The 72,089-nt window shown below is 38.2% G+C and overlaps 3 protein-coding genes, 2 long non-coding RNA genes and 1 other non-coding gene across 8 annotated transcripts in view; 5 read left to right on the top strand and 1 right to left on the bottom strand.

Annotated features, from left to right (window-relative positions):
- LOC110894921 (histone H4) overlaps positions 1–1,214 on the top strand; it is a 6,903-nt gene extending 5,689 nt beyond the window's left edge. The window contains exon 2 of the mRNA XM_022142175.2: positions 1,035–1,214. Coding sequence (XP_021997867.1) covers positions 1,035–1,070 — 36 coding nt within the window. The 3' untranslated portion in view covers positions 1,071–1,214. The remainder of the gene's footprint in view (positions 1–1,034) is intronic.
- A 15,540-nt stretch (positions 1,215–16,754) lies between these two features.
- Positions 16,755–17,291, top strand: LOC110894922 (histone H4). The gene has a single exon (XM_022142177.2). The coding sequence runs from the start codon at positions 16,862–16,864 to the stop codon at positions 17,171–17,173; it is 312 nt and encodes a 103-aa protein (XP_021997869.1). The 5' UTR covers positions 16,755–16,861; the 3' UTR covers positions 17,174–17,291.
- Positions 17,292–20,411: 3,120 nt separating this feature from the next.
- On the top strand, positions 20,412–22,433 carry LOC118484705. The gene is made up of 2 exons (XR_004874106.1): positions 20,412–20,557; positions 20,750–22,433. It is a non-coding gene; the product is annotated as an uncharacterized LOC118484705 (long non-coding RNA).
- TRNAR-CCG lies at positions 20,816–20,888 on the top strand. The gene has a single exon. It is a non-coding gene; the product is annotated as a tRNA-Arg (tRNA).
- Positions 22,434–36,292: 13,859 nt separating the features above from the next.
- Positions 36,293–41,664, bottom strand: LOC110894923 (ubiquitin-conjugating enzyme E2 7). Its single transcript, XM_022142178.2, has 6 exons — positions 41,449–41,664; positions 41,278–41,380; positions 39,922–40,019; positions 39,732–39,832; positions 36,821–36,898; positions 36,293–36,550 (listed from the first exon to the last, which is right to left on the bottom strand). Exons 1-6 carry the CDS (start codon positions 41,495–41,497, stop codon positions 36,473–36,475), a joined length of 507 nt encoding a protein of 168 aa, XP_021997870.1. The 5' UTR covers positions 41,498–41,664; the 3' UTR covers positions 36,293–36,472.
- Positions 41,665–52,263: 10,599 nt separating this feature from the next.
- Positions 52,264–54,386, top strand: LOC110894924. 3 transcript variants are annotated; one of them, XR_002566797.2, is made up of 3 exons: positions 52,264–52,913; positions 52,990–53,344; positions 54,309–54,386. It is a non-coding gene; the product is annotated as an uncharacterized LOC110894924 (long non-coding RNA). The 3 variants fall into 3 exon arrangements; XR_002566795.2 differs by having other exon boundaries at positions 54,298–54,386; XR_002566796.2 differs by lacking the exon at positions 54,309–54,386 and having other exon boundaries at positions 52,990–53,489.
- Positions 54,387–72,089: the final 17,703 nt, after the last annotated feature.

The raw sequence follows: 72,089 nt of genomic DNA, 5'->3' as shown, positions 1-72,089 counted from the left end.
CGAGTAGCAACCTCGTGGTCTCGAGTAGCAACCTCATGGTTGCGAGTAGCAACCTCATGTTCTCGAAACTTCCTGTTACAGCTGTTAATTGTGATGACATAACTGAAAATTCGAAATCTAAGGGATTATGGGATATTATTTCCTGTTTTAAAGTGATCTAATTTTATCAACATATTTCGAAAATAATAACTGTTTATCTAATAACAGTTTCGAATAAAAATTAAAAGATAGAATTAGATCAAACATGGAAAAAACACCCATTAATCCTAAATCATTCCAAATCATAACAGAATTTTCGAATTTTCACATGAACATGATGAACCCTAATCATAAAAAATAAAATTCTGGAACCCGAAACCTGAATTTTAATAGTTTTACTAAACAGATTTCGGCTAAAATTATAATCCAGTTAATTCGGTGAACAAAACAATTAATCTTTTCATCGAAATCATGATTTCGAGTCGATTCTTATGACTCGAAACCGGCTGTTAAGGTCATACGGTTTTTAAAGAAAAATTCCGTTTTCCAAGTTTCAATCCCAGAATTATGGATACGAAAACAGAACTGACTAATCAACATATGCTCTGATACCACATGTTGGATCAGTTCTGTTTGTGCATGAAGGAAAACAATATAAATCATACCTGTGACAGCAGATAGTGTAGTGGAGAATCCAGTGAGAGAGTTCGACATGCCTGTCATCTTGATCTGGTTCCTCCTTAGGGTGCTGACTGATGATGGGGACTTAGAAACCGAAAAGGGGTATCGGTTATGGAGAGGAGGTTTCGTGATGATGTTATGGCTTATGGGGTCTGTGAATTTTGAAACTGAGTAACCCTTAAACCTCCACATAACTCTCCTTATATAAGCACCCAGGAGGAAACCTAATTAGTTACTAAGGGTAATATGGTCCATCAACAATTACCAACTAATTAAATAATAGGTTCTAATATATTTTGATCTCTATAATGTAAATGATTAAGATGGCTATAGATTAAATATTAATACTTAATATATTTAATCTTACATTGAAGAGGCAAGGAAGAACTTTGTATGGATTTGGTGGTTAGATAGATTATTGTAATAAATTCTGTTATCTAGAACGATTTGGAATTGAATTGTTTGAAATTTTGTGAAAAAGTTGAACTGATTTAGAGAAATGGAAGTGAATCCCATTTGTTCTAGATGGACATTGCAAAACCTAAATTTGTTTATTACTGTTGAAAGAACTTGCTTCTTTTCGTAATCGTTTCAATCAGGTGTTGAAATGTGATGTTTGCTTGATGAATTCTTAATTTATATTGTTTTGTGATTTGTGGGTAATCTTAAAATGTTCAAATAACATATGTTTCTTTCGTGATTTACAAAAATTAAAGTAATAAATTGTTGCATAATTTGATGTGATTATATGAATCATTGACTGCAATTTATGTATAAGATAATGATTTGAAGAAGATAAAGGGTGGGTAAAGAAAGATGTACAAATTGGTTTGGGGGAAAAACCCGGTTTAAGAAAAACTAACCAGTTTTTTAACCGGTTTTATATGATGGGAACCTGAACTGGTACTAACCGGTTTGGGACCGAATATCCTGGGTTGGATCTTTTACGGTTTGGAGTTGGGAATGGTCCCGTCCTTTATTGGGCAGGTGTGTTTTCTATGGTGACTAAGCTGAAACTAGTGAGCATGTGTTAGTTGCTTGTCAATACACCCAAACAATATGGTAGATTGTAACTCAATGGCGTAGGCTTCCAGATTACTTTGCTTTTAGGCCGGAGGGTGTGGAGGCGCCACCGCTGCCACCTTAACATTTATGGCGCCTGAGGGGCGCCGCCACCTCACACCGCCGGAATTAAGTCGGGGCGCCATGGGAGTCTCGCCACTGTGTTAACGGAGTTTATAGAGAATTGTTAAAGGGAAGGGGTCAAGATAAGGGGGTGCTATAGGCATTGAGGATTTGAGGGGGCTTTATTCCACACCCTCCAAGTTAAGGGAATGTGTGATAAAGCCCTCTGGCTAACGTGGATCTAAAGTGGCGCTGACGTGGCGTGATAAAACCCCTAGGGGCTTTATCCCACACCCCATAGCCTTAGTATCAAAGATCTCCAAATGTTAAATGATTATGTCAAGGTTCAAACAGAGAGAAGAAGGCTTTTCATGCTATAGTACTCCTCACTACAATATGGTGTATTTGGAGAATGCGAAACAAGGTTGTTTTAATCAAGGTCATTCAGGAGGTGAAATCTATGGGTTTTCTATGGATAAAGACTATGGGAAGGCTGGAAAAGGTTTGATGTGTTTTAGTTGTTTGGTGCCCAGTGTATGTAATTTTGACGTCTAGCATCTAGTTTGAATAAAATTTTCAACCATCATTATTCATGGTTCAGATTTTAATGTAAAAAAGATTTACTGTCACTAATTACCAAAGCAAAAATTTTAATATAAAATAAAGTCTCAAAACTTGTATTTCTTTGTGAAACTAGATAAACTTTTTTTTTTGTCAACATATAAAAATGTCTAAGAACTTGGAAAAGTTAGGCTATAGGGTATGGGGCTTGGGTAGGGGTGTGAGTTGGCTGAAAACGTCCAAGCCACTACTCCGGGGGCTTGGGTTGAGGCGTCGGTTTGGGCGTGGCCCTTGGGGCTTGGGTTTGAAGCCGGGCGTGGGGCGGGCTAGCAAGGTGACATGGCGGGCTCTCAATGGCCAAACCAAACTAGCCATTTCACATGCCCCTATGTGTCAACTCATGCCCCCAACCTAAGCCCCACCATACCCCATGGGCGTGGGTTTGGGTTTGTTTTCCACGTGTCAACTCATGCCCCCAAACCCACGTCCACCATACCCCATGGTCTTATGACCAACTTGGGGCGTGTAACACCACTTGTGAATTAATGCCAGGTGTAATGGGTAAAGCTCCTTCGTATGGCTTTTACCCTGGTGTCAAACACCGGTCCAAGGGGCTTACTCACGGTGTTAGGCATCCTATTGTGAACCGCACACAACGACCGTGAAGGGGGAGTTTGGTCTCGAGTTGAGTGCTAACGGTCACAAAACCGTTAACTAAAAAATAAAAAGAGTAAATCGCGATGATTCTTGTGATTTGCCATTTTTTTACCTCTAGACCACACGGTATTGAGGGGCATGAAAAATGGGCTCAGAAAAGTGGTGTGGTGGAAAAAAGGGAGGGGTGGGAAGAGGCGTGGAAGAGGAGCGTTATCCGACACGTGACACGTATTTTTTATTATTATTTTTATTTATAAGTTATATAAACTCTATTAAATTTAAATAAAACCCAATTTATACTAATTAGAAGATTACATAATTTAAAATTTAAAGATTACATAACTTGATTATTTAAAACATTACATAACATAAAAAAAATATTACATAGCTTAGACTAAAACATTAACCTAAAAACACATTATTTGTCACGCCGCGTAGCGTCTGAAGTCGTGGCCGAACATGTTATGGTACTCGACACAAGCGATTTGGATTGGATGATGACACCTTCATTTAGCTTACCATCGTCATTGTCTACACTGTTTACTATCGCCTCAAATCTCATACACTCCCTAAGAATCATCAGAAAATGTGAGCAAAGTGCGTCCACACTACGGATGGCCTCACCCCTACGTAAACAAATTCATGGTAAACTCTATCCCAAAACTGAGCCGTTTGTAACGTAGCCCTGTGGTTGTTCAGCACCGCGACCCATGATTCGCATAACGGGATGTCCTCTTGTACGACCCAAGGAATCACCGACATTTTATGGTTTTATAAGAGGGTGTTTTAACATGTATAATGATATGATAGATTAATGATAAGAGATGGTGTATTTATATGTATGAGTAATTTTAAAAAAAAAACACCATTTTTTACTAGCCATTGCAGCCAACAGCCAAATTTTAACATCCAATTAACAAACGACACGTCGACCAGGAAATGCTATTAACACCGGTGGAAATGTTCAAGCCCATTTAACAATGTCGTGGAAAGCGCCGATGACGGTGTGGTGTGTGTGGCGTGGAAAGGCGTAAACGCCACATATCCGCGCCCACATCATGTGGTCTTAGTCCTAGACTTTCTAAAATTACATCTACGTTTCCTGTGGTTTGATTGTTTGTTATTTCAATAATCTCGCATTAAAATATCATTGCACCACCACCACTACCACCATATGTTCTGATGACCACCAACACCATCGCACCACCAGCTACCGCCCATACTCACCACCTGTAATGCTTCGCCGCATATTTGTACCTTGCTTATTTAGGAAGTGTGTTGTAAATTCTATTTTTGGAAACTTGTAATCATGTTGTATTCTATTTCGTTTCACTTTGTAATTCGAGACTATTGATCATAATGAGAATTCAAGTATTTTATTCACGATTATGTTAAACATTTTAGACTTGTTCGCATGTTTATACTCAAAATCAATGTTTTAAGCACCATTGTACATGTTTCACAGTATTACAATACACATTTATGTTTGTTACACGTAAAACCAGCCAAAACACGCGAATTATTCGAACTTGAAACTTCGAGAAGAAGGGACTTTCCATCTCGCGCGAAAGGGACTTTCCCTCTTGCTCGAACTTTCCCTCGTCCCAACTCACCTTTCAGCCTATAAATAGGCGCACTGCTTCACTCATCTTCTTGCTCATTCCCTCGTACTTCTCTATGAAGCTCTCAACTTCTCTCTCGCGATCAGAGACTTTCGGTACCGACTTTCTTCCATTTTTTCATTCATTTCCTTTACATTTCTTGCATCTTGAGTTCCATTTCTTTAACTTTTTACAAAACTTTTGGTTTGATTATATCTCATGGAATGATTTCACAAGTTTGATTGGGTAGTGCTTTTCTAACCACATGGACGCAAGTTTCCATTTTTTCTCAAATAGGGACTCAAGTTGATTTTTGCTCCATACCACATGGACGCAAATTGCACTTTACTCAATATGGAATTAATGAAAAAAGGGGCAAAATTAGGGCTCCATTTGTTTGTTAATAAATGATATACAATAAATTATACATGTTTTAGTCGCCCATTTTACTCATGCTTTACGTGTTTTTTTACTACAAGTGTGATGTTTAGGTCCCTAATCATGTACTTTTGGGTTTTCAAGTTTTAAACAGCGTGCCAAAGACAAAATTGGTGAAAACCAGGATTTTCGAGCATTTTGGATGAAACTACAAAAGCTGACTATTGAAGATACAGATGTCGCACAATCGTGTGTTCCAAGTGCACTACCATGCATGCCCAGTTACTCGGAAACATATACCGTGCGATCAAGAGTGCAAGCATTTTCTCGAACACGCATGGGCATGCACTTATAATGCACGACCATGCGTTTTTTTTTTATTTTTGGCGCCCAATTGCCCACATGTTTAGCCAATACCTTGCAGCTGACGTCATGACTACACTCGAATAGTGCATGGGTGTGCGTTATATAGCGCACGGCCATTCGCGTTTGTAATTGTATAAAACAGGGGAGACACGTTCTGATCAGTAACTGGATATTTTTGCAAACTTCCTGGCGATTTCTGGGCTCCAGAATCAACCTGCTTTGGGTCGAATTCAAGCCTCATAGTTGCAAAAATTCCTTCTAATCCTAACTTGCTTATGGTTTGAATCCATGTTCCTTCTATGATTTTGGTAGCATTTCAAGCATTAATTTGATGTACTATGTATTATTGTAACCTTTAGGCAAAAACAACAATTGACTTGTTTTATAAGCAAACATTAGCATGTTGATCTTGTTTGTATGAAACTTTGGTACATTTCATGCTTAAATCTTGATGTTCATATGGCAAACATGTTTCATTGATGTTGTATTCTTGATTATATTTGGTTATCTTGGATGATTAATGAATGTTTAGTTAAGATATGTTGAAAAGCTCCTTGATTACGCACTTATTATTAAGCTATTAACTTGTTAGTATGTTTACACCATAAAACTATAAATGAGTATTGGTTTATTAATAGACATATCAAATGTTAATTAAGAGTACTTTCCTGCACGTAAGGAGTCTAACTGGTTAGATGGTGTTGCTACAAGTCCTTAACACGGTTTATGATCTTTTTTTTGGGGGGGGGGGGGGGGAATCACTATCTTGGTAGATTTGTGTTCAAGGTTTGTAAAATTGAAAGTTTGTGATATGATCTACTTTACGCCTGTCTCAATGGTTGTACTGTGTTATTGGTATTACTTTCCTTGATTAAGTGACGTCAGAAAACTCTTAATGAATGATTAACTTAACTTTAGAAGATTTGCATGAAAATATATCAATATCACGTTAATGAATGATTTTAGATGGCTAAAGTGTGTTTATCGCGTTAGTTTTCCGAATGATTTTCTTTAGAAGATTTGCATGAAATGAAAATATATAAATAGCACGTTAATGAATGATGTTAGGTGGCTAAAGTGTGTTTATCACGTTAGTTTTCCGAATGATTGTCATGTTAGGATTTCCTTAAAGGGATACTAATGGTTTATATAATTTGAAGATTGATCAAGTGTCTTTGTGACATTTCCGACTTACTAAGCATGCTTAGGTTGTTTATAAAGCAAGATAATATATATGTTTCTATTTGGAGTCTTTGATGTTTAAATATAGTTTTAGACTAGTTTAGTAAAAAAACCTTTATTCACTTATCTTTTTACCGGTAAATCAGTGATAACGGTTTAGTACTCCTGTATCTGCCCGCGTCCATGGATCGACATCTGGTTCTTACCCATACTTTACTACGTGTTTGACATGGTACACTTGTCCTTTTTATGTGTTTATTAATGTTAAGGTATAAATCATTTTTATAAATATTAAACCCAAGTTCGTGTGTAAAATTCTTTGTAAAACTGTGTGTATATACGCACACGTCAATAAACGAACTAGGGGTAAATATGTTATTTCACCCGTTTTTTAATGTATAAGGTATCAATAGGATGACTGAAGGACACATGGTGTTTGGAAACGTAAACAAGAAGGTCTCGAAATGCGAAATTTTGAAAATAAGGACGCAAGTTGACTGTGCCCTTAAACCACAGGGACATAAATTGAACTTAGACTCTTTATTTTTAAGTAGGGTTTAACTATGTTAAACATTATGTGTTTAAGTTTGGTTTAATGTCTAAGTGAGTTATTATGTAATGTTTTATTTGGTTTATGTTATGTTTAATTAGGTTTATTATGTAAGGGTTGAGTTTATTTCAGAACTCTAAATAACTACAGAACTTTCAGAACTCCTAATAAATAATCATTTTATATATATTTTTTTATGTTTAGGATCTTTTTATCATTTATTATATGTATTTATTTGATTACATACATGTTAAAAGTAGTTTCACATATGTTTAATTGCCAAAATTATACATATGTGTCATAATTAATTACATATATGTAAAAAAACTAGTTTACATATGTTGTAATTATAAATTTACATATAAAAAATGATAAAATTACTCTTAACATGTATCTAATCGTAAAAATATACATAATAAATGATAAAATTATCCTAAACATAAAAATATATAAATAAAAAGATTGTTTATTAGGAGTTCTGCGAATTCTGTATATATTTATGGTTCTGAAATTATCCTGGCCCATTATGTAAAGTTTTTAATGGGTTTTATCATGTAATGTTTTATTTTAGGCGTAACTTTGTAGAATAGTAACCAAGTTTTAAAAATGTTCAAATTAGGTCACTCAAGTTTCAAAAGTGTTCCAATAAGGTCACTCAAGTTTCAAAAGTGTTCCAATCAGGTCACTGAAGTTTCAAAAGTGTTCCAATCAGGTCACTCAACATTATTTTTTCATTAAAATTAAAGGTTTTTTTCATCCATTTCATAAGTAACCATGGTGATTTGGATTTTTGTTTCTTTTTTCGTTTTTATTTGATGCTAACTTCGAGTGATGATGTGTATTGTAACTTGTTTTTCATTTTTTAATGCAATTAAAGTGTTTTTATTTTTAATAAATATAATTTTATATATTAAAATAATTCGACCTCAACATCTTATGCTTCATTTTTTTTTCTTGATATATAGAAAAAAGGACATGACTCGATTTGAATGTTAAGTTATCTAATTGAGACAAAAAGTATACGAGTGACCTAATTAGAACACTTTTAAAACTTGGTTACTATTCTGTGACATTTTTTCTTTATATTTTATTTGTATTTTTTATTATCTACTAATGTATTTTTACTAGCATTTTTTTAACTTAGGGCACCCGGGGCATCTTCGGGGAGTCCCTTCGGGGACCACTTTTGCCGAGAGGGGAAGTGCCGCCGTCAAGGCGGGGAGCCAAAATCGGGGACCATGATCGGGGAGAAGGCACCGAAGAGGGGAGGAGAGAGAAGGTGGGCCCCCCATTCAATCAACCAATGATTTTTTTTTTAATAAAAAAACAAGTCACCTAAGAGGGGAGTGACGCCATCAAATTGGGGTGTGAAGGAAGTTTAAGAGGGGAGTTGACGTAACATAACCTGATTGGGTGTGCGTAAGAGAGGGGACTCCCCTCTTAGACTAGTGGGTATGGTTCGGCTCATCCCCACGGGGATGAGCCTCCACGTAGGCGGCTCGTGGGGGATGAGCCAAATGAAGGATGGAGGGGGATGGAGGATGGGGCCCCACCTCATTATTTTATAATTTTCTATTGTTTAATTTAATAACCAATTTAATAAAAACTTTATAAAATTTAAAAAACACCACATAAATAAAAAATTTCATTTCATAACATAAAAAATTACATTTCCTAAAAAAAAAAAGAAACCGAAAATAAAAAATAAAAAAAATTACATTTCCTAAAAAAAAAGAAACCGAAAATAAAAAATAAAAAAAATTACATTTCCTTAAAAAAAAAAGAAACCGAAAATAAAAAAAAAATTACGTTTCCTAAAACCTACGACGTCCATTTTTTTGGGATTATTCGGGTTGGGGTTGTGTGGGTTGGGGTTGTTTGGGTTGAATGAATTCATGATTGGGATAGAATGGTATAAAAATTATAGAGTGTTTTTATAAAAAAGGAAGAGAATTGTAGAAGAATGGGAGTAGAATGAGAGAGAATGGTATAAAAATGGATTAGATTGTGGTATTTATTTAAAAGGAAAATGATTTTTTTTTTTTTATAAAATGCCGTTATTCAACGGCTAGTTTTTGAAAATATGGATCAGCAACCCCGGCTGTGGGTTGCCGGGTTGGACCAGCTGAGCCCCAGGGGGGCGGTGTGGGGGTCCGGCGCCGGGCCAAGCCGGGCATCAGCCGGCCCCCATACCTTCCAGTCTTAGGAGTGCCCCCGTCACTCTTAGTTTGTTAAATTAAGGATCATGCTAATCCCACACGCCAAAATAATTTTCACACCCCTAAGCGCTCCGCTTTGGCCAAAGCGCGGCGCTTAGGGCGACAAAAGGTGATACGAGGTTTCGAATGACTGACTGAGTGACAGACTGACAGACATAAAGTGTGACTAGGTTTCAGTGAGCCCGTGAACCCTAAGCGCCGCGCTATGGCCAAAGCGCGGCGCTTCGATCCCACATTCTGGCTTTAAATCACTGGCCAGACAACGGATTCATCACTCGAATTGTTTTCTGTCGATCTTCTTTGCTCTATTAGTTAAATTTTTTGAAAAAACGATGTCGTGGTTCAGTAACTATCTTTTCGGTGATTATTCTGACGAGTCGGTTGTTCCTGATTCTTACGAGGGGACCGCTATTTCTGACTCGTTTGAGAAACCGGTGTCGTCCAACTTGAGGGAGACAGAGGTTGTCTCTGGCATTCGTTATCGTGATAACACGGTGCAGCTGGATTTGAATACCCCTGTGGAGGACCCTTACGCACAACAAGGTTATTCGAATTTCGGTTACGGTGGCGACTATAGCTTTGTACAGCAGGAGTGTTATCCAAACGACAGTTACGGTTGTCATCAAAGTTATTCAAATTTCGGTTACGGTGGCGAGCAAAGCTTTGTACAGCAGGAGTGTTATCCAACCCAGAGTTACGGTTGTGAACAAAGCTTTGAACATCAAGTCTATTCGAATGTCGGTGACGATGGTGAGCCGGAGGATGTGTCTGTTGACGAGGAAGGTTGTTACCCGATTACATTTTCGTTTGATACAACGCAGACCTTTTCGTCACGTAAAGAGATGGTGCGTTGGGTACAAGACACGGCAAAAGACAATGGTTACCTCATTGTGACAAAGAGGTCGAATAAAAGAGGAGAGAATTACAAGATTTGGTTTCAATGTACTTTTGGTGGGGAGCATAAGAGTGTAGCTACACAGAGGAAAACGGGTAGCAAGAAAATAGGCTGCCCGTTCGAGATGATCGGGTTTTCGGAATCATCCGGAAGTGTTTGGAGGATCGAGGTGACGAAGGCGAAGCATAACCACACTCCTATTGAAAACTTCGAGGGTCACGCGTATGCGAGAAGGCTTTCTTCGGAGGACAAAAAACTGGTTAAGGAGTTGGCAGAGCAAGATATTCGCAACCAAAGTATTTGGCAAACGCTGACAAAAAACAATCCGGCTAGAAAGCTTATTCCGAAAGATATACACAACGCTGTTCAGAAGATCAACGCCGAAAAAAATGTAGGTAACTCTCCGATGCAAAAACTTGAAAACATTCTTATCGAAAAAAATTACACTTATTACATGCGCACGAATGAGATATCGAACGAAGTTGAAGACGTCTTCTTTGTTCACGAAAAATCATTCACTATGTGGTGTGCCTTCCCGCATGTGCTAATGATTGACGCCACATACAAAACGAACATGTACAACCTGCCATTTGTTCAGGTCGTAGGCATGACGTCGACAAACAAATCGTTTACGGCTGCTTGTGCTGTAATTTCCGCCGAGAAGTCAGAGAACTACCTATGGGTGTTGCAGAGGATCAAGTCTATGCTGGCAGGATGTATGGAACCGCGCGTGATTTTAACAGACAGGGATTTTGCGCTAATGAACGCGTGTGAACAAGTTTTTCCAAAAGCGCATAAGTATCTTTGTCGGTTCCATATTCAACAAAATATTAATAAGAACAGCAAGAGGAAATTCTCTGACAAGGAGTGGAAAGAATTCGTACGTACATTTTGGACATTGTGCGAATCTACGACCGAGGAAATTTACATGTATAACTTGGAAAACTTTGAAGCACAGCTGAAAGAGGCTGACCGTGAACGTGAGTATTTCTTACATAATTATGTTCAAATTTTATATAATAACAAAAACTGACTATTTACGTTTTTTAATTTTAGAGGTTTATGATTATATGAAGAAATCCTGGTTGGATCCGTACCGTGAAAAGTTTGTATCTTGCTGGATTAACCAAACTATCAACTTTCGCCAGACTACGACCAACAGGGTTGAGAGCATGCATGCAACATTAAAAAGTCACTTTCCAAGTCATCGCAACACACTGGATAAACTTGTACTGTATGTTGATCATGTTGTTGCTAAACAATACGCCGAGATTAGAAGTACCTTTGAAACAAGCCTCCGAAAAGTGATGACGCACCACAAGAAGCAGCCCATGCTTGCATATATTCTCAGAAAGGTTTCAATATATGCGATTGAGCTTTTGAGTATCGAACTAAAGCGTAAGGAAGACGGGTTGAGAGCCTACGGTGCAAGCTGTGGTTGCCAACTTTTTACCAGCTGTGGTTTGCCATGTGCCTGTCGTTTGGAAAAGTTGGAAAATAAAGGTAATTATTATTTTTGAACTTTCTCGTTATGATTTTGCCACCTAATTTGTTTTCATCCACAGGTCAGCAAATCCGGATCACACACATAGACGTGTTTTGGAAGAAGCTTGACTTCAAGCCTGCAAGGAATAAAATAGAGGATATTGATGTAGACGCGGAATTTGAAAAATTGAAAAAACAGATCGATCCAACACCCCCTCAAGTAAAAAGGAGCTTCTTTGAAAAGTTTCAGCAAATCCTCAATCCAGGGGACAGTAACAAAAAACCTCCTGCTGTTCTGAAGAAAACTCGTGGTCGACCAACATTGAAAAGGCAGGAAGAAAGAAAGGCTGAAGCTGCTAGACAAAGCTCTTACAATCCGTCAGAAGAAACTTGGGTCGATGCCTCAGACGATCTTCCCCGTCACAGCTCGTACGTATCAGCCGAAGATTCTTGCAGAGGAAAGAATACCAAACCGCTCAACCTACACCCTGATTTCCCGAATATCAAGCTCGGTCCTAAGACGGATATAGCGATCCGCAACTACGCATCTCAGATTCCCAACGTGATCCATCCATACATCGTTAAAATAAAGGACGTGAAACCAGATGGTCATTGTGGATTTAGATCGGTGGCTGTTGGGTTAGGATTGAAACAAAATTCATATTTGAAGATCCGGGAACAACTTTTAAAGGAGTTACGTATGCACGAATCGCTTTGGAGGCAGGTTTTCGATCCGGAAAATGTAGGACATTATGATGAGCTGGTTAAACGGATCGATTTCAAGGGGGTGGGACGAGCAGGTATCGAAAATTACATGACGATGCCTGAGACGGGGTTTCTTATTGCCCAACGATACGGTGTGATTGTTCACACCTTCGACATTCGTGGGAGCGATACAATTTTCCCTATGCTGGGCGGCCCAAACGAAGCTGATGAACCTCACCTGGTAGTTGCGATTGTGTTTGTCGACAAGGGTCATTTCATACATGTAGAGCTTGGAGGTTCTTATCCAATGCCTCCCCCAAACCTACTATGGACAGCGAACAGAACAGAGCGCGCAGCAGCCTGGCATACATTATACAGTGATCAGATCAACACGTACGAAATGCTTACGTATCGTGCCCCCGACCTTAATGCAACCCCATATGTTCACGATGTATCTTAAATGTGTTTAATAATAATCACGTTTGTGTTCGTGTATCCTAAATGTGTTTAATAATAACCACGTTTGTGTTTGTTCAATATACGCGTTACATCACGTTAAAAACCGAATGTCACCGACACGACCCAATCGGATTCAATACGCACTTGTACGACCCGAAATGACAACATACATCATAATACTGCAATTAATGAAAAATTAAGTCATGTTCATGTACGGTAGGCGGCTGTTACACATAACACTTCTCACAGGAGTACTTGTGATTTCAAACCTAAATGACACGAGATAACGGAATAAGACATCACACGTAACCGATTTGATCCGAAACTTGCCGTATAGTCCATATATATTAAAAAATGATGTATAAAAGAAAAAACGGAAAATTTAGACTATTTATGGACCTGTTTGTTAATTAAGTACAATTTAAAAAAATTTAAAAAAACACCAAAACGCCCCGCTATGGCCATAACGCGGCGTTTTGGGCCCAAAGCGCCGCGCTATGGCCATAGCGGGGCGCTTTGGTCCCTCGTTATACCCTGAAGCGGGGCACCTTCCCCCTCACTTCACCCAAACAACCAAACACACACAAACGGTGCTATTACACACACTCGAGCCATTTTCGTTGATTTTCCAAGCTTTTCAGCGGCTAAAAGGTTAGATCTAAAGCCCTTAGTCTTCGTGTATCATTTAATTCGATTATATTGCATGTTTGTGTTGATTTGAGGTTAGATCTGCTGCTGTGTTCGCTGCTGTTCTTCAAAATGAAGAACCAAAGCGACGCGCCGAGGCCATAGCGGGGCGCTTTGGTTCATGTTTATTTATTTATTTATTTTTTTTGCTTTATTTAATAATCTATTTAATTATTATTATTAGTTTATTAATATTAATTATTATTTGTTTATTTATTATTAGTTTATTAATATTTGTTTAATAATTATTATTTGTTTAATAATTATTAATATTATTATTAGTTTATTTATTATTATTTAATTATTATTAGTTTATTAATATTTGTTTAATAATTATTATTTGTTTAATAATTATTATTAGTTTATTAATATTTGTTTAATAATTATTATTTGTTTAATAATTATTATTAGTTTATTTATTATTATTTAATTATTATTTGTTTAATTATTATTATTTGTTTAATAATTATTATTTGTTTAATTATTATTAATATTATTATTAGTTTATTTATTATTATTTAATTATTATTAGTTTATTAATATTTGTTTAATAATTATTATTTGTTTAATAATTATTATTAGTTTATTAATATTTGTTTAATAATTATTATTTGTTTAATAATTATTATTAGTTTATTTATTATTATTTAATTATTATTTATTTAATTATTATTATTTGTTTAATAATTATTATTTGTTTAATTATTATTAATATTATTATTAGTTTATTAATATTAATAATTATTTGTTTATTTATTATTAGTTTATTAATATTTGTTTAATAATTATTATTAGTTTATTAATATTTGTTTAATAATTATTATTTGTTTAATAATTATTATTAGTTTATTTATTATTTATTTAATTATTATTTGTTTAATAATTATTATTTGTTTAATAATTATTATTTGTTTAATTATTAATATTTGTTTAATTGATCAACGTGCAGGGATGGATTTATCCGATGAGGAGATTGAGCATATTGATGAGGGAGTGGAGGGGGGCGAGGAGGAGCCGGAGTGTCCGTATCTTCAGTTTCCGGTGGGGTCACGGGCGAGAGGGAGATGCGCTAGGTTGCGCACTATACCGATTGGGGAGCACGTAGGTATAGACTGGGAGCTGCTAGCTACCGTGGGGGAGATCGAGCGGGCGCGAGAGATAGTTGGGCTAGATACTCCTTGGTCGCGCCTATTTCAGTTGGCGATGGAGGACTCGTACCCGGAGCTTACGTACGAGTTTTGCTCTACGTTTACATACGCGCCGCATCCGGCGGATTACGTGGAGGACCCTTTATTTCCGGTACACGAGGTTACATTCCGTCTGGCCAGTCAGCAGTTTGAGATGAGTGTGCGGGAGTTTGCTGTCCACACAGGTTTGTACACTGAGCCTGAGCTTGATACTGATTTGTATACGCAGGCTGTTACGATGATGGACAGGCAGACGCTTATTAGTTTCTGGAGGGCCATTTCCAGGGTTCCCTTTGGGAAATCCTGGCAAAAGGCCACCACCATTGTAGATCCCTTGTACCGATACCTGCACCAGGTGATTGCGTCGACTATCGTGCCGCGGGGTTCCAGCAAGGAGAAGGTCAACCTTAGTGACCTTTTCTTTCTTTACTGCCTACTACGCCGCCAGCCCTGCGATCTAGCAGCCAGCCTGGCAGAGTACTTTGCTACTGCATACCACCGGCAGCTCCGCGGGTTTCTTCACACTGGCTCGTTTATCACTGCCATTGCACGATCGCTAGGGATCGTGCCCGAGCTAGATCCGCTGCTGTCCGATCCGGTCCCGTCATCTAGGTTGGGCCGCGCGTCAGTATCCGCTATGCAGATCACCCGTACCTTTGATGTCGGTCTGCGGTTCAGGGGTGCTGACGGGCTGATTTTTCAGCCAGTGGAGTTGCCGGAGGTCATCCCGGTTGTTATCGAGGCGAGGCCTGGGATCTTAGCCCCTCCTGATGTTCAGCAGGCCGCTCGGCGGGCTCAGCGACGGGCTCTGGGCATCGATGAGCCTGAGGATCAGCCTGAGGGTCAGGCTCAGGCTCAGGCTCAGGCTCAGGCTCAGCCTCAGCCTCAGCCTCAGGCTCAGGATGATCCGGCGCAGGAGGACCGGGTCGAGGAGGTCCACGTACCACCAGTTGAGCCAGCTCCTGAGCCTCCACAGTACCCGCAGCACGTTTACGCTGACCTACCTCCGGTAGCGCGTGAGGTGGCTCGGGACTTCGACCGGCGCCTCAGACGTCAGGGCGCACTCATTGAGTGGATGGTCGAGATGCTCGTTGAGCTACGAGAGCTCGCTGCGTTGCCTCCACGTCCCCTCCCACCGTCCCCACCGCACGAGGATTAGTACATTTAGTTTGTTTGTTTAGTGTTTTGTTATGTATTATTATTGACTCAGTTGTACCTTTTTGTTGTGTATTGTATGTACAAACTGATATATATATATATATATATTGCAGTTAATCTTCTATTTACATCACGTTGGTTCTGGATTGTTTACGTTTAATGCTTTCTGTATATTTTATTTACCGTGTTCGCTTTATTTAACGCTCGTTCAACTTATTATATACACCTTCTGTAAAAATAATGACGTAACGACGTAATTATAAAACAACGTTAATTTAATAAAATAACGACATTTTAATTCAAAAAAGGCAACATTCAATCATTCAAAAACAAATTCCCATTCATAACGGCAAATATCACATAAAAATTTTTTACTTCAAAAATATCTACCATACTAATTCAACCAAAAATCCCTACAAAACTAACCAAAATCAACCCAAATAATCCCCACCCCAAGCCCCAAGCCGTTTGTCTTTTTGCAAACCCAAAGCGCCCCGCTATGGCCAAAGCGGGGCGCTTTGGCTTAGTCAACAGACAAGGACTGACTCTGTCAGTCCTTGTCTGTTGACTAAGCCAAAGCGCCCCGCTTTGGCCATAGCGAGGCGCTTTGGGTTTGCAAAAAGACAAAGGGCGTGTGCGAATAGACCTAGCCTAAATTAACTTGTTTTTATTAATTAACAACAGATACCATCTAATATAAATGCCACGTCATCGATCCACCACTTTCCCCAAGAGAAATTCCAGTTCGTCGATCCTAACTCCATCTGACGTCTCACAAAGGGTTAAACAACATAGACCGGATCTTTAATCTCCACCGTCGATCATTTCTTCATCCCATTGACCCTTCAAAATTCAAAATCCCCAATTCTACCATCGAATAATTCCCTTTATAAACCTAATTCATAAATCCAATTTCATTCAAACTATTTCTTTCAAAATATCATAAACCCAATTAGCTTTCGTCAAATCCAAATCTTACTGCAACGATGTCTGGCCGCGGAAAGGGAGGAAAGGGGCTGGGAAAGGGAGGAGCAAAGCGTCACCGGAAAGTTCTCCGGGATAACATTCAGGGTATCACCAAACCTGCAATCAGGAGGCTCGCTAGAAGAGGTGGAGTCAAGAGAATCAGCGGTCTCATATACGAAGAGACACGTGGCGTTCTGAAGATATTTTTGGAGAATGTGATTCGTGACGCCGTTACCTACACGGAGCACGCTCGCCGGAAGACAGTGACGGCGATGGATGTTGTTTATGCTTTGAAGAGGCAAGGAAGAACTTTGTACGGTTTTGGAGGTTAATAAAATGAATGTGGTCAAGTCTGTGATGTTTATCACACAGTTTAGTTTCTGGAATATGTAATTGGTGAAATGAATTTGATTTTAATGGAATCAAAGTGAAATGTTATGTTGATTTTAATTATAAAAACCTGGTTGAAAATATATATCAGTAATGGAGCGTGTAAAATTTGAACATTTGTGGTCTGGATTTGAAGGGGTTCACAAACCTGGTCTTAGGTTGGTGAACTCGGAATACTTAGTCTTTGAACTCCCATTTCTCTTTTTCCTGGCTATAGCCCCATCCAATCAACGATGAACTGGTTACCGTAGATTATAACAAGGAAAAACACTATGTCAAATATTGTATTTTGGTTTAGCACAAAATGTCTGGTTGTAACTCAATGTATATTTCCTTAAAGACTTTGCTATGTAGTATTGTTTATTTGCTTGTTCTTGTAAATTTGAAAGCTAAATGCATGTGCTTATAAGACTTAAAATGTGAGATAATTATTATTTTATGCTAGCGGGTAGAGGTGTACAAAAAAACTGGTTTAAGAACCGAAACCGGTTTTTTTTAACTGCCAGTTTTTATATCGGTTACTATTATTGACTTCAAAAACCGGTTATTAACCGAACCGGTTATTAAAAAAACCGTTTTTTTTTGGGAAAAACCGGTTAAAAACCGGTCCCAACTGGTTATACCGGTTATTGTTTTGGACCTCAAAACCCGGTTAGTAACTGGAACCGGTTATAAAAAAACCGGTTTTTATTTTGGGTGAAAAAACCGAAATCGGTTAATAACCGAAACCGGTTTTTGTAAAAAACCGATTTGTACACCTCTACTAGCGGGTTGGCTCGCGCGATGTGGCGGGTGTCACCGGGTCTCTTTCGGAGAGCGCAATCTAACTCGACATGCCTCAAATCACTGACAATACTTTTGTGTATTATTATTATTGTTGTTATTAATTGTGTAAATATTTAGTAATTATATACTTACATATTTAAATGAGTTAATTGCCCGGATGGTCCATGTGGTTTGTCATTTTTTCATCTTTAGTCCTTAACTTTTCAAAATAGCATGTTTGCTCCATGTGGTTTGATTGTTTGTTAGTCGGATAGTCCACTGCGTGGATGAAAGTTAGTTTGCTCAGTTATCATGAGATGCAGGAGAACAAATCGTCGGTGGGCTCTAGTCTACAAGTTTGATGTCGCCGGAAACCACCTATCTTCTCTCTATTAATTCTCAATGATATTTCTTTCATAATAATTCAAAACATACAAATGAGAACATATCATATACAACAATTGCTAAACTATAATCCTAATTCTCAATGGTATTTCTTTGATAATTTAAAACGTACATATTACACCAATTAATCTCATGTGCCTTAAATAATTTCTTATTTAAAAGAAGTTTATTAAATAAGGGTACATTAAAAACTATTGCATAGTGCATTTGCATCATATATTTCAAAAGTTGTAACATGCATCTTAAAAAAATTGTGAAATTATCATGTTATCCTTCGAAAATACTTTATGTGTGTGTATATATGTATTAAGGATTATAAAGATAATTACGATAGAAGTAACTAAGTAATATATAGACTTAATTGCCAAAATCGCCCCTGAGGTTTGGGCACATTTGTCATTTTCATCCAAAATGACACTTTTGTACCATTTTGTCCCTCACGTTTGTAACTTTTTGCCATTTTCATCCAAACCACTAACTTAGTTTATTTTTTCTGTTAAGTTAAGTGATATTTGGATGAAAATGACAAATATAAACCACAGGGACGAAAATGGCAAATGTGCTCAAACTCTTTTTAATTTCTTTTATTTAGTTAATTTTGTCACATATATAATAAAAAAGAATATACATGCAATTTTTATACGAAAAAAATAATAGTTTTGTCACATATTTTTTTTATAAATTTTCATCCATCCACTAACTAAGTTAATTGTTTTCTATTACGGCGAAAGATGTTTTAAATTTTATAAATTAATTTTTTTCTATTAATTTTATAAATTAATACAGGATCTTTTATTTATTAAATTTCAAAAGAAATCTAAATACAATTATGAATATTTTTGTATTGTAAATTAGGTATAATATTCTTTTTAACGAGCAACGATACCATACTTCTTTGGTATTGGTACCAAACTGCACCATATCGGTACCAGTTCTCATTTTACATGTTATGGTTACCACTACTATAGAATGAAACATGAGACGCGGTCAACTTTTTATAGACACGGTAAAAAAAATACCGTCATCAAAAAGTGAGATAAATATTGTTCAAAATTTGTTTAAGAAACAACCAAACCCCGTCTAAAGGGTTTTATAATAAACCAATTTAAAATGCTTGCATCTTCCGAGCCATCCTACTTCATTTGCTGGATAAAAACAAGTTTGAGTTTTAAGTTGATTTTTTAAAAATTTATTTACTATTTGTATCAAGGTTATTATATGTAGTCTTTTGTTCAATAGAACTTTGTTTTCTTTCTCTAAGTAACATGAATATTTCGATTCTGTTTTTGAGAGTTTAACAAGAAAATAGCTCGTCGTGAAAAGTGTTTATCACAAAATATTAGATGGCATTATCCTTACTATTTGGTGGGTAATTTTAAGGTTTGGTAACGGTACGTTGTTTGACGGGGGCACTGGCTTTTGTTTTTCGTTAGGAGCGAATTTAAAAGTGTAGAAGATGAATTACAAACTTGGTACATATGATAATATTTGTTTATTTGACATTTTTCTATAGGGTCACAAACATTTTAGTTTTATAAAAATTAGAGGTTTAAGTAGATTTATTTTTATAAAATTGATCTATATAAACAATTGGAAATTAATTTCTGTATTAATTTATAAAATTTAAAACATCCTTCGCCTTAATAGAAAAAAACTAACTTAGTGGTTGGATGAAAATTTATAAAAAATATGTGACAAAACTATTATTTTTTCATATAAAAATTGCATGTATATTCTTTTTTATTATATATGTGACAAAATTAACAAAATAAAAGAAATTAAAAAGAGTTTGAGCACATTTGCCATTTTCGTCCCTGTGGTTTATAGTTGCCATTTTCATCCAAATATCCTTCAACTTAACAGAAAAAATAAACTAAGTTGGTTGTTTGGATGAAAATGACAAAAAGTTACAAACGTGGGGGGCAAAATGATACAAAAGTGTCATTTTGGATGAAAATGGCAAATGTGCTCAAACCTCAGGGGCGATTTTGGCAATTAACTCAATTCAATAAATTAAACAAACACCGTGTGTCACTCCAGTCTTCACTTCCTCGATCAAAGGTCCCACGTTAGTCATTTACGAGATCAACTTGAAAGGGGCTCTAGTTTATCGGTTGATATTCGAGTAGCGGATCTAATCTAACCTAACCTCAGAGGTATGTGATTTCTCAATTTAGTTTTACTTTAATTTAATATTGATTGCTTTTTCTTGAACGATTCGCGATCTAGCTTTTTATTTAGGCCTGTTTTAATCTGATGATCTGCGATTTCTATTTTAGATAGATTGTTGTTAAGATCTAATTCAGCGTTTTGATTCGTGATCTTCAATACTCCTTTTGAGTTTTCAGTTGATTTCGTCAGTTTGTCTGGCATAAACGTTTCTGTAGCTTCTGTGTGGAAAGTTTGTTACAAACGGTCGCATAGCGAAGTGGATATCGCGTTAGATTCCGAATCTAAAGGTCGTGGGTTCGAATCCCACTGTGATCACTATTCTTCTTCTTTTTTTTTTCAATTGTTAAGTACATATGAGGGGGCATAAACGAAGTGGATATCGTGCCCAGTGTAATATATGTGGTTTTCGTATAGAAATTTGTGGGTATATACGTTTTCGACCACCTGGTTCTATAGAAATTTTTGGGTTTTGGTTTAGCCAGAGGGGTGGTGACTAAACAAACCACCCCCCCCCCCCCCCCCCAAACCCCGTATGGTTCCGCCGACGCTCCCTTGCTTCTAGTTCCTGCTACTTAGATGTTTGTTTCGACCAACGTTTTCCCCCCTATTACAATCTTCGGCAGGCTCTACCAATAGCATTGGAGCACGAGTCCTAGTGCTGGAACTGAATCTGGTTTTCTTGATACTCATTCTCTAAACCGTAGAGTTGCACTTCCAGAGCAGAGCATACTTCTCCCGATCTGTGTATTCTCTTATTCTGGAGTCACTTTGGTTCGAAGGAAAATACCATGATGCAGAATGGGTTATAGAATCTAGATATAGAAAAAATATGAAGAAAAAACACTATAGTACCTAGCTCGGTTATATAAAGCAAGCGATGATCTAGAAAGCGCCTCAGGGACTTGAGCGTCAAAGCTGGTCAACATCAAGGTTTGTAGGAGGCTTATATGTGAAGTCAGCCAAAATGGATGAAGAAATTATGAATGATTTAGTTGATAAAATGGCTGATATGTAAAAGAGACGAGAGAGATGTAATTTCTAGTCGTACAAAAAGAGCAACGTTTGGTGTCCATGAACACTGCCTCGCTCTTCTTAAAACCAAGGTACCTAGTATCCATCATAGAGTTGGTGATTACAACACATGTAACGAAACGAAAAACCTTAGTCTGGAATTAAGGAACAAGGAATCGTAGATGCTAAATGGTCTTAAGAACCGTTTAATAAACTGTAACCTAAGAAAGAAAGATCTTGATTACAACAATCAATAACCGATCAAACATTGTGTAGGGGCTGTTTGGTAGCCTCTGAATGATCATTAAGAGGCTACCTCTTAATGGAACCACTAAGAATTTTATCAATGAGAAGGTAGAAGAATGTGACATGTGATGATTTACCATTCAGAGGTTACCTCTTAACCATTCAGACTTGAGGTAACCTCTTATTTATTCAGAGGTTTAAACCATTAAGAGGTAGCATCTGAATGGTCATTAAGAGGCTACCAAACAGCCCCTCTAACAACGTAATTAATCTTTATGAATAAATATTAAAAATTTGATGTTAACTGTAGCAAAATCCGAGCAATCAAATCTTAATGATTCAAGGGACTGAATGTTTCTTCATTTCTTAATTTCTTAATTTCGTAATGGATATCAACTGTATTTTTTTTCGTGTTAGAGGTGGCAGGATGCGTGTTGATAACTTGTCAACATGATCATCTTCAAACGGCTGGGTTGACTCGTAAACATTTTTTGTCCATTTTCTTGATCAATGATTATTTCAGAATTATGACGCATGATGTGAAGGAAACCATTTTACTATTCTTAGAGTTGGTTTTTAAATAATTAGATAATAATTAGATAATTATGGAGTGGTGGTTTATTTGTGACATTGTTAAAAATGAGTATTTTGTGATAATGTTGACTTGCTTACTAGGCATATTCTTTTCCTTTGTTCCTTATTAGTTAATCATGATTAAATTGTGAAGCTCTAAAGCAAGGTTGAATTGATGGTCATGGTTAAGTTAATATTGATCAACTTGCTTTGAAGGTCTAAAGATGTGAGTTTTAAGCTCGTCAAGCAAACTTGGTTGATTAATTTGTGAGTATAACTCCCACGGTACCAGTCAAGATCGGTATTGTTGTAACAACTGCTATAGTAGTCATAATGAATGTTGTAAACCCTACCTTAACCTTAACTCCAAACTCATAATTTTGTGCCGAAAACCAATTGAATTTGTAAGAAAAACCGTAATAAAATCTATCTATGTTCGTTAGATGATCGAGTTGCAAATGAAGTTGCTTTCATAGCATAAAATGGCATAATAAAAGATCAACTGAGACTAAATGTAGATTTAAAAACGTAAATTCACAAAATAAACATTACTTTACAACTACCACAAAATAATCACCGACTTTTGACATTTCAAAAATGAAAATGCACTCTCTATGTCAGTGAAACCATACTCCGCAATGTCAAGCTTTGTGCAAAACGAGCTCCAAATGGACACATTAGCCGCGTAACACGTGTACTATTTGTGTGAAAACGACATTGGAAAAAAAATTGTGCAACACATGTACACCTTAGATACGTGACATGTGTACATGTGTGTTTTTTGTGCCTCTCACCGGCGGTCATTGATTTCTTTGTGTCCTTCGTAAAGACGTTATATAATAAATTTAGCTTACACAAAAATACGCACGTCGTGTCCCCTGATGTGAAAGTCAAATCTTTATTTATAGTAAGTTGAAAAATAATAAGTTTATCTTGAGAATTTTATCTATAACAAAATCTAGTTGAATTTGTGATGTAGTGCATATGCGCACAAACACTTTGAAATGTCACACCCCCAAAATCCATCATGCGGAGTACCACCGTTTGGATGCGTAACGTGACCAGAATCGACCCACCAATCATACTGAACAACGTATTTAAGTAAGCCAACCACAATACGATTGGTGACCAAAAGCTAGTTAACTAAGTTTTAATTTAGACAGCGGAAGCATAAACATAAAGTTCAAAACATAAGTTCGCAGTTCATAAGTTTAAAGTCCGACACATAGGTTTAATAAGTTCATAATGATTTAAATATTAAACACTGGACATAACTGTCCGTACACCACAACGACTCCACCCTCGTGCAAGCTCCAAGCAGTTAGCGACCTGTAAGGCATGTAACAACGAGTCAACAACAAAGTTGAGTGAGTTCACGTTTGGTTGTTTAGTTTTTAAGTTGTTTTCCGAAAACGTGGTTTGTCTTTCGTTGGCGTAATTGCCGTGGGGGTTACCCCTTAGTTGAAAGAAAGTTTTAACCAGTTCATTCTTTATTACCCATACCTTGTTCATGATTAGTGGGGGCTTCCTCATGTGAACTACTAGACCGTATGATATCGACCACTACGCAAGTAAGTTGTGCCCTACATCACTGTCTATCATCACTGATGGTTTGCCATAGTCCATTAGTACACGCTCGTCCGACTGGCACGGTGTGAGGTTTGTTAAACCTAATAGCGCTATTAACTAATAACCCGCTCGCCATTGGCCTCGGCGATTAAGTCGATATAAAATGAGGGACTTATGATAGAGTTTTGTCTAGTAAGTTTTAAGGTTGTTGTCCTACCCAAGGAGGACGAACGTACGTAGTTCTACCCAAGGAGAATACGCAGGAATAATATTGGCATCCTACCCAAGGAGGATGGCCGTACATATCCTACCCAAGGAGGATATGTAGATTCAGTTTTAATTCTTTAACCCATTCCCAAACCACCGGGAATCCCATGCCTTAGAAAGTGTGTGAACTCACTTCGGTTTGCTCGGTTAGATTCTCAAATATAGCTAACAGTCGAGGTCGGTCAATCACGTCCTAATATAATTACCAGTTAATCATTTAGTGGTTTTCAAATAGAGCACAAAGTTCCTACACGTATCTATCACATAACATGCATTACTTTAACGGTTTATGCCCATATAAACTCCCCATTTATTCCCATTCACGAATAAACATACGACATTGCACATAACACTTTTATCGACAAATAACATGTTAGATCATTCACAGATAACATATTCGACATTTAGACACGCAAATCACTACTTATGTGGTTTTAACTTAATTATCCGAAACTGGGCTGTTTTCGAGCATTTTAATAAAATAGTTATCTTATTTCAAAAATTCCCAACTTTTTATAGAAGATGCTAAACGACCCAAATATTATTGTGTAAAAATCTCGGGATCTAATTCATTATCAATATTTTATAAAAAATCATTTTTCGGACTGCACTCAGATTTATTATTTTCTGACTGCAGCCCACGGAATAATTCACTAAAAATTCATTGTAAGTCGGATTGACGAAATTCCAGTGAGACAATTACTATGACATCAGGGTCCATCTACTGTTCAGATTTCATGGTCTGATCCGACACAGAACTCAAGTTATGACTGAAAACATATCGCCAATTTTCTGCAGAAAAATGCAGCTCTAGCTGCTGTTACGAAATGACACTTTAAAAATAGTAAACGGAGTCCAAAAATTATGATTCCGGTGCCATTAGAACCGTATTTCCTAATATCACATTTTAGACTCAAAATATCAGTTTTTCGTTGAGTTTATGACCTGTTTACAGCCAACTGAAGTTGGCTGTAAAGCTTGGACAGATTCTGTTTTCAGTCTTTAACTTCCTAGTTCGTGTTTGATTGATTCCGTTAACATGTTTAGTGACCACAACAACATCCCACATTAATATTAACCAGCAAAACATCAGATTATCAACCAAGAATCATAACAATACAAGATCTACATGATTTACACACATAACTTCTCTTTATCCAACATTCCAACTTATTCATCTTTTGTCCAAGACTTTATGTTATGCTCTTTAGTGTTTCAAATTTTCAGCCATTAAATCACTTATTAACCACCATAAACAAGATTAAGATGATGTTTAGAGGCACTTACTACTAGCTCGAGGCTAGGGAAGAAACTAGACGAAAAACGGTTGGTTAATAGCAACATAGTGAGGTCCTTGTGTTCCCGAGTGCACCGAGCTTCCTTATGCGTGATCCTTCACACTTGTATGAGCTTGGAATAGCTTGAATGAAATTGAAAAGTGATGATGGTGGTGGTGCTTATCTGGTCGGCCGAGAATCAAGAGGAAGGAGAGAGAGTGGTCAAGTTTTGTTAAGTGTTGTGAATGTTAAGTGTTTACCCATGATGTTAATTTATAACCCATTTATCCTAATTGTCCAAGAGATAATGTGTCTTTAAGATTTTAAGCATGAGGATTATAATAATCAAAATGTGTAAGTGGTTGTCCCCTTCTTAGGACTGAACTCGTTGGGGGAAAAAGGGGGTTAGGGTTGGTTTCTAACTAGATGATTAGTATCTAGTTAAATTAATTATTAGAGTGTCATATAATATAACGGGGGTTAGGTTATTCGGGGACCCTAACCGGCTCAGAAAAAGAAAAACAGTGTCAGTGACAATATTTTTATGTCCCGGGTAAAGTCCGGTTGTTCGATTCGGTGTTGTTCCGTTAAAGTGCTTAATTACTCCGTAAAGCGTCTTATATATATATTTTTGTAACGTTTTTAATTTTTAACACTCAGGAAGGCGTACCGGACTATTTAGTAACTTTTCTGTATACTATTAGTATGTTAACAAATACATGTAAGCATAACATAGTAATTAGATAGCAGTTAAATGATTCAGCACAGTCATCAAGTACTTTAATTAACATTAATAGATTGTACGGTTACATGTAAATTTGAGGGTTGTCACATTTTCCCCATGTTAAGAGAATTTCGTCCCGAAATTTAGCGCGTGGTTACTGAGGAAGCTAGTTAAGTTGCGTTTGTTTCCTGGTTTTCCTGGGGTGTCACATCATCCCGCGGTTGATTTGGAATTTCGTCTCGAAATTCTGTAGTAGCTTCAGCCTCACTAGTGGTTGCGTTTTTCTTAAACAACTGGGGATACTTGAGTTTCATTTGGTCTTCTCGTTCCCAGGTATACTCTGGGCCACGACGGGAATTCCAACGAACTCAGACGAGAGGTATTCTGGTGTGCTTGAGAATCTTAACGTCTTGATCCGTAATCTCTACTGGTTCTTCGACGAATCGCGGCTGGTCGTCGATAATGAGCTCCTTGAGAGGAACTATGAGGGTCTCGTCTGACAGACACTTCTTCAGATTTGACACGTGGAAAACATTGTGAACTCCGCTGAGTTCTTCAGGTAGATTCAACCTATAGGCGACCTTGCCAATTCTCTCGATGATTTCGAAGGGTCCAACATATCGCGGGTTAAGTTTGCCTCGTTTGCCAAAACGAACTACACCTTTCCAAGGTGAGACTTTGAGTAGCACTCGATCACTAACCTGGAACTCGAATGGCTTCCTACGCTTATCGGCATAGCTTTTCTGACGGTCACGAGCTGCCGCCATGCGTTGTCGTATCTGAGCAATCTTCTCGGTTGTATCTACTACGAGTTCTGGACCAGTGATTTGACTGTCACCGACTTCTGCCCAACAAAGAGGTGATCGGCATTTACGTCCGTATAATGCCTCGAATGGAGCGGCCTGAATGCTGGTGTGGTAGCTGTTGTTATACGAAAACTCCACTAACGGGAGATGCTTTTCCCAGCCGTTACCAAAATCGATTACACATGCCCTAAGCATGTCTTCAAGGGTTTGGATGGTGCGTTCAGATTGCCCATCCGTTTGAGGGTGATAAGCGGTGCTCATATATAAACGTGAGCCAAAAGACTTGTGCATAGTTTGCCACAGTTCAGAGGTGAAACGCGCGTCACGATCAGAAATGATGGAGGTTGGCACTTCGTGCCTTGATACCACTTCTTTTAAGTAGATGTCTGCTAGAGTAGAAAACTTATCCGTTTCCTTGATAGGCAGAAAATGTGCAGACTTGGTTAGTCGATCCACGATCACCCAAATGGTATCGTTTCCGCGTTGAGATCTGGGCAGGCCAGTAACAAAATCCATGGAAATTTGCTCCCATTTCCATTTAGGTATCTCTGGTTGTTGGAGTGGGCCTGATGGTTTCTGGTATTCGACCTTGACCCTAGCACAAGTCAAGCATTTGCTGACGTAGGTTGCTATGCTGGCTTTCATACCAGGCCACCAGTATGTAGTCTTTAGATCGTGGTACATCTTATCCGAACCAGGATATACTGAATAACGAGACTTACGTGCTTCATCCATCACAAGCTCGCGCAGGTCTCCATAAAGTGGAACCCAGATGCGTCCGTTAACATAGTAGGCGCCATTTTCCTTTTGTTCCAGTCGTTGCCTCGATCCTCGTAAGGACTCAGCCCTGATGTTCTCTGCTTTCAATGCTTCGACCTGAGCATCGCGAATTTGAGCCGGTAGGTTAGTTTGGATGGTAAGCTATAACGCACGTACACGCCTAGGTATAGTATCCTTTCGGATGAGGGCGTCGGCCACAACATTGGCTTTGCCCGGATAGTACTTGATAGCGCATTCATAATCATTCAAAAGTTCTACCCATCGGCGTTGTCGCATATTCAATTCCTTTTGCTTGAAGATATGCTCGAGACTCCTGTGATCGGTGTAAATGGTGCACTTGGTACCGTACAGGTAATGTCTCCATATCTTAAGCGCGAAAACAACTGCTCCCAGTTCCAGATCGTGGGTAGTGTAGTTCCTTTCGTGAAATTTAAGTTGACGTGATGCGTAGGAAATGACCTTGTCACGTTGCATCAACACACAACCAAGTCCTTGGATGGAAGTGTCGCAATAAACCACAAAATCTTCTGTGCCTTCAGGCAATGAGAGGATAGGTGCGCTACAAAGTCTATCTTTTAAGTGCTGAAACGCAGATTCCTGTGCATCAGCCAAACGATAGGTGACACCCTTCTGAGTCAGTGAAGTGAGAGGTTGCGCAATCTTGGAGAAATCCTTGATGAATCTTCTGTAGTATCCTGCCAAACCCAAGAATTGGCGGATTTCTGTTGGTGTACGGGGTGCAGGCCAGTTCTTGATCGAGTCAACCTTGGATGGATCAACATAAATCCCATCCTTGTTTACCACATGGCCTAGAAAATGGACTTCGCGAAGCCAGAAGTCACATTTCGAAAACTTGGCATACAGCTGCTCTTTACGAAGTAGTTCCAGAATAAGCCTCAGGTGTTGCTCGTGTTCTTCCTGACTCTTAGAATAGATCAGGATGTCGTCGATGAAGACTATGACGAATTTATCTAGGTAAGGTTTGCACACTCGGTTCATGAGATCCATGAAGACCGCAGGTGCATTCGTTAACCCGAAAGGCGTAACCAGAAACTCGTAATGGCCGTAACGAGTTCTGAATGCTGTTTTGGAGACGTCCTCCTCTCGGACTCTTAGCTGATGGTAGCCTGACCTTAGGTCAATCTTGGAATAGAAACTCGACCCTTGCAATTGATCGAATAAGTCATCAATACGTGGAAGAGGATAACGACTCTTCACAGTCACCTTGTTGAGCTCGCGGTAGTCAATACACATCCTGAAGGTACCGTCTTTCTTCTTTACGAATAATACTGGAGCTCCCCATAGCGAAGAGCTAGGACGTATGAATCCCTTTTCCAAGAGTTCTTGTAGTTGCGTAGACAGTTCTTCGAGTTCGGATGGGGCTAGACGATAAGGGGCTCGAGCTATGGGCGCTGCTCCAGGAGCTAGCTCGATTTGAAACTCAACTTGACGATGAGGCGGAAGTCCATGCAATTCCTCAGGAAATACCTCGGGAAAGTCGCGTACAATAGGAATGTCTTCTATCTTCCTTTCTTCCGTGGATGTATCAGAAACGAGGGCTAGAATAGCGGTGTGACCCTTTCGCAAACACTTCTGGGCTTTAAGGAAAGAGATAATGCCTACAACAGCACCACTCTTGTCACCACGGATTACGAGGGGTTCTTTATCAGAACGAGGGATACGGACGATTTTCTCCTTGCAAATAATCTCCGCTTGGTTTTGAGATAACCAATCCATCCCAATGACAACGTCAAAACTACCCAGAACGATAGGAATGAGGTTGATAGAAAAGGTCTGATCGGCAAGGACAAGCTTGCAACCCTTAACTACATGTGTAGTCTCTAAACTTTTACCATTTGCTAACTCTACGATGTGCTTCGTGTTCAAAAGTGTTGGAGTACGCTTAAGCATCTGACTAACTTTTAAGGACACGTAGCTAGTATCGGCACCCGAATCAAATAAAACAGTAACAACGAAATCATCCAGAAGAAACTTACCCATCACAACGTTGGGATCGTTCCTTGCTTCACCCTGACCAATTACGAACACACGACCTTGGGCGCCAGTGCCATTATTGTTACCTCCGTTGTTGCCTCCGTTGTTGCCTCCATTGTTGTTTCCGTTTCTTTGGTTGTTCTGATTTTGGTTTTGGTTCAGCTGGGGGCAGTTCCTTTTAAAGTGGCCTTCAGCGCCACACTGAAAGCATCCTTTATTTCCCTGCTGATGCTGCTGCTGCTGGTTCTGTGGAGCTTGTTGTTGTTGGCGATTCTGATTCACAGGACGTGGGCTCCTGCAATCCTTAGCTTCATGGCCCAGTTTGTGACACCTCTGACAACGACCCTTGTTGCACTGGCCACTGTGGTGCAGATTACATCGATTGCACTTAGGGTGATTTCCCTTGTACCCACCCTGACCTTGATTCCCAGAAGACTGCTGACTGGGGCTCCTGTACTCGTCGGTCTTTCGCTGCTGGGATTGAGCTGAAGCATAACCCTTGCCCAAATTTCCATCCCACTTGCGCTTATTATCATTGGGAGCCTCAAAAGTAGTAGCGCTAATACGCTTGGGCAGGCTGTTCTGCTCAACTGCCTGATCAGTGAGACGATGAGCCAACTTGACGATTTGCTGAATGGTGCCAAGATTAGCTGAGGTTACGTGGCTCTGGATTTCTGGCACCAAACCCTTAAGATACAGCTCGATTCGCTTGATGGGAGGGTCCACCATAGTAGGGCACAGGATGGCCAGCTCGTTTGACCTCTTCGTGTATGCCTCGATCTCAGACCTCGTCATCTTCAGATTGAAAAATTCCACCTCCAGCTTGTGGATGTCATCACGACTGCAGTACTCCTCTTTGATCAGTTCCTTGAAACCGTTCCATGGGGTGGCATTAGCAACCGCCAACCCAAGCAATTGAACCTGTGCTTTCCACCAAGTTAATGCAGCTCCTTCGAGTGTTCCAGTAGCATATTTCACCCTTCGATCTTCGGGGCATTCACACATCTCAAAAACAGACTCAAGCTTCTCAAACCAGTGAAGAAGGCCTACAGCACCTTCTGTGCCGCTGAAAGTGCTTGGTCGGCAATCCATGAAGGTTTTGAACGTGCACACAGGAGGCTGAGCATGTTGACCTGTGGTGCGAGAATAAATGACAAGGTTAAGCACGAGGGTATGTTTGCGAAGGTAAGATCTAGACGTCCTAAGATAGGTCGAAGTAGCAGGTTATACCTCCTGCAGGAACAGCTGCGAGTGCCTCAGCAACTCGTTCGTTGATCAGAGCCGTCAGCTGGGCTTGAGTTAGGTTGATGCGTCCTCCGCGTCCATTCATGATCTTCATAACGAAGCAACGTAAGTGAGGAAAATGTCGCGAAAGTGTGTAAGTGTGGGACGACAGTAGAGAGTAAGCACGCAAGGTTCAAAAAGCAATTATCACATTATCTAATGCACAATGTGAGCTATCTAACCGACAAAATAACATAAATCATACCACCTATTATGTCGAGTCTTGCACGTGGAGCGAAACGTCGTCGTGGATCGTTGAGCACTGTACAGGTTATAGTCTGGTTTTACCAAAAAGCTTTTCCCTTTTTAAAACCAAGTTCACTATAACCAATGGCTCTGATACCAATCTGTCACACCCCCAAAATCCACCATGCGGAGTACCACCGCTTGGAGGCGTGACGTGACCAGGATCGAGCCACCAATCATACTGAACAACGTATTTAAGTAAGCCAACCACAATACGATTGGCGACCAAAAGCTAGTTAACTAAGTTTTAATTTAGACAGCAGAAGCATAAACATAAAGTTCAAAACATAAGTTTGCAGTTCATAAGTTTAAAGTCCGACACATAGGTTTAATAAGTTCATAATGATTTAAATATTAAACACTGGACATAACTGTCCGTACACCACAACGACTCCACCCTCGTGCAAGCTCCAAGCAGTTAGCGACCTGTAAGGCATGTAACAACGAGTCAACAACAAAGTTGAGTGAGTTCACGTTTGGTTGTTTAGTTTTTAAGTTGTTTTCTGAAAACGTGGTTTGTCTTTCGTTGGCGTAATTGCCGTGGGGGTTACCCCTTAGTTGAAAGAAAGTTTTAACCAGTTCATTCTTTATTACCCATACCTTGTTCATGATTAGTGGGGGCTTCCCCATGTGAACTACTAGACCGTATGATATCGACCACTACGCAAGTAAGTTGTGCACTACATCAGTGTCTATCATCACTGATGGTTTGCCATAGTCCATTAGTACATGCCCGTCCGACTGGCATGGTGTGAGGTTTGTTAAACCTAATAGCGCTATTAACTAATAACCCGCTCGCCATTGGCCTCGGCGATTAAGTCGATATAAAATGAGGGACTTATGATAGAGTTTTGTCTAGTAAGTTTTAAGGTTGTTGTCCTACCCAAGGAGGACGAACGTACGTAGTTCTACCCAAGGAGAATACGCAGGAATAATATTGGCATCCTACCCAAGGAGGATGGCCGTACATATCCTACCCAAGGAGGATATGTAGATTCGGTTTTAATTCTTTAACCCATTCCCAAACCACCGGGAATCCCATGCCTTAGAAAGTGTGTGAACTCACTTCGGTTTGCTCGGTTAGATTCTCAAATATAGCTAACAGTCGAGGTCGGTCAATCACGTCCTAATATAATTACCAGTTAATCATTTAGTGGTTTTCAAATAGAGCACAAAGTTCCTACACGTATCTATCACATAACATGCATTACTTTAACGGTTTATGCCCATATAAACTCCCCATCTATTCCCATTCACAAATAAACATAAGACATTGCACATAACACTTTTATCGACACATAACATGTTAGATCATTCACAGATAACATATTCGACATTTAGACACGCAAATCACTACTTATGTGGTTTTAACTTAATTATCCGAAACTGGGCTGTTTTCGAGCATTTTAATAAAATAGTTATCTTATTTCAAAAATTCCCAACTTTTTATAGAAGATGCTAAACGACCCAAGTATTATTGTGTAAAAATCTCGGGATCTAATTCCTCACCAATATTTTACTAAAAATCATTTTCCGGACTGCACTCAGATTTATTATTTTCTGACTGCAGCCCACGGAATAATTCACTAAAAATTCATTGTAAGTCGGATTGACGAAATTCTAGTGGGACAATTACTACGACATCAGTGTCCATCTACTGTACAGATTTCATGGGCTGATCCGACACAGAACTTAAGTTATGACTGAAAACATATCGCCAATTTTCTGCACAAAAATGCAGCTCTAGCTGCTGTTATGAAATGACACTTTAAAAATAGTAACCGGAGTCCAAAATTTATGATTCCGGTGCCATTAGAACTGTATTTCCTAATATCACATTTTAGACTCAAAATATCAGTTTTTCGTTGAGTTTATGACCTGTTTACAGCCAACTGAAATTGGCTGTAAAGCTTGGACAGATTCTGTTTTCAGTCTTTAACTTCCTAGTTCGTGTTTGATTGATTCCGTTAACATGTTTAGTGACCACAACAACATCCCACATTAATATTAACCAGCAAAACATCAGATAATCAACCAAGAATCATAACAACACAAGATCTACATGATTTACACACATAACTTCTCTTTATCCAACTTATTCATCTTTTGTCCAAGACTTTATGTTATGTTCTTTAGTGTTTCAAATTTTCAGCCATTAAATCACTTGTTAACCACCATAAACAAGATTAAGATGATGCTTAGAGGCACTTACTACTAGTTCGAGGCTAGGGAAGAAACTAGACGAAAAACGGTTGGTTAATAGCAACGTAGTGAGGTCCTTGTGTTCCCGAGTGCACCGAGCTTCCTTATGCGTGATCCTTCACACTTGTATGAGCTTGGAATAGCTTGAATGAAATTGAAAAGTGATGGTGGTGGTGCTTATGTGGTCGGCCGAGAATCAAGAGGAAGGAGAGAGAGTGGTCAAGTTTTGTTAAGTGTTGTGAATGTTAAGTGTTTACCCATGATGTTAATTTATAACCCATTCATCCTAATTGTCCAAGAGATAAGGTGTCTTTAAGATTTTATGCATGAGGATTATAATAATCAAAATGTGTAAGTGGTTGTCCCCTTCTTGGGACCGAACTCGTTGGGGAAAAGGGGGTTTGGGTTGGTTTCTAACTAGATGATTAGTATCTAGTTTGTTAATTAGGTAATTAAATTAATTATTAGAGTGTCATATAATATAACGGGGGTTAGGTTATTCGGGGACCCTAACTGGCTCAGAAAAAGAAAAACAGTGTCAGTGACAATATTTTTATGTCCCGGGTAAAGTCCGGTTGTTCGGTTCGGTGTTGTTCCGTTAAAGTGCTTAATTACTCCGTAAAGTGTCTTATATATATATATATATATATATAGAGAAAGTATAATGTACTTTAAGGCTTAACCTACATTAACATACATGACAAAAAACATAACGTGCGTTATTATCATATAACGTGCGTGATTATAGTCCCATGCGTGATTATAGTCCCATGCGTGATTATGTGGTCCCATGCGTGATTATGTGGTCCCATGCGTGATTATACCCCTGATCCAACGGTTACCATTGTCTCCTACGTGATGTATGATAAGGCTTTTTGTATGTTAACCTTACTCTATATATATATATATATATATATATATATATATATTTTTGTAACGTTTTTAATTTTTAACACTCAGGAAGGCGTACCGGACTATTTAGTAACTTTTCTGTATACTATTAGTATGTTAACAAATACATGTAAGCATAACATAGTAATTAGAGAGCAGTTAAATGATTCAGCACAGTTATCAAGTACTTTAATTAACATTAATAGATTGTACGGTTACATGTAAATTTGAGGGTTTTCACATGAAACAAACTATTTGGGGGGGGGGGGGGGGGAAGTGCACGGTCCTCCCAACCGCCGGAGTGATCTCACTCCGGGAGCCGCTACCCGACCAAGCTAGCTCCGCGATGACTTCCCCATGCCGAGTTCTTATGTCAAAGACATGTTTTTGTGTCCATGTGTTGTTTTTGTATTCCTTTCCAAAGTGCTGATATGGATGTTCAAGGGCTAGAGATTATGATGACATTCATTATGTCAAAGATGTTGCGACACAAGAGTGCATCAGACAGAATTATACATAGTGAAAGTTATAAAAGAAGCATAGGATGCAGAGAATTTAAAAGATACAATGAAGTTGGGCAATTCTGTGTCCAAGATTTGTTCTATTTCACTTGTAACGAGCAATCACGCTTACTCGAAAGCTCATGCAACATCTTGCTCCACCTCTTATAATTTAGGGGGAGAAGAATGGAAGACGAAGAAAAAATATTGTTAAACTTCGTCTTATTTAGGGGGAGAAGAACAAAAGACGAAGGAAAAACATTGTTAAACTAATGAGATGCTAGATATATGAAAGGAAAAGCCAACAAACTCATGGAAATAACCATGTAAGCACATATCATCGATAGTTTGAAGCCAGTGTCAAAATGAAAATCTTTTTTTGTTAGATGGAAACACACAATTTTAAACTTCATTTACCATACCTCTACGGAGTAGAAATATATGTACTACTTTGCGACCAATGTTATTATATGTACTTCGTGACTTAGGCTACCTGTAAAGCTCATAGCTCGAGCCTTGTCAAATAAAGCTCAACATCATGTTTCTATACAAGCCAACTAACGAATTACCTTGGCTTGAGCTTGGCTTGTATACAAACGTAATGTTGAGCTTTCTTTGACAAGGCTAGAGCCATGAGCTTTACAGGTAGCCCTAGTCACGGAGTACATATAATAACGTGGTGTAACTTTGTAGAATAGTAACCAAGTTTTAAAAGTGTTCCAATCATGTCGCTCAACATTCATTTTCCTTTAAAATAAAGAGTTTTTTTTTTTCATCCATTTCATATATAACCGGTGTCATGTGGATTTTCGTTTGTTATTCCCCTTTTATTTGATGATGACATGGATTTTAACTTGTTTTTTAATTTTTAATGTAATTAAAATGTTTTTTATTTTTAATAAATATAATTTCATATATTAAAATAACCCGACCCTAGCATATTATGCTTCATTTTTTTCTTCACACATGGAAAAAAGAACATAGCTAGATTTGAATGTTAAATTATCTAATTAGAACAAAAACGATATGAGTGACCTAATAAGAACACTTTTGAAACTTGATTACTATTCTATGACATTTTCCCTTTAGAAATTCTTCATTATGTTGTTTTAGTTTATCATCGTGTTAAACTTGCATGTTTGTGGATTCATGGTGAGATACCCTTTCAACTTTCTTTTTTTACATTTTCATTCATATAATATATATTTTTTGAATATAACTAATTACTTTTCATAGTTTTTTTATCTTTACATTTGTATTGATTATTTCCCTTTTAACTCATGTAACTTCTATCCAATTGGTAGGATTTACTGAGTATGATGATGAACTTCTATCCAATACAAAAACGGAAACAAAAAATCACAATGAACATAAAAAGGGTCCAAAAAAAATACATTTGGAAAGTCTGTTGCATAATGAAGCAAGCAAAACAAGAGTATAACAAACATTATGGAAGGAACATATAAGGTAAAATAAAATGAGAAACTTAACATGATGATTCCAACCATAAGGACTCACCACATTGGTTTCACATAACTTCTTGCGATTTTCTCACACATCGACCAACTTTCTTCTTGAATTCCTCCCTTCTATCTCTCCATTCTTTCTGAAATCACAAATATCAAACATTAAAACCGCCATATAAGGTTTGACCGCACAATGAGTGAGTGAAAAGCAGAGGTGGCAAAATAGACAGGTCGAGTGGTTGGGTAACAAGTCGATACATGTTCAACCTATTTGACTTGTTTCTTTTTTAGCAAAATTTCTAATTCCACCCACCCGACCCGTTGGATAAAGAAACTGAATTGGCCCATTCAAAAGTAAATGGGTCGAAACGGCCACCTCTAGACTAAATAAAAGAAAATGTATTTGTTACCGCGGCTTCCACATTAGCAGGTGATTCGTCGTTAGGGCTAGAAAGCATCGATATAATACTCAAGACTATGCTCTCTACCTGCAAACACAGTTTTTTCAATCATTTAATTAAAAGTTTAAACACATAACTATAAAGAAAACATATTAAAAAATAGGTAATCTCATAAGTTATACATTAAAGAAAATTTCTGTGGGTGGCCAATGATATATTAAAGGGTACGTGACATGAAATGAGTTGGGTCGATCAGCCAACACTTACTCGTCCATTTTTGTTTCACAGATAATTTATATATTGTATATGATTACAAAAGCTATTATAAAAAAAATTATTTTTATTTTAATGTAATAGAACAATTTTAAAGGTTGTTAACACTTACGTATGTTGTAAAAGTAGCCACAGAAACGTGAACAAAAGAAGGGAAATTTGGGTTTTTTGAATGGAAAGCGTTTGTCCTAAAATACTAAAATCACTTGCAAATTATAGGTTTTTGTGGCATTTATTCAAGTACAAAGATTTTGCTTGCATGATATCAACCCTTAATCGATGTAAATGACCGATGATTCGCAAATCAAATTTGGTTGATTAGAAACATGCGACCATCGGATTGTCAATGTAACAAAAATTTATTATTGATTTTCAAATTGAAACGGAGTTTGTGATTAAGAAACAAGCGGATGGGTTTAAGATTAAGATAAATGCTTGTCTATGTTGTACAATTTTGTGGTTATTATACCCTTTTTTTTTTCTTTTATTGTCTTGTTTTTTAGTGATCAACAATGAAAAAATCAATACTATCCATATCCATACTTGGTAATAGTAAATAGTTGATAATACAAGAGGCCTTGTACATGAGGCCCTCACCTCAGCTTTTAAAACCTAGCTTATAAAAATATTCTTAGGTTGTACATAAAGCATTTTGCTTTTATTATCTTATTATTTTCTATAGTTCAAGAATTAACAAATTAGACAATATTATCTATAAAAATTGTATGCGTACAGCGCCTTGGATACACGATTTGGGACCTAAACGACTCGACACTTATATTAGAGTGAATTACAAGTTTTGTCCTTTATTTATATACCAAATTTTAGGTGGTGTCCTTTGTCTATAAAATTGACAGAGTTTTATACTTATTGTTTCAAAATCTTACACTGTATGTCCTTTAACCCTAACCCAGTTAATTTTTTTTGTTAAATCTAGTCATTTGCCTTGCATGTGAGGGCATTTTTGTAATTTCACCTCTAAAAAGACTAATTATGTAAGTAACTTTAATACCCACCATTTTCTCTCATACTCTCTTTCTTTCTCACCTCTCTCTCTCTCTCCCACTCATCACCATCACCATCCACCCCCACCTGCGACCAACCTTACCATTGTCATCCCCCAAAATTGGATGTGGCGGCTCACAATCTCAGCTCTAGAAAGAGCGTCGCGCACCTTCTATCACTACATCCAGCACCAATTTTGGGCTTGGGGAGGATTCTCGGCTGGGTCAAAATGCAACCACAACATCACTCAAATCACGGCGTCGCTTATGAAACCTCCGATTCAGCCATGGATGAAGTGGCGGCACATGCTAAGGGGAGTAGTAAAGGTTGCTCAATATCTGCTCCTGGTTCGGTCCAACAGACCCTGCCGCAGCGCCACCATTGATACTCCACCACCCTTCCTACCAACTACCACTGCACAACTAGCCACCCCCACCTTAAATTCAAACATAAAACTTTGCAACATGACACATAATGGTTGATTGGTTTAATGAAGAACTGAATGATTGTGCGGTAGTCAAGCAAATTAACTTTGGGCAGTGATTACAAAGGCACCGCAAATGAAAGAAGCCATACACTCCCTCAGTCCAAAAAAGATCCAACATTTTCAGTTCTGGGTTGAAATTTGAGAAGATGTCAGTCTGAATTCACCTATTTTTCCATTACCAGTCATTAAAAGATTGTAAGACTGATTCTTAGCCTAAGTAGTTAATGCGGTAAATATCGGATATCGGTCAAGGACCGATATTTGAGATATCGGTTATCGCGGTGGGATATCGGCAGGATATGGTGATTTTAATATCAGGCTAAATTTATAGATATATATAGCAATTTAACACTAACAATTATAACAAGTAAGAACTGACTAAGGCTTAAAACACTAACATTTAAAAGTAACAACTAACAATTAAGACTTAAAATACTAATAGCAGCAATAAGAAAAAAAATGAACGGTAGAAATAAGAAGAATGGTACTGATATCGGGAAAATCGGTGATTTATCGATTAAATATCGGTTCTATATCGGTCACAAATGTCGGACAATATCGCTGATATTATCGGTACCGATATTCTGACCAATATTTTGTACCGCTATCTCGGCAGAGGACCGATAACCGATATATCACTGATATATCGGTTGATATATCGGGATATTAACTACATAGTTGTTAGCCACAAGTTTTCTCGATTTTGTATAGTCAAACACTCAAACTTCCTTTTGTTGGGACAAAAGGAGTTGTCGATAATTGCATTTAGCAGCCACTACTAACCGATTAAGCAATTAGTAAAGCTTTTGGATGGTTTTCTGAATGGGTGGTTGTGGTAAGTGAAAGAGATCGAGAGAATTGAAAATATATAAGCTGATTTTTTTAATGTAATATATTAATAAGTTTTTTTTTTTTTTTAAATCCTTTTTGTTAATATCTACAAAGACTAAACTACCCTTGGGTAATTTGATTTAATAGAAAAGTTTTAACTAGGTTAGGGTCAAAGGATAAACCGTGCAAGAATCTGAAACATAAAGTATAAAACTCATCAATTTTAAAGAATTTTAGCATTCTGAACGTTTGGCATGACGAGTTAATGACACACTCAAGACTCATCCATACAAAATATGTTTTATAAAACAAGCAAGGACATACCGTATGAACTGGTGTCCACCGCTCACTTGCAAGCTCATAGCCGTTAGGATCATCACCAGGGGGATGGAGAATCGAAATACAGACCTTGCCGTCAGGGTAAACTGTACAATTCAAAAATTTATAAAATCTTTCTTGGGTATTTTTTAAGAATAAAAAGAAATCAAAATACTAAAAAACGTAGCGTACTAACCGTTCGGATGCCAAACCTCCGAGGTAAATCTAACTGTTGGAGGACTATTTGGATAATTCGGCGGGAAGGTCATTATAGCATTGAAAAATCCTCCATCACTGAAACAATATATCCAGATACCAAGAATCAGAAACATGCTCTGCATAGGATGATCTTGAAAGTTTCTAGAAATCAAGATCGAAACCAAAACTAAATGATCCAAAATTTGGTTTGAAAAAGTGCACCTACATGCAAGGCGACCTCAGGCGCACAAAAAATTAGCATGAGGTGCCGTCTTGAGGCGAACCTTTCGTACAAGGAGGGTTTTGTGCATCAGGATGTTGAACATATAGCTTTCTAGGTTGTACATACAGGTTATTGATACATTAAACCAAAGACAATGTTTATTATTGTCCTTGGTTTTAAAATGCGCGCATTATCGTGATCTGCCCGATGCGCTAATGAAAGTGCATCGCCACAGTTGAGGCATTGCGTTTACGTGATGCGAGAATATTGTGCTGATTTCGCATAATGCGCTCCGATGCACACAACATTTTTTTCTTATGTTTTTTCCCCAGGTTTTATGAAATTGCTCGATTTGGACCATTATGGTTCCTAAACACTTTTTGTGGTTCTAGAAACATTTTAGTATTCTTGATATGAACCATAAAGCACAACTCTTATCTTCTTATTACGTCAGTTGTTTTAGCTTAAGTATGTTTTTGTAAGTTGTTATGTATAAATAATTTTTTTAGATTTTTTTTGTAAAGAGCGCATTGCATACGTGATGCGCTAATGTGAAACAGAGTTTTAGGCCAAACGCATCGGAGCGCATCACGCAATTTAAAACCAAGTTTATGTGTAACTAATGCTAAAATCCTAGGAAAACTAATCAAATATTAAAAAAAAATTATATACATAAATAAATTGCGAAAAGCAATGCGCTTTTTCAGTTTGGGCATTACACCTCGGTCTTAGACCCCATCTACTCGGTGCACCTCGCGCTTTTTTAAACCAAGATCCATTCATCTCAACCCAAGACACCCCCACATAACAGACTAGCCTAAATCACACAAACCTAAAACACCAAGCTTCAATCTTTAATCCTAAAAACAGACAATGAACACATAACTGAGCAAAAAAAAAAAAAAAAACTACTAAAATTCCCATGCACAACAACAAATCAAGATGCCCTTATCTAATAAAATAAAAACCAAATCAAACCCATGAAGCATCAAACAAAACCCATTACATAAAAACCCTAACTGAAGCCCTAAATCACCCAAAACCCTAAACAAACCCTAATCAACCCAAACCCACAAAACCAACCCCCTAATTAACAACACAACATCAATCCAAACAAAAAAGAAAACATACTATAATGTATCAGGCGGTCCAATAATAGTGACACTCCATTCAAACAGGTTGCTTTCATCAACAAGACCAGCAGAGAAGCCATCAACAGGGTTTTTACAGAGATCTGCAAGAACAAACAACGGATCATGACTGGAAACAAAGGAAAAGTGAAATTGAAAGGGAGAATTGAACCTTTGAGTTGTTTCTGAAGAAGGAGACTTGCTTGAGATGGAGATGCCATTGATGAGAATGGAGGCCGATTGGAGAAGATGCAAGTGAAAGAGGGGTTTTGGAATAAGCCCTTTTGATCGATTTATAACCCCAACAAACTTCAATAAAGTGTTTGTAGTTTTGTTGGATATAAGATAAAAATATATATTTTTGAAAGCTTGGGTGTTATCATGACTTATCTCAAATCTAAGTATGTTGTTGATTGATTTTAAGTTTCACATGTTTGGATATTGGGATTGGTTTATCTAACAAGGTTTGATATAAAAAATAATTAAAAGATTTTTTTCTTAAGATTTTACTTGTCTGATGAATACTAAAGTAACGGTTTAGTAACGGATGAGAGTCAGAATTGTCTTAGTTTCACGTGATTGCTTATAGAACTTGAATATGTTAGATGAATTGGAATCGTGCATGATTGAAATACCTAATTAATTATCAGAAAATGATTGTGTTTCTTATTTGTTTTCATCTGTTAGATTCGAATCGCACATAATTAGAATAATTAGTAATTATGTAACGCAAATGAATCACGCAACAAACTCATGAAATTTTCAAGAGCAAAGATCACAAATCGAATTACCTTTCTTATTTATGATTTAAAACAAGGCCAGGGTCGTTCCTGTGAATTCAAATGCCATGTCCAAGCTCAGAAAAATATGTCCCTTAAGCCTTAACGAAACAAAGAATGTAAACTTTTTTTTGTTGTTGGTACGGTATTATGGGGCTCCATCCACTACACACATGTTATATACCCCCCCCCCCAATTTCAATTGTTTTGCCACTTTTCATATAACGTCTTTTATGGTAGCTTGACCACTACACATGTTCTAATGCTTTAATTTGTTTTCACTGTCACATCGTAAAATATGTTTATCATATCAGACCACTTTATTTACTTTATTTCACTGGTAATAGTTTTATTGAGTGAATTGCAAGTTTTGTCCTTTAAGTATATAGGCAATTGCAGGCGGTGTCCTTTATCTTTAAAATTGACGAGTTTTGTACTTATTGTTTCAAAATCTTGCACGATATGTCCTTTAAGCCTAACCCAGTTTATTTTTTTGGTTAAATCTGGTCATGTGCCTTGCACATGAGGGCATTCTTGTCATTTTATCTTTCCAGGGACTAGTGTGTAAATAATTAATATTCAAGGACTATTTTGTAAGAAAATATATAAATAAAAAATAGGCTAAATTGCACTTTTCATCCTTTATGTTTCAGGGTTTCTGAAGGCTCTGTCCTTTAAGTTTAAAAATTACACTCTATGTCCTTTATGTTTGCAACCTATAACGGGCGGTGTCCTTTCTCATAAACCCAGTTAACTTTTTATGTTAAAACCCCTTGTCTCTCTCAACTTCAAACATGAGGGACCTTTTATGTAAAAAAGTGAAGCATTCAAAAATAAAACAAGAGCATCAGCCGCCATCTTCTACGTTTATCCGGTCGGCAATTTCGCCGGATTCCGGAAACTCCGGAACCCCATTTCTACGCCTTTTCGGTCCGTTTCTTTCGCAATAAACATGATCTCCATCTTATAACAACTTAACAACGAAGTTTCAGCATGTATCTCGTTACTTCGATGGTAATCCAGTAAACACTACCAATTCCGGCGAACCCAGTACTTCGTCTTCGTCTTTGAGTCGTTTCAACCCGTTTTTCTTGTGACAAATCCCTCTGTTACACGCGATTTGCCCTCTTTTGGGTTTGATTTGGAAATAGACTTGTTCCTGTGACATGGAGAGTAACAAGCATCCGGGTCGATATCTTACACACACCATAATAGATTCATAGTTCCAGAAAATGAACACACATCATTCATGTAGCTTAACAATTTGCTTAATTCCATTGTGGCTGAAAAACCCCTTATAACTATTTTCATCTTAACTGTTATATAAGTTATAACTAGTCGCATATAAGATCATCTAAAAAGACTGCTTACTAAACCCTTAAATTTTGAGTTATTTAAAAAAAAAAGATCTCATCCAACAATGAAACACAGCAACATAATGCAAACAAGAAGATATAAGCAATTCAACCAATAAAGATTGCCTTATGATCCAGTAATCCAACCATTTTCAGTAACTCAGATATTCAAAATACCCCAAAAAAAACTAAGGTAAAAAAATCACCTAAAATTCCACAATAATTGTAATGACAACATTACATCAAAATCCATAAACCCACATAGATCGATTGAATTAACATCAAATTGAACACAAAACAGGCCTCATTGCACATCAAAGTCAAGCCCTCTGTTAATCTTAACTCACATAGGGCAAATCGCGTGTAATAGAGGGATTTATCACAAGAAAAACGGGTTGAAACAACTCAAAGACGAAGACGGCTTTCATCGGAGCAGCTTTCCCTTGTGGTTTGAATCCGAAATCGTCCATTTGAGGAAGCAAATCTGAATAGAGGTGTGGATGTTGAATGATTGAGGCGGTTATTGTTGGTGAAGTTGAATGATGTGTGTATATTGTAATATATAGATACAGAGTACAGAGATTTAGATGAATGATTTGAAGAGATCAGTAGAGTTAGGGTTGGGGAAGACGGTAAAATTACACATATGGTCCTTGTTGTTAAGGAGCTTTACAAAAAGGGGTTTTAACATAAAAAGTTAACTGGGTTTATGAGAAAGGACACCGCCCGTTATAGGTTGCAAACAAAAAGGACATAGAGTGTAATTTTTAAACTTCAAGGACAGCGCTTGCAGAAACCCTGAAACATAAAGGACGAAAAGTGCAATTTAGCCTAAAAAATATAAAAAACTGAAACTCTCCAGTCTCCCTCTCTCTCACCCTCTTATCTCTCTCGATTCCTTGCATTATTTCATCAATTGACCTGCTGCAAAAGGCACGAACGATCTCACGAGTATGTAATCATGTCCCTGTATTATTCACTGTCATCAAATTTCAATAATTCAAATCTAATTTGTTCAATCGATTCTACAGATCTAAAAGCCCTAAAATCAAAATTCCATTTTTTTAAAAAATTAATTGATTGTTTAGCAAAATTATCACTAATTAAAATGATGAGGTTCGTTAAGAAAAAGGGGAAGTTACCAGCCAACGTTTGAAAGAAGAGAAATTAACGGAGTCGTCACGAATACTGAGGATGAAAGGGTGTCTGGTGGCGGCTGTGTGGTTCTGGTGGGTTTGGTTGTAGGTGGGTGGGGTGGCGACGAAGGTGTTGCAGGTGGGTGGTAGTTGGGTGGTTGTGGTGGGTTTGGTTGCAGGTGGGTGGGGCGACACAGCCAAGCCAGATTGACACACTCCACACTTGGGGATGAGTGATTAATTTCACCAAAAGATATATAGTTGATGTAATAATAATGTTGTCTATAAAATTGTTAACAAAGAAAGAAGGGATAGAACAGAGAATGGTTTTTGCTTTGGAGGTCATAAAAGGGGAGCAATTGCAGCTTCCAAATTGTAAACATCTAGTGGTCTTTGCAAAAGATTAATCTTTGGCCTCCACAGCTTGTAACCTGTATATTTTCGTTTTCGCCCAAACAATAACATACAAGCTTTTAATAGCGCCAGCAGAAAACCGGAATAATCTTTGGCCTCCACAGCTTTTAATGGCGCTTGATATTCTCGGTGAAGGGTGGTCGTGGTCGCCGGAAGTTGTCAGGTGATGTGGGTTGGGTTCGGTTGTAGATGGTGGTTATGGAGAGAGGTAGAGGGAGAGAAAGGGTATATAGAGAGAGATAGAGAAAAGTTTTTCTTTATATATAATTAAATTAAATTATTAAAATGGTTTCTTTAATAAATATATAAAAAGACCAATTTGCCCTCCATCTAACAGAAAAAAGTAACCAGGTTAGGGCTAAAGGACAAAACGTGTATGATTTGAAAACATAAAGTACAAAACTTGTCAATTTTAAACATAAAGGACAACGCCTGCAAATGGGTATAAAGATAAAGGACAATTCTTGCAATTCACTCTAGTTTTATTGGTTTCACTACACCTAAATTGTTTTTTTAATCTTTACTTGTTTATTTTAACATATTATTTTTTTATCACAAAACTAATATTAAATAAAAATAAGTTAATTTAAGAAGCTAAATAAAAATAAATACTAAAAAATACGTTCATAAATACTAAAAAGAAGTATAATTAAAATAAAGAGTAAACTACAAAACTCGTCCTTTATGTTGACACCAGATTGCAAACTATGTCCTTTATCTTTAAAAAAATACAAAAAAAAAAACGCACTTGATGTTTGCAAACTCTTGCATGTTATCTCATTTAGCCCTAACTTAGTTAGTTTTCATGGATAAATCTTACCTAGTGGACCTCACATAGGGGTATTTTGGTCATTTATCCTAAACACAAAATAAAAAATAAAATAAAAAAACTTTTCTCCTCCCCCCCTCTCTCTCTCAAAACTCACTTTATTTCTCTCATCTCTCTATCTCTACAAACTCTCTTTGTCTCTCTATACAATCTGGGTCACCACCACCCATAGCACCATCACCGCAATCGCATCACTACCGCCATCATATCAACACCGTCCAGAGCACCTCCACCATCGCACCACTACCGTCTTTGCAAAACCTCGCCATAGCACCACCACCACCATAGCACTACAACAGCACCACCACTACAACGATCTTCGTCGTCTCTCCTTCTCCCCTTATCTAAAAAAAACTTCAACGAAACCCTAAAAGTTGTTGTCATAATTCGTTTCACGGATCCACCCCCGTCGTTTCACAGACCCGCCGGAAAACGGCAGGGATGTTGTATTTGATATGGTGGTGGTTGTGGATGTTTGTGGAAGATGGGGTTTGGGGATTATGGTCTCTAGTGGTGGGTTGTGGCGGGTTATGGTTGTGGGGGCATATACTGGTGGTGAGTTTAAGTAGCGGTGGCAGATGGTGGTGTTACGGTGGTGTTTGTTTCTCTTTCCTTTTTAATTGCATAAACTGATTCCAATTATCAAGAACTTCTAATCTTTTTTGGACACGACGGTGGGTTTTGGTTGTCGAGGTAATGATCGGTAACGACGGTGTATGTCACAACCCGCAACGCCACCCTGGGCGGGAGCCGTGAACAGTCAGGTGGTACTGATGTTTATTAAATTTGCAGCGGAAAATCTCATTAGGACCGTAGTTAGGAAATCTTTCAGAGTTTGTAAAACACCAAAGTTTAATATTAAGTAAATGAGATAAAACCCATATTACAATAAAAGGTTTTTATAGGGATAAACCCTATTTTGATAAAACATAATTTTCTTTCTTTAATCTGGTGACATAGCCACTTTATTAAGCCATGAGTGCTTCATAACATGTCCTTTACTTTCACAGTAAGTTACCTGAAACGCGTTTTAAAAACATTTGATCAGCAAGAAAGCAAGAAATATTGGTGAGTTCATTCATTGGTAGAAAACACACTCTTATAATTATAGCATTTGGAGTTTTTACATTTGTTTATCTTGCCAAACTACTAGTGGCTAACTCATTGTCTAATAGTAAAGAAACTATTTTAAATAGTATTTGTCACCAGGTGGCAGTTCCTGTGACTGTGGTCATATCACTCATTGGCTAAACCATTGCCCAATAGTGATGCATAACAAGTAATGTATACAAAACCCGAGTGGGGATCCTACGGAAAGTGTGTTTTTCCTAGAAAGTCTAGGAAGCGATCTGGGCCATCCAATGGGTGTGTTTAATGGTTGAGATCATCTTGGTGACATTTTGGTAATATGTGTTTCTTAAAAATAGGATTATTTAATTAATCAGGGGTAGATATATCATTTAGTTTGTTTTAAATATGGAAATAATTGTCATTCCATAACCACCCCACATTTCTTGCGATTTTTCTTTCTCTCTCTCTCTCTCTCCCCCCTTTCTCTCTCTCTCTCTCTCTCTCTCTCTCTCCCTTCTATCCTTCATGAAGAAACACATCAAGAAAACACATCGTATTAATCTGCTTGCTAATCTGCTTGTTGTTAAAACACAGCATCAAGAAATCCTCTAGCATTACCAGCATGGATGGTAAAACACAGCGTATGAATCTGCTTGCTGTTAAAACACAACTGTATGAATCTGAATGCTAAAACACAACTGTATGAATATGCTTGCTGTTAAAACACAATTGTATGAATCTGCTTGCTGTTAAACACAATTGTATGAATCTGAATGCTAAAACACAACTGTATGAATCTGCTTGCTGTTAAAACACAACTGTATGAATCTGAATACTAAGACACAACCGTATGAATCTGCTTGCTGTTAAAACACAACTGTATGAATTTGAATGCTAAAACACAACTGTATGAATCTGCTTGCTGTTAAAACACAACGTCAATAACATTCTGGTGGTTTCCAGACATAATTAAAAACCGATACAGACAAGATAATAGTAAACAGAAAAAGAAGTGTATTTGCCATATCCGCAATCAAGAATTGTGTTTGAAGCCATAACTATCTCTCACGTAAAAAATGATTTACGAATAAAGTTGATCAAGATCGTGAAAGGAACGAATGAGAATTTGATTGATATTTACATCTGGTAGTAATTCGCAAATCATGAAGAATCAGTTACCATAAAATCGTGCATAGTTAGTTAATGAGATATAAATTCCAAAATTAAAATAAAATGTCAAATTACACAGTTGCCCTTTTAGTTAAAATCCTTCAATGCCACATGTCACGTTCTGATTGATTCCTAGACTTTCTAGGAAAATAAGGCTTTCTACCCAACTCCTACTCTACAAAACCCCACATACTGACAGTAGTTTCCCGGTAAGAATACAAATACTTAATCACTGTAATATAAGTAACAATTGGAAAACATTTAGGGTTTTGAAAACATTTGATAAAAAGAGAATGACTCAATTTGTAGATTTAGGGTTTTGATTATTATAGCCTCTTGGTATTAAGCTTGGGTTCCTAATAAAAACACAATGCAACATGTATCAGAGCAACAACCCAAATCATACTTACCAAGTGGACCCCACATGAGAGTATTTTGGTCATCTTGTTAATTCAATGCTAAAGATCCACCCATTCTTCTATAGTTAAAACTTAAAACTAAACCAATACATAATTGATATTAAACAAACACACACTTAAAATTTAAACTACTCAATAATTTATATACTATAAATTTGTAAGTTTTGTATGCATAGCATGTTGTACCATGTGTTTTGGCTGGTTTTCAAAAAAAAAAGTTGAAATTTTACCTTTAATCCAAATCTTTGAATTTCTTATAATTTTCATTTCACAAAATTGATTTTTTTTTTACTTTAGAGCCAAAACTTTTCTTCATTTACAATTTAACCTCAACTTTTTTATATTTAACTTTGGTCCCCTATACTTTTCATCTTTCGTGGATTTCCGCTTTGCTTTTCGTACTAAATTTTGTGAGTTACCATGAAACAACGTGTGTTTGTGTTTCAACGTTTTTTACGTTTTGTTCATAATTTTGCGAAGTAATATGGCCCAACATCTCTATGTAGTTCAAGATTTTACGTCTATTGTTTTTCATTTCATAGGTTCGTCGCAACACGTAAGTCATCGATTGACTTTGTTATTTTTTTATATCTTTCGGTTTCTTACAATTTTAACCTCACAAAAATGATTTTTTTTTTTACTTTTAACCAAAAACTTTTTATATTTTGTAATTTAACCTCACAACTTTTTTACTTTCTACTTTCGTCCCCTATACTTTCCATCCTGCCCAAATTTTCGTTTTATGTTTCGTACTAAATTTTGTGAGTTAAAACAACGCAACGTACGTATGTGATTCAACTTTTTACGTTTAGTTCATAATTTTGCGAGTTAACAGGGCGCAACGCCCATGTTTTGTTCAATATTTTTATGTCTATTTTTTCTCATTTAACAGGTTTATCGTAACACATGTGTCCTAGATCAACTTAGTTATTTTTAAATTTTCTACATTTCGGTCTATTTCTTTGCTTTAACACGCCACAACTTTAGCGTTGGTGGTCACTGATGGTTGCGTGGGGGAGGTGTGCTATTTGACATGCTTTTACGCCCCCGCCGCAACACTATAAATTTGCAACATATATGTGCATTGAGGGTGGTATGTTATGCATACCTGGTTGTACCCATAACCACATTTCCTTATATTTTGTTGTATGTTATGCATAATTAGTTGTACTCATAGGCCATAGCCACATTTCCTCATCTCATATTTTGTTTTGTTTTGTGTTGTTGTAACGCATGATTTATGGTTTGTATAGTTGTATAAGTTGCAAAATATTGATGCAATGGTTGTTGTAATGCATGCATTATGGTTTGTATAGTGGTAATGATATAGAGGTATTGTATAGTGGTAATGATATATATTATATATAGATTATGATGAACCAGTTAAACGGGAAAAAATAGACGTGGGTTCATCGTAACACGCGAGTCCTAGATCAACTTAGTTATTCTATTCTATGTTTTATGTTTCGGTTTAATTTCTTTGCATTAACACGCCGCAACTTCAGTGTTAGTCGTCGCTAGCAGTAGTGTGGCATTAGTGTTCGCCCCCACCGCAATGCGGGGGTGCTTAATACTAGTTAATATTAAAACAACTACATAAATCTAATCCACTACTCTATCAACCTCGTAATTATTGGAGTCGGAATTGGGACACAGAAGTGGCTACCAACTAAGATGCTTTCTTAGTATTTGCCAGGTCGACATGTGCGTAAATCTTCCATCGTAGATCGTTTGGTACTCGCGAAGGGCCTCGTCAATCACTTTCGCCTCTATTCCTCGTCACTGCGATCCATCACGACATTGAAGAGTTGGATAATTTTGGCAACCATTCTTCTCAAATCCCTTCACTATCAAAAATATAATTTCGGGAGCGATCAGTTTCACCTAAACGTTGACGGAATTCGTCAAATAGCGCGTTACCAAACGATACAATTCCATGCGATACGATACGACATCGGTCTTACTAAGGCTCGGACCTGTATCTCCTTATTCACACAAGAACACACATGCCATTGCTCCAACTTCCTTTTTTGAGTATATAACTGGTTTCGTCCCATATATTTAGGGTACAGGGTATAGTAGCGGGGACTTGAGGTCACCTATCGGTGACTATACCGAGTGAAGGAAAGTGTTCGGTGAGTTGGAGAGAGTGAACAAAAATCGGTGATTGTTCACCGATGTGATTGAGAGGAGAGGAGAGAGGATCACTCAACCAATCAAGTTTTTTTTTTTTTAATTGAGTGGTGTTTGACCATACCCCCTGATTGAGTGCAAAATAGGGAGTGGAATGGGGAGTTGACATGGCATAATATTATTGGATAAGATTTCACTCAAACACCCTAGGGTGATTGACCATACCCTCCACCCTTAAGAAAAACGATCTAGGAAAGAAAAGCACCTACACAGTTGTACTATTCTTAAGAGTTGGTTTTTAAATAATTAGATAATAGATAATAGATAATTATGGAGTGGTGGTTTTATCTATGACATTGTTAAAAATGAGTATTTTGTGATGATGTTAACTTGTTTACTAGGCATGATGTTTTCCTTTGTTCCTTATTAGTTAATTATGTTTAAATTGTGAAGCTCTAAAGCAAGGTTGAATTGATGGTCATGGTTTAATTATGCTTAGAAGATCTACGGATGTAGTCCATTGCATTATTGCCATGTGTCCATTTTATTGTAACAGAAAAGATTCCTTTTGTTCAAGTCCCGATTTCATGCGCGCGGAAATGTTTAGGACTTCATCTTCAAGCTTAATTGTTCCCTTGCGCGAGCCCGCGCAAGGGTGTTAGTTGAATATTTGTCTTTCCTTTCTCCGGCGCATGGTCATCGAAGACTGATCTTTCTAAATCTTGTTCAGAACTGTTGTGTGGCCGCGCAGGGTTTTTTTCAAGATGTTTCTGGAATGTGTGAGATTAAATATATTAATATTACATAATTTAATCTTGTAGCCATTATAATCATTTATATTATATAGATCAAAATATATTAATAACCTATTAATAATTAATTGGTAATTGTTGATGGACCATATTACCCTTATTAACTAATTAGGTTTCCTCTTGGGTGTATATATGTGACAACCGGTAATTAACGGCATCTAATTACGTGATTAGCGAACGATTAAGGAGATAATTAATAGTGTTTAAGGCCTTAATTAACCTAATTAGGCTCTTAGTATGCCTAGGAACGCTTATCAGACGTGATAGTGCGCGTATGGTGATTTCTGGAGAAATCTGCGGAACGATACACGGAAACGATCTGACACCGTATAAACTACTGACAACACCGTCGATTACAAAGTTTATACATATAACATATACTTATGGATTACGTTTTGCGAAAATATTATGTTCTCAAACAACACCAAACGCAAATGCGAACGAAAAACGCGGAAACAGTAACGCACCGACAATCAACGACGAAATAAAAGCATCAGATGCGCGTATTAACTTAAAAACTGAAATATTATGATATATTTAGCTTTGTTTTTAAATCTTCCTATCCGTGGTTGAAAATGAATCGAAAAACGAGTTAAGAATGATGACCGAGTCAATTTTACGTGTTTTAACTCACTCGACAAAATACGCATCAAATATTGATTTCTAACGAAATCTTTGAGTATTTTTTGACTTAACATTATAATTTACGACATATACAAACTTCGAGTTCGAGAAACGGGCTTCAGAATTGTTACTGGGCTGCTCCAACCCGCTAACGGGCCTCGGGCCCAACCCACTAAACCATTTGGTTAACCTAACTATATAAACACCTTACCTCAATTTTTTTGGTCATTTTGATACCCTAAATAATCAGCACACAACTACAGTACGTCTGTTGCTCTCCATCTCCTTCACACTACAACACACAGACAAAAGACCAGGGAACTCATCTCCTTCATACCCACACCACACATACAGCTCCTGTATCTCTCTCTCTCTCTCGAATCCACCTGTGAACACAAGATATTTCACCCACACACCACAACAACCTCCTCACCCTCTCAACCTGCTGGAGCCGACAATCGGAGCCGGAACCGGAGGCCGGTTTCTTCTCCGGTCGCGCACGACACCCACCCCCCTCGTCTCTCTGATGATGGTAACGAGGTAGGACGAAGATGATGATGTGTTGATGATGATCGACGACCAGAATAGCCGGTGGTGCGGCGGCTACGAACAGAAGAGAGAGGAGCACGGAGAGAGAGAAAGAGAGAGAGATCTGGTGGAGAAGGAGAATGACGACATCGACGGCAGACGGGCAGCTGCGGCGGCGGTGGTGGATCTCGACGGCAGCTGGTCGTGATGACACGGCTGCGCCGCTACTCACGGTGGAGGTGGCGATGGATTTCGACACCCCCCCTAAATCGAGTTCCCTGAATGTGATTCCGGCTTCTGATCATTCCGATTTGGTAACGATGGTGGCTGTACTGGTTGACGACAGCCGCACTTCGTGACTTCTCAGGTAAGCGCCTAAAAAAAAAACGCACCTTCTCATTCTTTTGGATCAGTTCAGTTCTCAGTCAAATGTGATGTTTCAGGTGGGGTGTGGTTGTTCCGGTTTGAATTTTAGCTTCGGTTCAAGTCAGATTTGATTTGGTTTAACTCGGGTTGACTAGGTCAAACCGAGTCAACTCATTGTTCGGGTTAGCGACAGTGGAGCCGGAAAACGACAGTGATGTCGGCTGGATTGGTGGTGGATATCCTCGGATTGGGTTTCGATTCACATTCGGTGTAAGTTTGGTTCAACTCGGTTAACAAAGTCAAACCAGTCAACACGTCAGGTTGACTGGTCAACGCTGGTCAACAGGAGTCAAGGGCAGTCAACAACAGTCAACGGATTGGTTTCGGGTCAACAGCGGTCAAACAGGTCAAACGAGGTCAACTCAGGACCCGGTAACGACTTAAACATAACGAGATTTATTGATTTCGTTGTTTTTTTTAGTCTACGCGAACCGAGCTTGAACCGCCGTACTCTAGTTTATTTATTTTAGCGTTCGTTATATTTTGCGAAAGATATATATAATTGTGGTTGGTTTATTGTTGAGTTTTGATAAAATATGACGACTTTTTATAGTCGGGTTATTCCAAAAACAGAGGAAACTCTGCCCGTTTTCCGTAAAAATTTGACATACGAAACGTATTTTATTCTAAAAATGGAACCTATCGATGTTTAAGTTTTCTTATAAAATGAATATAAGCTTACGTTTTACTTGACGACGTTATGAGTTAACAAACCCGATACTTCCGAACGCTTCTATAAAAATAAATATAAATGTTTATTTTTATTTCAAAAGTCGTTACTTCGTGTTAGATTATAAAATAAATTTAATCGCTTGTATTTATTTTAAACGTCGACTTTAGACTTCCTTACGAACTAAATATAATTTTTATATTTGGTTCAAACGACTGAATTTAGAGTTTATATTTCAAACTCACGACTTAAAATATATGTATACATATATACACACTTTTATTTCCATCTTACGGCAACAACGACATGAACCGCTATCCACCTACGTATGTCTAGTCACGACGACTAACACGACATCGCAAGTATATATTTATATTTAAATATATATATATATATATATATATATATATATATATATATATATATATATATATATATATATATATATATATATCTTTTAACACTCGAAAACTAAATCGATTTCGTGACTTAGTTTTATCCCGATTATGAACGGGATTAAATAACCTTAGATTGATTATTTCAGAATCAAAATGATAACACCTTCGTAGAGTCGTTTACTTACGACTCGGTAGAGCTCGGACACGTAATTTAACTATGTCGTTATACTAGAAACTGATAAGTTATTCCCTGTTAGGAATACCATAGTTGCACGCTGGCTAATGCACATTCTTGGAACGACACTACGGAATCACGTTAGGCTAGCTTTGCACAGGAATATCAAGGTGAGTTCATAACCCCCACTTTTTACTGTTTTACATTTTTATAAAATGTTTTCGGGGGTGGAAAGACATGCAAGTTTTGCAAAATCACACAAGGTTTCGATAAATGAATATTGCATATTTATAAACCATTTTGCGACATGATTTTAACAAACTCAAATGGTTTACGAAAAGATTATGCTAAACATACCGGTTTTATAAAAACATTAGTGTTTTCGAAACATGCATGAGTTTTAATAACACGAATGACGTGGGCAAAGGCCCAAGGACATGGGCAGAGGCCCAAGGACATGAATAACTCTCACATTATACGTTAACTAGGGTATGGTTAAGCTAGGGAATGAACTGTTAGATCAGGTGAGCGAGCGAATAGTAATCTCTCTTAAGTGCCATTAATCTTGTATAAGACCGAGGGCAAAAGTGGTAGATCTATCGGGTGTAGCGAGCCCCACTCTTGGGTCCTTGTGTGGCCCATGTAGTGCTTTTGTTGTTCTAACCGGGTGGACCGGGGGAAATCCGCTAGGGTTGAGTGCTTCCTATGTCGCCACACATATTAATGTCCTTGCAAAACATTAATGATCTGTTCATAGACGCTTACATACCAGCTTTTGATACTCAAGTTTTCAAATGTTTTAAAGATTCATTTGATTGAAACTCACAAATACATCGATTTACAAACTTTGGTAACGCTTTTCAAACTATACCTAAGTAAGAGGACACGTTGATCCTGCTTACAAAGGTTCGTTTGGGCTTGGCCCATTCTCTCTCGTGCAATGCACAAAGACTCTCGTGGGCTAGACTCACAGTTTTCATATATCATGCCAAGAAAATGATTTTACTACATTTTCCCAACAACTTTAAAACCGGTTATCAAAAAGATTTATTTTAAATCTTTTCAAAACAAACTATGAACTCGCTCAACTTTATGTTGACTTTTTCGCATGTTCTTTCTCAGGTTGCATTTTTAAGGCTATGGAACGGTTGGAATAGGAGAACCCATGGGAATTCGAGTACTTAGCGGCGTTCATTTTTCTAGAAGTCTTAGCTTATTTGCTTCCGCTGTGCAATGAAGATACCAGTCCAGTCACGCCAGCTCTGATATTTCGGGTGTGACAATATATAAGGAGATTATTAGAGAGTTTAAGGGTTAGACGATTAGACTTTTTCACAACCCTCATAACATCATTCTCGGATCTCTCTCCATAACCGAAACCATCCCTTCTTTCGGTTCATCAACATCATAACTTTACACCCTAAGGAGGAACCAGATCATCCTGACAAGTATGTCGAACTCAATGGTTGCATCTCTGACTGGATTCTCTGTTGTCCTGTCTACTGTAACAGGTATGTTATTCATGTTTTCCATTATGTTTAAACAGAACTGATCAACATGTGGTATCAGAGCATATGTCGATAAATCAGTTCTGTTTTCGTATGTATCATTCTGGGATCATAATCTGGAAAACAGAAATTTTTTTAAAGCCTTAGAAATCACGGCTGTTTTCGGGCTACATTGAGCCGAAATCAGTGTTTTGAGAAAAGGGGTGATTAATCATGTCACCCGAAACTAATATGGATTAATTTCATGTCCGAGACCCGTTTGAAATCATTAAAATTCAGGTTTCGGATCCCAGATTATGTTTTAGTTTTTTAGGGTTCATCACTTGTTCTAAGAAAAACTCGAAAATTCCTTAAGTTTTGGAATATGATTTGGATTAGTGGATGTTTTTTACTGTTTGATCTGAATTTTATCTACTAAAATTTTCGATAACTGTTAAAAGATAACCAGTTATTATTTTCGAAATCTTTTGATAAGTTTAGATCAGCAATAAAACAGGAAACACTATCCCACAATCCCTAAAATTTCAAGTTTTCAGTTATTATCACAATGATAGCTATTAACAGTGGACTCGAGACCATCAGATTGCGATTCGAGACCATCAGGTTACGACTCGAGATCATCAGATCTCGACTCGAGATCACAAGGTCTCGACTCAAAATCATAAGGGCTCTCAAAAGTTTACAACTCGAGACAAAGGTCTCGACTCGAGACCATAAGACAACAACTCGAGACAAAGGTCTCGACTCGAGACAAAGGTCTTGACTCGAGACCATAAGGTTGAGACTCGAGACCATAATCTTCACAACTCGAGAACAAGGTTGCGACTCGAGACCATAATCTTCACAACTCGAGAACAAGGTTGCGACTCGAGACCTCATAACTGACACGAGATCTTATAACTCAGTCGAGACCTGACTCGAGACCTCACTCGAAACCTCATTATTTTAGGCTGTTTAATGTGAACTAAATTTCAGCGCTAACAGGTGGTTTGCTATTAAATACTTGGTTTTGTTAACACTTAATTAACTAATCAGAATCAGATAATTTTTTACAAAACCAAAATAGCTTAACTTGAATGAGCTTCTGATGTATCTTTCCTGGCCAAAGCTGATTTAATACATCTATTTATTGTTCAAGTATCATAAAAGCTATGTTGAGTATGCATTACAAACGTGAAATGTCTTAATTCTGGCCAAAGCTGATTTAATTCATTTATGTTTAGCATGCTTGACAAGTGCATAAGTAAAGTGATTGTCTCATTTCTGGCCAAAGCTGATTTGTCACGATTACTTTGCACACATAGTTAAATGATTACACTTCTGGCCAAAGCTGATTTGTCTTCGTTTAAGTAGAATTTTTTAAACTAAGTCTATTATTTTGATGTTAGTAATAGACATTATCACGGCTTCATAATTAAAATTGTCATTATTTATTCCTGCCTTAGTATAACATGCCCTTAGATCACATTAGGACTTCTTGCTTAGTATCATAACTTGCTCATCTTATTTCCACTATCAGCACCCAATTGCGGGATTCCACCTTTGACTGGTGATAACTTTGCTGAATGGAAGGATGCCCTCATGCTTACACTAAGATTGCTAGATTTCGATTATGCTCTTAGAGAGAATAAGCCAGCGGACCTTACCACTCAAAGTACTGCGGCTGAGCAGATAGTTCATGAAAAATGGACTAGGTGTAACCGCATGTCTCTCATGTTCATGAAGCAATCAATTCACAATGCAATTAGAGGCGCTATTCTAGATTCCGAGGATGCTAATACCTACCTGGCTTCTGTGGAGGCTCAATTCAAAGGAACATCAAAAGCACACGCTAGCACTCTTATCCTCAAGCTGGTGACGACTAAGTATGATGGGAGGAGCGGCATTCGCGAACACATCATGATGATGCATGACACGGCCAATAAGCTAAAAGGGCTAGAGATGGAAATCAGTGATGGTTTTCTTGTTCACTTCATCATCACTTCGCTTCCTTCGTCCTATGAAGCATTCAAGATCAATTACAACACTCAGAAGGACAAATGGACGATGAGTGAGCTGGTCGCTATGTGCGTACAGGAGGAAGAGCGTATAAAGATGGATCGCACTACTGATGTTGCTAACTTCACCACCTCCAGCTCTAAGAAGAGGAAGAACAATTATCAAAGAAAGGATGCTTCCAAAGTCCAAAAGCCAAATCCTAATACAAGTGCACCTTCCAGCTCTAAGAGCTCCTTAGGCAAACCCTATTACAAGTTCTGTAAGAAAACAGAACATAAGCAAAAGGAATGCGCTGACTTCAAGGAGTGGCTGGCTAAGAAAGGTAACGATTTTTTCATGATACTTGAGTCCTTTAATTTAAATGTTCCTGCTAATTCTTGGTGGTTTGATTCTGGTTCTATGGTTCATGTAACTAACTCTACTCAGGGATTCCTTTCAATCCGGAAGCTGGGAAGAAACCAAAGAACACTTAAAGTTGGGGATAATCGGGAATTAGAAGTGAAGGCCATAGGAACATTACAATTATTTTTGAAAACTGGTTTATGTATTAAACTTTATGATACCTTATATGTTCTTGAGGTAACTCGGAACCTTGTATCAGGACCAAAGTTAGACATGGACGGTTTTGTCGTTTCTCATGGTCATCGCAAACTCTCTATTCTCTATAGATGGTGGTATCTATAGATTAGAACTAGATGATAATTTTTCCAAATCTTTGTTGTCATATAATATTAATGAATCACTCACAAAGATGGAAAAGAAACGAGACTTAGAGACTTCATCTATGTTGTGGCATCAACGTTTAGGCCACATCTCAAGAGAACGATTAAATCGTCTCGTAAAGGATGAAGTCTTACCTCCTCTCGATTTCACTGATTTTGGAACATGTGTCAAATGTCTTAAAGGCAAAATGACATCAGCGAATAAGAAAGGTGCCACTAGAAGTCCTAATTTATTAGAACTCATTCACACTGACATTAGTGGTCCCTACCAAATCGCTGGCATAACATGACATACTTCATTTATCACTTTCATTGATGATTATTCTCGTTACATGTACTTGTATCTTATTAAGGAAAAGTCTGAATCTCTTACAACTTTTAAAGATTATAAAGATGAAGTTGAAAAGCAATTAGATCACCAGATTAAAGTTGTGAGATCAGATAGAGGCAGTGAATATTATGGAAGACATACTGATGTGGGTCAAGTTCCTGGTCCATTTTATGAGTTTTGTAAGGGCCAGGGGATTGTGAACCAATACACCATGCCTGGTACACCTCAGCAGAACGGTGTCGCTGAAAGAAAAAAATCGTACCCTTATGAACATGGTGCGCAGTATGTTAGCCAACACTAATTTACCATTAATCCTTTAGTCTGAAGCGTTAAAAACAGTTGTTCATATACTCAATAGAGTTCCTTCTAAGTCTGTCCCTAAAACTCCTTATGAACTTTCGACAGGAAGGAAACCAAGTCTTAAATATATGAAAGTATGGGGCTGCATTGCTGAAGCAAAACTCTATAATCCTTTCCTAAGGAAACTTGACCCTAAAACAGTTACCTGTTTCTTTATCGGGTATCCTGATCATTCGAAGGATTATCGTTTCTATTGTCCTTCCCATGTCACCCGTATTGTTGAAACCAAGCGTGCTGCGTTCCTGGAGGATTTCAAGGTCAGTGGGAGCAGTACCAACCCTTATGAAGAATTACAAGAAGTACAAGACGCGGGGGGGGGGGGGGAGACTCGTCGCTTACCATTACTCCGTTTACTCCTCTTGTACGCCATGCAACATCTGCACCTGAAGCCACTGCACAAACTCCATCTCCACAATCAGAACCTATTATACCTCATAACGAAGGCACATCAAACGCTCAAAACCAAGACAACGTTGAACCCGATAATCAACTCAGGAGGTCATCTAGGCAAAGACGGCCTACTAATTGGGATGATTATGTTACCTACCTGACTGAAATGGATGCTGGAAAGCTCAATGATCCTACCTCTTATAATGAAGCCATTAGCAGTGATCAGTCTTCTGAATGGAACAAAGCAATGATTGATGAGCTTGAATCCATGAAGAAAAATGACGTTTGGGATTTGGTAGAATTACCCAACGGTGTCAAACCTGTAGGTTGTAAATGGGTGTTCAAAACAAAACTGGATCCGAATGGGAACGCTGAACGCTACTGTAACAACCCGCACGTTCGTGCGTTGTTACTACTCGTTATACTCGTTACGCCTAGCACCAGAGATTTGGATCATAATGTACCTATATCAGTTACATCGCTATATCGCAATATTTTTGCATATTCTATCACCATCACATCACATTGCACTTGCTGACAACCACGAAGGCGTCAAGTGAGGACCAATTCTACCCTCCTTGATAGCCGTGATGTGTCGCAGTGCAACTCATTACTTAAAACACATTAACGTTCACGATGACATTAAGAGAGGACCTATTCTACCTTCCTCGATGTCCGTGAAGCGTCGCAAAGAAATCGCATATTCGAAACAAAACTCAGTTATTATATCGCAACTTTGAAATAGGGATATGTACATACGACCCAACGTAACTAATTATAATAAATATATGAAATATGGATGAGAATGTGTAACCAAACTATCGCAACGCTTAACGATCGAAACGAAACGCCAAAACTCAGCTCACCGTAGGCATCTGATCGAATGGCACTTCGATTGGATGGCCATCCGATCAGACAGCCATCCGATCGGACAGCCAGCCGATCGGACAGCCAACCGATCGGACGACCATCCGATCCAAGCACCACTTCACCTCCCTTCTCCTCCTTTGCCTATAAATACCCCACTTGTCACATCAACAACAGTTGATGTGACTGCTCTTGTTCGAACAGACGCTGTTGGACCTTCATCTCTCGATTTCTCACGATTCTCGTAAGTTTTCAACTCAAAACTTGTACTTCTTTGATCTACATGCACTTCTCCACCTTTCTATCTTTTAAATCTCAACTTTTAACCGTGAAATCATTGGATTTGGGGTGTTCTAGGGTGATGTCATCATGAAGTTCTTATGAACTTCAAATGTTGGCTGATGTATTGCAAAATACATCTTTTATTCGTGTAAAGTTTGTATGATTTTCCGTTATTTTTAGTTTTGTTTTCGTTAGAATGTGCATACTATTTGTTGGTGCACTTGTGTCTGTACTTTGTCTGTATTTTGTCATGATACAAAACGATGTCTTTTGTTAGTCTGGGTTACGTCTTAGGTTTGTTAATATGTGTATTTGATGTAAGTTTGACCAAGCCAACCATCCTCCTGGTTTGACTTGGCCAAACAGTTAGAACATGGTTTATAACATGTTTGTGTCGAAGGATGGGTCATCGAAGGATTGTTTAGATCCTTCGATGAGCTCGAAAGATAAACCTTCGATGGATGTTGATGGACCTCGAAGGATATCATCCTTCGAGGTATATGTAGATCCTTCGATAGGTTTCAGATCGATAGATGATCCTTCGATCAGTCTATCTGATCCTTCGACCAGACGAGCTGTGATGGGTATATATATATACTCATGTAATGTGTTCACTTCATTTTAGTGAGTGAAAAAGAAAGTGTGAGTGAACTTAGTCTTGTAGAGAGCGTATTTTCAGTTTGGTCAAGGGCTGTAACCGTGTCCACTGAAATACAAGAGAAATCTTTGATATCTCGTGTGTCTACCTTTCTCTTTATAGCTTGTGTTCTCATATAAACTACCGGTTTGCATTCTAGCTTGGATTCCGCACTTGCTAGTGTGTTAAACATAACAAGGATAAGGTTTAACCTCAATCTCCGGGGGACCTACAAGTGGTATCAGAGCCGTGGCTCTTTTCCTTGTTAAAAACCGAGTTTATACAAGACTTTGGAGTTTTTGGACAAAAACTCACATGGTTTAGCACCCGTTTTTAGTGTTTTTCTCGCATTTCTAGACGTAAAAACGTGTTCTAAACTAACCGGGTGTGTTAAAGGACGGGTTGGGTAACTTAAAAACTTGTTTTTAAGAAGTTTGGTAATTTCCGGCCAAATTCCGGCTTACTCCGGTGACCGGTTTTCTGGATAAGAACCTTCCTTTTTAAGTATTATTTTATTGGGTCAAATCTGGTTTGGTAAAAGGTATGGTTTGAACATACCTTCTGCCGAAAGCTTTCTACCAACCCATCACCTTTTCACCAACCTTTCACTTTTTGTCAACTGTGTCAGTACAGATCGAAGGATATCCTTCGAAGTCGAAAGATCATCTTTCGATCAAAGGAAGTTCGATAGATAATCATCCTTCGAACATCCTTCGAAGTCTGTGACTTATCCTTCGATCCAAGGAATCTTTTCGAAGGATATATCTTTCGATCTACAGTTCTTATTCGAAAGATAAGGATCTTTCGATTGGAGAATCTTTCGAAACCATTGTTCGAAATTCAACAGTGATCTTTCGAACACTGTTGATCCTTCGAACAAGTATTGATCCTTCGATCCTAGTCTGTTAAGTTTAACAAGTTTGTGTTTTTCAGGTCTTTCGATCAGGGATCCTTCGGCTGGTTGTTTTCATTCGAGATATTAACATAGTTTGTGAAAATTGAATTTTTAAAAGGGGAAAATTTGTTTTTCAAATTTTAAATCAATTTTCACTTAATATATTAATTTTTATAAAATGGGAACAAACGGTCAGTGGGATCCAACCGCGTGGACTCAAACAACTTTGACTCCACAATCATCAGCTACGCAATCTGCGTCAGATTTCGACAAAACTGCATGGATGCGGGCTATTGCCCCACCTCAAGCTGCAATGATAACTGCAAACCAATGGGCATTGGTCACAAATCAAAGCAGCAGCATTCAAGCAATGATGCAGAACGACAGTGAAACTGGCACAAGCACAAAACCGCCAAAGCTAAATCACATCAATGATTGGGGATGGTGGAAAGAAAGGCTGAGAACTTATGTTCAGGGGCAAGGTCAAGATCTATGGATGTGCTTCTTCACCGCATTTGACAATGATTTGGAAGTTGCAGGATCTAATCCACAAACTTACAGCACTATGTCTGATAATGATAAGAAGAAATTTGAGTTAGAAAAGAAAGCATTCATGATTCTCACACAAGCTCTTCACAGAGACATTTACCACCAGTTTGTTTACTGCACGACTACTAAAAGCTTGTGGGATATGCTCACGTTACGATGTGAAGGAAATGCTCAATCTAGAAAGATCAAGCAAGAATTACTGAAGAAAGAGTTTGAAGGATTCACGTGTATGGAGAATGAGACTTTGGCAGAGTTATCTACAAGGTTCCATCACTTGTTGAGCGAGATGTTTGCTTTTAGAGTCACTGCCACTCCACAAGAAATGGTGCAGAGATTCGCTAATAGCTTACCAGCAAAGTGGAGCAGTTTTCTTGAAATTCTCAAACAAAATGGTGTTCTAGACACAATCATCGTTTATGAGTTAATTCAAAAATTGGAGAACAAGGATGTAGAAGAAAAGCTTAAGGCAAAAAGAACACTAACTCCTCAAAATCCAGAGATGTACTATGGGATTGCAGGAGGTATCAGTGGAGAAAAACCAGCCTCTCAACACGCAAGGCTTCAAACAGCTTTCATCTCAAACACCGGACCTTCCACAACAAATCAGTTTGATCCTTCAGCATACACGATGATGTATTCAAGACCAGATTCTTCTTCTCAACAACAGTATGTGCAACCGACAGCTCAGCAATTCACACCACCGCCTTTCTTAGACCCAAGCAGAGCTCAGCAGCAACAACCGCAACAGCAAGGGTTTTATGGAAGCTCTTCAAACTTTCAAGCCACTTCCAATCCGAACACAGTCAGATTAGACACTTCCAACTTTTCCAAAGTCACTGTCGAAATAGCCAAGGAGCATATGGAGATGTTGAACACCTTGGTTAGTGCTTATTGTGGATTGGTCGCAGGTCAGATTGGGAATATCAATCTAACCAATGAAGATTATCAGCAAGTGGATAGAGAAGAGTTTGAAATGATGGATATCAAATGGGCTCTTGCTAGTGCAATTCGAAGAGCAAAGGAGTTTATGGAAAGGACGGGGAGAACCAACTTGGATAGCAACAACAACACCAAGTATGGTTTTGATAAGAATGCTGTCACTTGCTTCAATTGTGGTGAAAAGGGTCACTTCAAGCGGGAGTGTCAGAAGCCACCTAAGCAAGGAAATCATAATCCCTTCAGGAATCAAGGACAGCCACAACAGCAACTGAACAACAATTCTGTCAGATCAATAGTTCCCGTTGGAGGAAATGCATCTGGATCCACAAACACTAATCCCCACAGAGGATTGGTTGTTCAAGCTGATGAAATCTGCAACTGGAACCTTCAGCTTGGAGAAGGAGGAAATGGTGGAACAGCATGTTATGCTAAAGTGATTGAGAAGGTAGTAGAACCCGTGTCTGCTGGTGAATCTTCAGAAGATGAAGATAGTTCGGGTTATAGTGGGAGCATGGATGGGGAATCACTTGATGCTGGTGATTTATCAAGTGATGCTTTAGATTTGGAGGTTGATGAGCTTTTGGCTGAAGCTGAAGCATCATGCAAGAGAAGATCTATTCTCTGCCAGAAATCTGCTGGAACTTCCGAGAAGCTTGCTCAGTTCTTCTCTGAAGATGGATCTTTTTCTTTTCATACAGCCTTTATGGCTCACGTAGAAGGTCAGACTTCTCAGGTATGTGATACTAATTCTGACTCTATTTCTGTTCCTATTGAATGTGCAAAGTGTTTAAAATATGCTGAAAAGGAAAGTCAGTTTGAAATCACACACAAACACAATCAAGAATTGATTGTAGATCTTTCTAAAGCAACTGAAGCTAACTTGTTTTTAACCAGAAATGAAAAGGAATTTAAAGCAACAATTGCGTCATTAAGACATGATGTTTCAGAATTACAAAAGGCTGTTTTGCGAAAACAACATGCTAACAATAATCTTATTGACACAATTGAAAAGCAAATGGTAGAGTTAGCAACAGCTCGATGTGAATGTGAGACAATTAAGCAGAAATTGGAAAGCTATTCCAATTCCCGCTATGTATTGGATCACATCATTGACGTTCAAAAGAAAAAGGGGGATGCAAAATGTATTGGATTCAAATCATGTCCTCCCCCAATGAATCACAATTACTCCAAATTGCCTGATGACGAGGATATGCCCCGTTTTGAACCTACTGTGCCACTCGGTCTAGATGACTTTGCAGCAGGCCTCGGGTTCACAACTGGTACATCATCCTCGGGTCAATCAGAATCTGAGAATGTGACAGATTCATCGTGTGTTAAGGAACAGAGTCCTCCCATTGTTGAGGATGCTGACTCTTCGGACGATGAATCTGAAGAAATTGTGAAACAACAGTCTAACTCGGTTACAACAGATATTCCAATCGAGAATCACATCCTGTGTGATCCACCAGTGAAACCGAGTAAGACTGAAATGTCAAAAGCAATGGAGTCCCTTGTATCTAGCCTTGAAGGGAATAATTTGTTTTACACGCTCAAAGGAGATAGCAAAATCTACTCTAACAAAGATTTTTCAATTAAAAATGTAAATCAAGATTTAATTGAGCAAATTTTTGAAGGATGCACTGATAAGTTTTTGGGGAACCAAAGTGGCAAAGTTACCGTCACTCAATGTGATCCAATTCCGTGTGAACAAATTAGAAAACAATACGGAAATCAAAAACTACCAATTGAGCGAAAACAACAAGTCAACTCCGGAAAGGGTAAGGTACAGGGAAAGAAGGCTCAGAACAAGAATGTTCAAGCACCTAAAGTTCAGCAGCCTAAGACTGAACAACCAAAGGTTCAACAACCTAAAGTTGAACAGTCTAAGGCTACTCAACCTAAGGCTGCACAACCTAAAATTCAACAATCAAAGGTTGAGCAACCTAAGGTTCAACAACAAAAGGTGCAAAACAAAAGAGCTCCTGTTAAGAAACGAGAACCGAAAATGAACTTTGTTGGATCCACGGGTTCAGACAAACTTGAAACATTTCAAGATAAATCTAACGTTGATTTTGTAAAACAAGTTAGAATTTTAAAACGAAATGATCAGAATAATTACACCCAACACACCAACGGATGTGATTTAGGTCCAAGCACGTCTAGATCACAAAGTTCATCGTCTGGTTCTCCGTCTGGTCATCAACATGTTTCTCCGAAGTTTGTAGAGCGGAGAACATGTTTTGAATGTGGCACAGTTGGGCATATTGTAAGATATTGCCCACACGTGCAAAAGCTGAAGTCAAAAATGAGTGCTCCCCAAGAAATCGATTACCAAAAACGACCAGTTTCCCCGAAACAGGACCCACGTGTCTTGAAAGAAAGGGAAAAGAAGTTAAAGCAAAAGAATCAAAAGGTAATTGAAAAAGCCTTAAAATCAGAGGTCAAAGAAGAAAAACCTGTACAAGCAAAACCTGAAACTGTAAAACCAGTAAATGCTAAAACAATAAAGTCAAATACTGGTAAAAGACAAATAGCTTGGAAGCAAAAGCAGGTAATTCAATCAGGGGGAGCACCACAGGTTCTTTTTCCTAATCATGAAGTGATTGAAATCACTTTCCTTGATGATCAAGGACGACCCAAGTCCACAAAGGCTTGGGTCCCCCTCTCAAACTGATAAGTTAGTTGCATGTGCAGGCGGCTCTAGGAGGAACTATTAATAGTCATTGGATTGTTGATAGTGGGGCTTCCAGGCACATGACGGGCGACTATCGTCTTCTTTTCGATGTGCGAAGTATGAGAGGAGGATATGTCGCGTTTGCTGGAGACAAAGGAGGGTATATCACCGGCGAGGGAATGATCTCAAATGGAGTTGTGAGTTTCGACAAAATCAATTATGTGCAACAGTTGGATCACAATCTCCTGAGTGTTTCTCAGATCTGCGACAAGAAGTTCATCGTGCATTTTGATGATGTCGGTTGTTATGTGCTGAAGCCAGGATTCAAGATTCCCGAAGAATGGATTCTCTTATCAGCACCAAGAGTTAATGATTTGTATGTCCTCGATATGAGCCAAGCAATAACTAAGTCCAAACAAGTTACTTGCTTTATTTCAAAAGCCACTGAAAAGGAGACGATCTCTTGGCACAGACGGATGGGTCATATTCACCTCAGAAAAATGAATCACCTTGTCAAAAACAATCTGGTGAGAGGTGTAAATGTGAAGAATTTTCAACTTCAAGATGTCTGTGTGCCGTGTCAGAAAGGGAAGCAGATCAAGAAATCACATCCATTGAAAAAGGTTAACACTGTAAACATGCCACTCAAATGTCTGCATATGGACCTTTTCGGCCCAATCAAACACAAGAGTGTGCACGGGGAGGTCTTCTGCTTGGTAGTCACTGATGACTATTCAAGATTTTCATGGGTTGCTTTCATGGTCCACAAGAGCGAGACTCCAGAAATTCTAAAGAATTTGATCACCTTGTTGGAAAATCTTTATAATCTAAAGGTGAGGCGAATTCGAAGCGACAACGGAACCGAGTTCAAAAACAGGGTTATGGATGAATTTTGCACTGCAAAAGGAATCCTTCATGAATACAGCACTCGGTACACGCCACAACAAAACAGAGTCGCTGAAAGAAAGAACAGAACCTTAATTGAGACTGCAAGAACCATGTTGGTTGAGTCCCAGCTTCCAGTTCGATTCTGGACTGAAGCTGTTGCCTCGGCTTGCTACACGTTAAACAGGGTTCTCACAATGAAAAGACATGGCAAAACGTGCTTCAAACTCCTACACAAGAAGACTCCTGACTTGGAATATCTAGAACCTTTTGGTGCACCATGTACCATGATTGAGCCTGACGGGAAGTTTGGTGCCAAAGCTATCGAAGGTTACTTCCTTGGGTATGCTACTCCTAATCTGCGAGTATGGAACCTGACTACCAAGAAGATTGAAGAGTGGGGTGAAGTAAAAGTTCAAAGATATTCTAATCCACCGAAGCCTTCTGGAGATCCATGGATGTTCGATTATGATGGTCTTTTCGACTCATTCAATCTGCCGACATTTGATGATGACAATGCAATTGCTCAAATGTTGTTTGAAAGCGAGAATGCGACTGGCTCTCAGTTAGTTCGCCCAATCTTTGTTGACTCACAAGCATCTTCTTCTGTCAACAATCTCGTTTCAAATGAGGTGTTTAATGATGTTGTCGACTACAATTTGTCATCGGAAGATGAGGAGTATGTTGATGCAAATGATAGTGAAGCACCGCGTCCGGTTCAAGGTACTTCAGAAGCAACGGATCCAGTGTCTGCGCCAATTGTCCAAGAAGAAAATGCATCATCTTCTACAACTCAACAGCTTCAGAATGATATCGGGAATTTAAATATCAATAACTTGAGGACCAATGTTGAAATTCCTCTAGTTCCTGAAACCCGAATTCATAACATTCATCCTCAGCAGAACATTATAGGTGATGTTCTCAGTGGTGTAAGGACAAGGAATCAAATCAGAAATAACGAAAATGCTGGCTTGTATGATGAGATACGAGAATCGGGACAACAAAATGATTGGTCTTTCGCCTGCTATGTTAGCCAAGAAGAGCCTAGATCTTGGAAGGAGGCATTGAAAGATGATTCCTGGGTGGAAGCAATGCAGGAAGAACTGCAACAATTCCAGAAGCTAGGTGTCTGGAAACTCGTAGAGAAACCTGCTGGTTACAAGAAGATCGGAACCCGTTGGGTGTTTAAATGTAAAAAGGATGACCGCGGAGTTGTTATCCGGAACAAAGCACGTTTAGTCGTTCAAGGTTTTCGTCAGATTGAAGGGATCGACTACAACGAAGTGTATGCACCTGTTGCACGTCTGGAAGCAATTCGGATCTTTCTGGCTTATGCCTCATTCAAAGGATTCAAGGTTTACCAGATGGACGTCAAAAGTGCATTCTTACATGGTGTGGTTGAAGAAGAAATGTACGTCGAACAGCCTCCAGGTTTTGAAGATCCTATTCATCCCGATCGGGTTTGGTTGCTCAACAAAGCTCTCTATGGTCTTCATCAAGCACCGCGAGCTTGGTATGCAACCTTATCTAATTACTTGCTGGAGAACGCTTTTCGAAGGGGTCTTATCGACTGTACTCTTTTCATCAAAGAACAAGATGGAGATCTTCTTCTGGTACAGGTATACGTCGATGATATTATTTTTGGTTCCACTAATGATGTCTTGTGTAGGAATTTCGAGCGCATTATGCAGGATAAATTCGAGATGAGTGCTATGGGGGAAATGACCTTCTTTTTGGGCCTACAAGTACAACAAACGGAGTTTGGGATATTCATTCATCAGACTAAATATGTTGGCGACATCTTGAGCCGGTTCCAGATGTCGGATGCAACGCCCATTGGTACCCCATTGCCACAAAATCACGGAATTACTCCAGACTTGAAGGGTGAAGCTGTTAACCCCTCATGTTACCGCGCAATGATTGGATCTCTTATGTACCTCACAGCATCAAGGCCAGATATAATGTACCCAACGTGCCTGCTTGCCAGATATCAAGTTAACCCGAAGGCCTCACATCTTGCAGCTGTAAAAAGGATTTTTCGTTATTTGAAGGGTTTTCTTGACACCGGTCTATGGTACCCTAGGGATAATAACTTTGACTTGATCGCCTTCAGTGATTCTGATTTTGGCGGATGCAAAATCGACGGCAAATCCACAACGGCTGGATGTCAGTTTTTAGGAAATCGCCTAGTCACATGGCAGTGCAAGAAGCAAACGTGTGTCGCTACTTCAACATGCGAAGCTGAATACATTGCTGCCTCAAGTTGTTGCTCCCAAGTCCTTTGGATCCAACAACAATTACTCGACTACGGTCTTGAATTCCTAACTACTCCTATTTACGTTGATAATTCTGCTGCATTACAGATCACTAGAAATCCTGTGCAGCACTCAAAGACTAAACACATCGATATCAAATATCACTTCATACGTGATTGCTTTGATAAAAGGCTAATCGATGTTGTTAAGATCCACACCGATGACCAACGTGCCGACCTATTTACCAAAGCGTTTGACAAATCAAGATTTGACTTTTTATTATTGGTAAACGGCATTAAGGTCAAGCAAGAGTAAACCAACATCGGAAAATCATTTTTGTAAATACCTTTGTGTTTTAAATTTGTCTTAGTTTATTGATTTTAGGGGGAGTAAATCCAAAAATCTGAAAATCCAAAAACATCGAAAAATTTCAAAAACACAAAAACAATAGAAAAACAAAAATGAGTTTCCTGGCGAGCAAAAGAGAAAATGATAGTACATCAGTGGTCTATCCAAACCTCTTTAAACCTTAAATGAAAAACGATAAGCAGCTCTATATAAGATGTATCGGTAGGCTCACAATCATTTTAAAGTGTGCAGGGTGATATAAATCTTAAATCGACTGAAGACCAGGTGGGAACCATTCATTGGCATATGGTCTTAGTACCGAAATTTCGTTTGAGAGATTGCCGAGGTTCTGAGATATTCGGTCTTTATGCTGCTTATCATCTGGGTATCATGGTTGTATCTTTTACCGAAAAATAACGGGGACGCAAGTCTAGATCTTCCATGATACTATACATACGTGTACATACTGCATTCGACCTCAATAAGTGATAAACAATCACATGTCCAAACAAATAAGTGATAAAATATCACATTTATCCGGGAGTCAAGTTCGTCTCTCTGCTGTACGGAAGTACTGACCTGTTCACGGACTTGCTCCTGTGCCCTCATGCATATGAAAATCAAGTTCCTCATCAATAAGTGATTCTATCACATAGGGCTTGTCTTCAAATCAAAATAAGTAAGAATCTCACATCATATACGGTCAAACAGATGATAATCGGTATACTCACCGGTAAGATGAATCCTCGTGCATACCTTGATACGAGAATGTGTCGTGATGTGGATGTACACCGGTCGGTAAGTATAAATCATACCTCAACGTATCCCCTCGCCATGATTACATATGATAAGTTGAGCTTATGTGGACAACAATACCGATAATTGTTATAGGATGCTTATCTTAATGTTAACTAACTGAACAAAGAGAGTGTTTTGGCTTGACCGTGCACTGATATGATTCTCTTACCCTCGAAACTCGCAAAAAGAATGTCTGTATATATTTATTTACTGCTTTCAGTCTTTACATTTGAAAAATTCAAAAATACCAAAAAGATTTTAGGTGTGTTTTAATATAAACTTTATAAAAGCCAAAAAGATTTTATTTCTATTTTATTTTCGATCGTACGATGTTGGAACTCGAGTCTTCGTTGCCTGAAACCTGAATGAAAACCGAATTGACTAAATCTTCATAAACGGTCGAAATTTGCAAGTTTTGAAAGTTAGAAACTAAAACTGACAAATTTATTAAACTTTCAAACTGTCGGACGGTGTTTGATTGTGACATGGTCATTCGTGTGTCATTTGTTTATATAAACTATATTCCAAGCAGTTGTTCTCATTATGCGTTTAGATTTCTTGCATGTGCAGATTCTAAAGGCAAGGAGAACATGGTCGATGTCAAGCTTCGGAATGAAGACACGACGTGAAGGCCCTCAAAAGATGAAAATGATCGAGTTGCCGCTGACCATCATCAACACCACAAGGATCTCAAGCTATAAGAATCAAGTCTTTCACGAGCATAACTCAAGGGGGAGCTTATGTTAAGGGGGAGTTTGTCAACACACTTCCTACATGAAACGGGGAGTTTGTTGATACACTTTCTGCTTTCAAGACGTGAAGACTTTGAAGATCCTCCGACATTGAAGACTTGAAAGGACGTCAGAGACTTGAAGACACGAAGATCGAGACAAAGCTACAGCCAAGGGGGAGTTTGTTGGTGCACTTATGTCTGTACTTTGTCTGTATTTTGTCATGATACAAAACGATGTCTTTTGTTAGTCTGGGTTACGTCTTAGGTTTGTTAATATGTGTATTTGATGTAAGTTTGACCAAGCCAACCATCCTCCTGGTTTGACTTGGCCAAACAGTTAGAACATGGTTTGTAACATGTTTGTGTCAAAGGATGAGTCATCGAAGGATTGTTTAGATCCTTCGATGAGCTCGAAAGATAAACCTTCGATGGATGATGATGGACCTCGAAGGATATCATCCTTCGAGGTATATGTAGATCCTTCGATAGGTTTCAGATCGATAGATGATCCTTCGATCAGTCTATCTGATCCTTCGACCAGACAAGCTGTGATGGGTATATATACTCATGTAATGTGTTCACTTCATTTTAGTGAGTGAAAAAGAAAGTGTGAGTGAACTTAGTCTTGTAGAGAGCGTATTTTCAGTTTGGTCAAGGGCTGTAACCGTGTCCACTGAAATACAAGAGAAAACTTTGATATCTC

This window comes from Helianthus annuus, chromosome 12 (genome assembly GCF_002127325.2).
Source record: "Helianthus annuus cultivar XRQ/B chromosome 12, HanXRQr2.0-SUNRISE, whole genome shotgun sequence".
Lineage (NCBI taxonomy): Eukaryota > Viridiplantae > Streptophyta > Magnoliopsida > Asterales > Asteraceae > Helianthus > Helianthus annuus.
The sequence above is the reverse complement of the archived record's forward strand: the minus strand, read 5'-3'. Positions and strand labels throughout refer to the sequence as shown.

What these genes read in the sequence shown, in the direction of transcription:
- LOC110894922 (XM_022142177.2), top strand. Translation starts at nt 16,862, where the DNA reads ATGTCTGGCCGCGGAAAGGGAGGAAAGGGGCTGGGAAAGGGAGGAGCA.
- LOC110894923 (XM_022142178.2), bottom strand. Translation starts at nt 41,497, where the DNA reads ATGGCATCTCCATCTCAAGCAAGTCTCCTTCTTCAGAAACAACTCAAA. An exon ending in TCTTCAGAAACAACTCAAAG is followed by an intron (nt 41,381 to 41,448) that starts GTTCAATTCTCC and finishes TTGTTCTTGCAG; the next exon opens with ATCTCTGTAAAAACCCTGTT. An exon ending in GGTGGACACCAGTTCATACG is followed by an intron (nt 36,899 to 39,731) that starts GTATGTCCTTGC and finishes CTGTGTTTGCAG; the next exon opens with GTAGAGAGCATAGTCTTGAG.